Below are 70,565 nucleotides of genomic sequence, written 5' to 3'. Positions count from 1 at the left end.
GAAGCAGAAAGCTGTGCACTGTCCCTGTGGTGAGACTTCTTTCATAGCTCTACTTCCTTGGGCCAGTGGCCCCTCCTCCCTCAGCACGGGGAGGCTGCCCTGGGGGTTGTCGCAGAGTCACTGTGTGGCTGGGAGAGATCTCAGCCAAGGAGGCCTGTAGGAAATGCATTTCTCACAGCACCTAATGAAGGGACAGCTGGGCCAGGGCACCATCTTCCAGAGTACAGCAGTGAGGGTGTCAAAGGCAGACACCTCCCAAAAGCCGATGCCTGGGAACGGCCTCTCGCCTCTGTTCGGGGGCCTGGCCCTCAGGAGCAAGGCCCTGGACCTGCCCTGGTGGACAGGACAGCAGCTTGCTGACCTCTGCCTCTAATGGGCCACCGTCTCCACACATAGTCACCTCCTCTGCCTACAGCCGAGCTTGTGAAAAGCCAGGCTCTTTTCCATACCTTCGAAAAGTTCAAAGGAACCCATATCCTTGGGAGAGCTGGCAGCCGAGGCACGTGGATCTGATGGTCCTGAGGACTTGAGGGGCCCCTGACCTGTATGGCCAGTGTCAGTGTCCCTTGCTCTAGGGGAGGGCAGGCCCCACCCTACCAAGCCCAGATCTGTCTGGTTTTATGAGATCAGGCTGTGCCCTTTGACCCCACACTGTGTCTCGCAGCAGAAGCCCTCCTGGCCACGGAGGCCACGAGGCAGATGTCAAGACCACCCCAGAGCACGCGTGTGATAAGACCCAGCAAATCCACCATGGTGAGTTGGCTGGCCCTGCTCGGGCAGATGCTGCCTCGCCGGCTCGGAGCCCAGCTCACTTCTGCTCTTGCTGGGGCCCCTGGACCCCACGTCTGATGGGGAGGCGGAGCACAGGCGAGCCTCCTCACGGCAGGCACAGGTGTGTTCAGGTTGGGAGCAGGACTCACAGGCTCTTGGAATGTTTTGCTTACAGACATCTTCCACTCCACCCGAGGCTTCAGGCCAGTGGAGACTTTCTAGGGGACAATAAAAGTGCTCTGTGCCCTCTGTTCCAGTTGGTGGCACTTACGTAGTGCTCAAGAAATGCTTGTTGAACAGATGAATAAACTTCACTTAAAGAACAAAGGGAACCTGGTTTGGTTACTTATGGGTACCTAGAAACAGGGCAGGGCAAGAGTGGGAGGGGAAAACTTGCTTGTAACACCTTTTCCTTCCCTTAGTGACCTCTGCTCTCCTCTCCTGCCTGTCAGACCAACGGTAGTGAATAAGGTACCCTCATGATGCCTGACATGCACAGTGGAAGGCGGGCGGCACCTCCTCCTCTTCTGGAAGCCTGTCTTCTGCCCCTCAACCCTCTGTCTTGATCCTTCAGGGGTCAAAGTGTTCCATGATGGCTCAGTTTGTCACAGATCCAGGACCAGACCCTCAGAGTTCTCCTTTTGTCTGGTGTTTGACCGAGTGACCCTGCAGCCAATGGGCAAGTATGTAGCATCGTGTCCACATCATTCATGGCATCATTCTTGGGCTGGAAGGTCTGCCTGTTGCTTCACATCTCCAACATCTGGACCATTCAGAATGGAGGTGAGGATTGAATGCTTCCTTATCCCAAACACACACTCACACACACAGACTCACACACACACACACACACACACACACAAACATTCACATACACATATACATACTTCCCCTCCCCACCCTGATGACCCCACATCCTCCCACTGGTTGGAGGGTTGGGCTTATAAGAGAAGACATGAACTTTTTATCTGTACTTTTTCATAACAATCATTCTGTAGGATTTTTCAACATATGTCTGATGGAAGTTGCTCTAAATTTTACCGGTAACAGTTTAATGCTAGGAAAGTAACCTCTGAAACATGGTCATTTACTGCCTCTTTAAAGAGTTTGAGGCAGAGAGCATTCTTGAAGTCTTTTTTATGTTCTTAATTGCTTCTCAAACTTGGCTCCCAAATCCCCTTACAGTAGCCATTGCCCAGCCCCACCTGGGTTATGAGTATCATTGCTGAGTTCTCCATCAGTGAGGTTTGAATTCAGGTTGGCTGGTACCCTTTCTGATTGTGATCCACTTGGGGCAGTGAGTCATCCTTCTGACTCCCTGTGATGGGGAGCTGGGGAGGCTGGCTGATCCTCTGGACCAGCCTCCATCCTTCAGAGACAGACAGTGGCTCTTGCAAGCCTGCAGACTGGCTTTGACTCCTAGCTCTGTCCCTAATGAGTGCTGGAAGCTTGAAATTACCGTGATGCTCTGCCCTTTGGTTCTCTTGCGACTTGAGGACAGGAGTACCTGTCTTTGAGGGCTCTTGTGAAGAGCAAATGAAATATTTTAGTAAAACATCTGACACTGGTTTTATCACCTGTGGTTGTGACGCAGTGATGAAATAAATCTAGTGGGTTGTGACCAGCATTAAGAAAATAAGTAGAATAGATATTAAGTATGAGGTTTCTCTTTGCTGATGAAAATTCTAAAATTCTAAAAATTCCAAAATTAGGTCATGGTGACGGCTACGCAACCCTGGGACTATACTAAAAACCACTGAGTTGTACACTTTAAGTGGGTGAATTGTGTGCTACATAAATCATATCTCAATAGAACTATAAACAAAAAAGATTAGCGAGCCCCACAAAAACCATCAAGCTGTGTGTCTGAGACTTATGCACTTTATTATGTGGTGTTAGGTCTCAATTAAAAATAAAAATAAAAAAAATAGGTGGGTGGGGATATAGCTCAGTGGTAGAGTGTGTCCTTAGCAAGCCCAAGGTCCTGGGTTCAATTCCCAGTACCTCCATTAAAACCAAAAAAAATTTAAAAATTTTTAAAAAAAGGAAAAAATACACATGAAAATTATTTTAAAAAACAGACTAGAAAACAACCAAGTGGGGGAGGGGTATAGCGCAAATGTAGAGCACTTGCTTAGCATATACAAGGTCCTGGATTCAATCCCCAGTACCTCCTCTAAAAATAAATAACTAAACCTAATTACCCCCCTAAAAACAAACAAACAAACAAACAAAAACAGCCAAGCACCCCACCTGTAGTATGAGCAAGCAATGTTTTTTTAATGTATTTCATATAGATATTTTAAATTGAAATATAGTCAGCTACAATGTGTCAATTTCTGTGTACAACTCAATGTCCCAGTCATAAGAGCAAGACTGTTTTTATGAAATATTTGTGTAAGTATGTGTGTGTGTGTGCATGGGTGTGCGCTGGGCTATGGTGAAATGTGGGTCATTGCATAAAATGTTTAAAGCCAACGGCCTGCATGTGCCCAGTCCGAGCTGGCATTTAACATGGTTATTTATGCCCGCCCTTTTCTTTCTAGAAACAAGACCAGGCCCATGTTTAGTCACTGACCTTAGAGCGCTGGCCTGTTTGTGACACAGAGAGGGGACATTCTGAGAACCCCAGCCCCTCTGAATGTTTTCATTACGTTTTACTTTATAGAAAACATCGAGCTGCCCCAGTTTTAATTAGTTCAGTGTCACAGTCAGTAAGGAGTAGGCGTAGAGCTATAGTTTGAACTGGGGCTCTTTCTCTCCAGTCTGTGCTCTTAACCATTATGTGATACAGCCCCCCCGGAAGGCCACTGAGATACTTTAAAATAAGTGGTTCTTTTTTTTTTTTAATTGCAAGGCAATAAAGTGGAATGTTATAGCCATAAAACTGGAACAAAAATAGTCATTCAAATGGATCAAGTAGAAATCTTAGAAATTAAATTTATAGCTTTAAGGAAGAAAACACATCATTTTAAGAGCAAATAGTGCAATTGTCACAGCTGAATACAGAATTAGTCAACTGCATGGTAACATTGAGAAAATCCTCCAGAATGCTACTCAGAAATTGAAAGAGATGAGAAATATAAAAAGGAAGTTAAGAAACGGAAGCCAGAATGTGACGCTCAACATTGTCTACTGGGAGCTCCAAGAAAGAGTAGAGACAATTGAGAAAAGAGGCAATGTGCAAATTAGAATGGCTGAGAATCTCTAACATTGAAGAAAGACATGGAATCTCATTTTGAAAAGTCCTTGCTCCCAAGCAAAATTAAAAAGAAAGCCACAGGATGCCCTTTGTATGGAAAAATGGAGGATCATCCTAAAGGCTCCAACAGAGACTGCTCACAATAGAGCAGCCACACTGACAGGGTTTGCATCAGCACCAATAGATGCCGGAGAATGGTAACATAAATGTCTTCAAAGTGCTCAGTACAAAAGACTGTGAACTAACATTTTGCAGCCAGCCTGACTTTTTTTTTTTTTTTTAAGAAATACAAGGATTTGTACAATATACTCCGACAGATCCTTGCTGAAAGAACTACAGAAAAAGAGAGAGAGAGAGAGGAATGAAAAAGAAAAAGTGTGAGATGAAAAGCAACAGTAGACAAAAATCAGTGTGACATGAGAATAAACTTCCATAAATAATGACTATAAAATATTCAAAAAGGAACAATAACTTACTGTTTTTTTTTCTTTTAGCTGGAAAATAATAATATGAGAGAAGGAGGTATTGTATTGAAACTAAGTCTTTTGTTTTATTTGTGGGGAGGAGAGAAATACTGAGTAATGTTTAGAATGTTAAAATACATTGAACATGTATATTAAAAATCCATTGCTGTCCATTAAAATAACATAATGTATATCTATTAAATGAATAAAGTGTAATAGGAAGGAAGGAAGAGAAAGAAAGAAAGAAAGAAAGAAAGAAAGAAAGAAAGAAAGAAAGAAAGAAAGAAAGAAAGAAAGAAAGAAAGAAAGAAAGAAAGAAAGAAAGAAAGAAAGAAAGAAAGAAAAGAAAGGGAGGGAGGGAGGGAGGGAGGAAGGAAGAAAGGAAGGAAGGAAGGAAGGGAGAAACTCAATGTCTCAAATAGAAGATTGAAAAAGGGGGGAAATATTAACACAAACTAGATTGTAAAAATACATCCAAATATATTATTGAACACAACAAATAGAAAAAAAAAAAGCAGCTGTACTTATCAATTATTAAGGGACATAAAACTGTTGTGCTACAAGTTTTCTCCCAGTTTGTCAGTTTTCTTTTGATTTCAGTTTTGGGATTTTTTTTTGTCATGACTTTTTTTAAATAATGTAGTCAAATTTACCAATCTTTTCCTTTATTGTCTTTGGATTTTCAGTAATAGTTGGAAAGCCTTTCTCCACACTGAAGTTAAGGAAGAACCCACCCATGTTTTCTATTAGTATTCAGGGTTTCATTTTGTACTTTTGGATATTTAATCCATTTGAAGGATCGATATTGAATCCATATCCTTGAATATAAGGTATAGAGCGAATTTTATCTTTTTTTCCAAATGGCAAATGAACTGTCTGGCACCGTTTATTATGTCTATTTTGGTCCCAGTGTTTTGAGATATCTTTATTATATACCAAATTTTCATACGTACATAGGTGTATTTCTGAGCTATTTTGTTATGCTGATATAATTATTTATTCATATGTCCATACTACACTATTTATACAGGCTCTGTAGTTATGTTTAATGTCCTAGTGTTCGTGCATGTTAATTTTTTTCTAGTTTGAACTTTAGGATCAAATTGGCTAACTCCATAAAAAATGCTTGTTGGAATTTTTATGAGGATTGTGTTAAATTTAGAAATTAATTTAGGAAAAACTGACATCATTATAATGTTGAGTCATCCTAGTCAAGGAGAAGGATGTCTTTTCATTTGATTGAGTTAACTTTTATGTCTGCTGGAAATATTTTAGAATTTTCCTTGCATTAGTTTTATACATTTCTTGTTATGTTTGTTCCTAAGTATTTAATTTCTTTGCTTCAGTTGTAAGTGTATTTCCTCTGTAACATTTTATCCTCTAATCAATTTCTTGTTAGTTGTCGATTATGATAACTTACTGAATTTTTTTGTCATTTGAGTTAGTTCTATTATTGATTCTCTAGGATATTGAGACTTAATATCAGGTCTTCCACAAAAAGAGTTTTTTTTTTTTCCTTTCTCTACTAATTCTTATGGCTAGAGTTGATTTCTCTTAATTACATTATCTAATACTTTCAGTACAATATTGAGAAGGGCATCCTTTTGACTTATTTCTGATTTTAGTGGAAATTATCTATTTGTAGTTAATTAGATCTGTATTTTCTTTCTGGGGAAAATGCCTTTATTAAAATATATTTATATTTACATAAAAATAAACATATAAAATATATAAACGCATATATATTCTTGTTAAGGAAATATGTTATCCCTCAGTTTTTATTTTTATATTTTTTAACATTTTTTATTGATTTATAATCATTTTACAATGTTGTGTCAAATTCCAGTGTAAAGCACAATTTTTCAGTCATTCATGGACATACGTATATTCATTGTCACCCCTCAGTTTTTATTGAGTGTTAAATTTTGCAAAAACATTTTCAGCATCTATGGAGGTAATCATATGAATTTTGCAATTTGAATTTATTAGTATGATATATGATGTTAATGGGTTTACTAATATTGGACCCACCTTGCATTACTGGAATAAATTCCACTTAGGTATTGTATTACTGTCTTATGTTGATTTTGTTCCTTAGTATTTTATCTAGTATTTTTGTATTTCTATTCTTAAGTGACATGTGTCTATAATTTTCTTTTTTGCACTTTTTTAAATCACATTTAGATGTTAATGTTAACCATACCTCATATTAAAAAATCAGAGTTTTGTTCCATTTTTAATGTACTGGACAACTTATAGAGCATTGGGGCTGTCTACGTTTGATGATTTGGTTAAATGCCCCTGTGAAATAATTTGACCCATATAGTTAGTAACATATGCTACATTCTTCTATGAAAATAGGACTATTTAACTAACTTAGGGTCCATTTTAATAATCAATGTTTGTATTGAAAATTATCCACTTTATCTCAGTTTTTAAGTTTATTTTTATGAAAAAAGTCTCAAATTTTTTTTCTTTCATTGACTCTTTCCTCCTTGTCAATTCTTAATGTATTTATTTGTGATTTCTCCCCTTTTCTTGATTAATTTTGCTAGTTATTTGTCTTTTTTGTTCATTTTTTTTAAATCAGGAATTTGTTTACAAATTAGGCTTACTATTTTTCTCTCACCACTTCATTCTTCTGCTTTTATCTCTATTATTTCATTTTTGATCTTTTTTCCTTTATTGTTCCTTTTTGTAGTTTTCTGAGCTGAGTATTTAATTAATTATTTTTACTTTTTCATTTTACTCATTAAAAATATATAGTGTTGTGATTTTTTTCTGATCACTACATTAAATATATCTCATAGTCATTAGAATAAAGTAGTGTTTTCATATTCATTACGTTTTAGACATTCTGTCATTTCAATTTGTATTTCTCCTTTTCATTTAGAAGTGTTTTAATATAAAGTTTAAAAATTTCTAGGCAGAAAGGCCTTCTTATTTTTGTCGGTCACTTCTAATTTTATTTCCTTATGTTCACAGACTGTTGAAATATGTCTTTTTATTTACTAGAACTTATTAATTTTCTCTGCAAACTATTACTTGCTAATTTTTTGTGAATATTCCATAGGCATTTGAGAGGAAGGTATACTTTCCATCATCAGGGTAGAGAGTTTGATGTATATCCATAAAAACTACCTTATGTTTTTGTGGTTTTGTACTTTCATCTCCATATTTGTTTTTTAACCTTTCTCTTGTACTAGGAGAAGTGTATTAGTCTCTGATTATTAGTGTCTTTCTGTCTGTCAGAAAGGTGGTTGCCATGTTATTTGGTGCAAAAATATTTATAATTTTAATATTTCAATTATGAATTGTGGCTTTTAAGCCTTAAAAGTATTTTTCTTTGTCATGTTTAATACTTTTTGACTTGAATTCTTTGTCTTAGATCAGAATTACTTCTCTTACTTTCTTGTTGTTTTCATATATCCATTATACCCTTGTCCTTCTCTTTATTTTTAACCTTTCTGAATAACTTTGTTTTCAGTGTGTTCCTAGTAGATAGAATATAGTTGGGTCTTAGTTTGTAAGCTTCATGGAAACTTTTTACACCTATACATATTCTTGATGACTTATATGTTTGAAAACTCGGTCATAATATTATATGATTGTGTGTATTGTGCGATATGTCCTATTTTTTGCTTTCCACAAAATGTGTAACTTTTCCTTTTTAATCTATAATTTTTCTTTAATGTTGGTATTTGGGAGGGTTTGTAGTATTGTCCTTATAGTTACCTTTGTGCATACACTGCTCTTAGAGCCTTTTGTCTCTTGTTTCTTATTTAACTTGTTGCTGTTTTGTTTATCAGAGTTTATTTATCCTCTTCAACTCTAACCTTTTGCCTTTACAATAATCAATGATCTAATTCTACTTTTCTTTTCTTTCTCCCTTCTCCCATCTTTTGTTTCATTATTTATATAAAGAATTCTTGTACATTAATACTGAAAAGCCAAACAGCAAAATAATTAGGTGGTTTAAAAAAATGAGAATATACAACTAATGGAAGAAAAGATTTCCAATGACCAATACAAATATGAATAGAAACTTAAATTCACCAGCAATCAGAAAGGTACCAATCAAAATTATATATATATATGTCTTTTTGGTCTGGCAGTGGCAAAAATTAAAGCCTGGCCAATGTATTTTGGGGAAAATGAGACAAAAACAATGCCATCATACATTTCTGTTGGTGGGGGGGGTCTAAATTGGTCTGACCACTTTATAATTTTGTAGTATTATGTCTCATGACTGAGCAATTATACTTTGTAAAGTAGGTTATAGAGAAACTGCCCCAGAAGACAAATACAGAAATATTAATTGAAGTACTTTTGCCAGAAGTAAAAAATTGGGAATGACCTAAATATTTATCAGTTGGTCTATATGAAAATGCAATTATATATGCATATAATAAATTCTCTCCAGCAATGGAAAAACATATACTAGAGTGTATCTCCATATTTAGTTTTTAAAAGGTAACTAAAAGGAGTGGTAACTAGAGTGCAGAGGTAGAGTGTAGGCTCCATACTTGCAGTGTTAATATTGATGCTTTTTAACCCTCAACAAGTTCATCTTTATTTAGAAGATCACAGTGTCCCCTCATTTTAAAAATAATAATGATTATAACACTTATCTCAGGGTTTTACTGTGAGAATTAAATATGTAAATATATTAAAAGTTTTTTTTTGAAGATCCTGGTTCATAGAAAATGTTCTATAACTGTTAGCTATCACTGTAATTTAAAACCAAAAGCTTAAAAATACATAATTTTGAATAAAAACTAAGATGAATGTTATATTACCACATGAATATCAAAACATGTGAATAATTACTATATACTTTTTATGAATCCAATGTATGTAAAGGTATTAAAAAGTGACTTGGAAGAAAACCACATACCAAAGTATAAATAGGGATTGTGTGTACTGAAAATGGGGAAAACATGGAAATGGGAATGTCATTTAAAAGGATTTTAGTTCTATCTATTGCTGATTAATTAAAAGAGGGAAAAAAGAAAAGCCAGAAAGCAAATATCACAGTTTGTGAACAGCGTATACTTCTGGGTGGTAGAACTAGAAATTGAATTTGTACATAACTTTAAAAATTTATCAGAAAGAAAGAAAGAAATCAAGGAACATATAAGGTGTGCTCCTTGCTGGCCTGAAGGTGGAACTCTGCAGCATTGAGGGAGATGAATGAGTGAGTGGATGGGATTCCTGATGCCTGTTCACCACCTACCACACATCCCAGAAGTCTCCAGATTGGAGGTTCTCCTGGTGCCATCACTGGTCGTAAAATTCAACTCAATAAATGTGTTGTTAATCATAGCTTAAAAAATCAATGCATGATTTAGCTAAGAAAATGAATTAGAAATGAATCAGAGCAGTTGTGTTGGGGGAGAGAGTGTGGAGAGAGCCGTGTGGGTAGGAGAACTTTTATTCTGGTGATAACGTTCAGTTGCTCCCACTGCTCCCATCCTCACAGCTAATTCCTGCCTCCCCTACTATCTAGCATCTGGGAGTCTGAACCTCCGTGGCATCCTGTGAGGCAGACCACACCTATTTGGGGTGTTCTCTAAATTCTTTCCCTTGTTTCTTTAGTTACCACTCCTTTTAGTTCCCTTTTAACGTCTCATAAAGAGACGGAAACCACTCAGAACATGATGGCCTATTTCCCTTTCTCTATGCTATTACAGCTTCATACATTTTTCATACATTTACTGTCATTTTGAGGGATGTTCAAAGGGAAAGAGGAAAAAAATGTTCTATTTACTTTAAAAAGAACTTCACACTTATTTTATATGAGGGTGATGATTAATTTTATGTGTCAAGTTGACTGGACAACCAGGCATCCAGATATTTGGTCAAACGTTATTCTGGGTGTGTATCTGAGAGTATTTCTAGATGAGATTAACATTTGAATCAGAAGACTGAGTAAACCTGTTTGCCTTCCCCAATGTGGGTGAGCCTCATTCAATTGGTTGAAAGCCTGAATAGAACAAAAAGTCAGAGGAAGGGACAATGCATCCTTCCTTCCTGCCTGTCTTCACTGGGACATGGGGCTACTCCTGCCTTCAGACTCAGACTTCGACTCAGACTGGGACTTAAACCTTTGCTTCCGCTTCTCAGGCCTCTGGACTAGGACCACATGCCATTGGCTTTCCTGGGTCTTCAGCTTGCTGACTGCAGATCTTGTGACTTCTCAGCCTCCGTAATCACGTGAGCCAATTCCTTATGACAAATCTCTGTAGATTTCTCTGTATAACCTTAATACAATGAGCAGCCTCTTTTATATGCTCTCTGGTTATCCCACCCTTAGGAAGTTTTTTAAACAAATATATGTTGGATTAGTATTTATTTCTACTGCAGTTTGCTTTTTCTTTCTTTTTTTTTTCTTCTCACATTTTGAGTTCTAGTCTATCTTTTAGTATGACTGAGATAATTTTGATTTTTTGAAGAGTCCACTCATCACATAAACTCTTCTGAGACAGTCAGAAACCTGCTTTGCACTTCAGCCCTGGCCAAGGCATCACTCTCCAATATCTCACATTAATTTCTTTTTCCCATATTATTCTGTACTCAAGACCCTTTGGGTTTCATATAGTAATTTAGGCTCCTGCTCCAAGGAGTCTCCTCTGCTCATTTTATACACATTCCCACTATAAGACTCAGTGGTCAACAATGGTGTTCATATCTCCATGAATACTGAGTATTCTGTCACTCAGATTAATTGATTTGCTGGTGTTTATGTAGCCAGTAAATGGCAGAACTTGGACAGTTGCATTTAGTTCAAGCAATATTTGTAAACGTCTATGTGCCTGATGTTTACAACGCTCCTGGGGTAGAGGTAAATCCAATATAGCTCCTTACTTAAAAAAATGTGTGTTATAGAGCTATGGCTTTCAAACCTTTTTGATTATGATTTATCATTAGAAATACAGTTTATCTAATGACCTTGTTCACACATACATATGGATAATTAAAGCAAAAATTTGAGAAAACTGTTTAACTTTCTTCATGCAATGTAATTGGATATTTGCCTATTCTGGTCTATTTATTTAACTTAAAGCACCAGGTCATAATATGCTATATTGACTTTATAGGTCCTGAGCAACCATTAAAACAGTTTAAAAAAATAATTTCAGATACTAGGGAACATAATGAGAATCATTTTTAAATCCAAATTGAGAACCTTTCTTACAGATTATGTGATGGTACTTATTTTTAGCTTGGACTCATTGCCTACACCTTAGGCATTTGCATTTACATATTAATTTATCAGCCTCTTAGATACTGACTGGATGAAACACAAATAAGGTAAATTTTGATGGAAATAATCCTTGAATGATAAGAGGAAGGAAAGTGTTGGAGCGGAAGGGATGACAAACCTAGCCAAGGATGGTTGGGTTCATGGGGGTGGTGGTCCAGAGAATTACCTAAACTAGTCATTAAAGTAAAGAATAATCTGAAGACCGCTAACAGAATTAGGGGAGCTTGGAGGGTGGATCAAATCTAGTGGATAGAATCATAGAAAGTATTTTGTTTCTTCCATCACTCAGCTCAGGGGTTATTTCCTCCAAAAGAAAAGAAAAAAAAGAAAAAGCTTTTCTTGTGGCCCTTGAAGGCTCACAGCATCCTGGGCTTGCCTCCATCGATCCCTTATATCATATTGATATGATGTTTTGGGGTCTTGAGAGCAGGGAGTGGCTTCTTCTTTGAATCCTAGCATCCAGCTGAGTGCCTGGCACATTGCAGGGCTCACGTATGTGTCCCCTGGACATCCCTAAATCTGTTTCCTCCACTGAAAAACAAAGCCAGGCTGCCTGCTCTGCAAGGACCCTTGCAGTCCTAACGGTCTGTGACTTCGACAGATCTGAAGCAGCCCAGGGCACTCTGCTTCATAACAAAACCCCACATTTTCGCTGTGGTTGGCTCAAGATTATGAGTTAAGACAAGAATGACCTGTGCCTGCTTTACGCCTGCCCCTGCCCTGGCAGAATAAGCCACCCATGCGCTGGCTGATAAGAACACTTGAGAGCCTAATGCAGCAGCGCCCGCAGCAGAGCGGAGATTCCAGCCTCCACCTCCCACATGACTGCTGCTGCTCTCCAGCCTGCAGCTTCCTCCAGGGCTCTGGATTGGCCCACAGAGCGACCGAGGGTGGGAGGGAGCCTCTGTATAATCCTCAGAGAAAAAGGCAGTCCCAGATAGTTTTGAAGTTTTCAGAGAATTTGCTCTGCTGATAAGAATTTGTGCTCAAAGCTGAGGAGCTAAACCACCTGCCAAAATGTGCAAAGGACTTGCAGCCTTGCCCCACTCGTGCCTGGAAAGGTGAGAAAAGTTGTTTTGGCTTACCAGATGGAGGAGTAGAGGATCTTTGCTTAGGGGAGGATACCCCAAGGCAGTACAAGGTCACTGGAGTTTGTGGTGAGACTGGTGAACAGGTGCTCAGTGGTAGACTGGAGATTGTCTCCTCTTTGCTGACAACAAAGAGGTTTTGAAAGATCTGAGCTAGGAGACGAATACAATGTGAGATGCACCATACATCATTGAATGCGTCATTTCCTCTGAGGAGATGCTATTTTATAGGTGCTTGTTCCGAGTCAGAGCTGTATGGTTAAGAACAACACCAAATTGCTGGGATTTGAATTTTGGCTCCACTATTACTCTTTGCGTGGTATGGGGCAATTTATTCTGTATCTCAGTTTTCTTATCTGTAGAATGGATCTACTGAGAGTATCTATCTCACTAGCTGGTTATGAGGATTGAATGAATTACTGTATGTGAAAAGCCCAGAACACTGTCTGGCACATGTTAGAACTATATAAATGTTAACCTTTATTAATGTCCATGGTGCAGAAGAGGACAGCCCAGGTTTGCAATGAGGCGGAGAGGATTTCTCATTGTTCTTTGTATCTTGATCTCATCAGATAGAAGTAGCTGGACTGCTAGACAGAAGATAGCCCTTGAGAGATAGAGGTTATTTATTAGCTAACATTATTTCTCAGACACGGGGGAACACCTTTGAGGCTCTGTGGCTGTCCTTGGACTAGACAATATTCTGGAGGGAATCCTAAGTATATACTCCAAGTAAACAGAACAAGAACAAATATCTGACTTGTTAGAAAATGTAACCCAACAACCCTACCTGATGCAGAGAGGTAGGGATATTTATCATCTTCCTGTTTCTTAAGAATGACTCTGATAAATTTTGTTTGATTCAACATTATTTAAAGGAAATTCAGGTGATCTTTGTACAGTCTAACTTCACTCCTAAAGCCATGGGTGATGTTTGCCTCAGAAGATTGTTTTGTTCAGTAGATCTGTTCTCCTGTCTCTTACAAGCTCAGGTTTTCATTTTGATGACTTTGACCCTAGAAATAATCTGAAAAAGATTTTTAGAGAGATATAGCAAAGGAATTTGTCTCTAACAATACTGTCTGGTGACTGGAAATAAAGCCTGCTCTCACTTCCTGCTGTCAAAAGCACAGATTATTTTTACAAGATGCATGCAAGATAAAGTAGTAGGACTTAAGTAATGGGAGTGAGATTGTAACCAGACAGATGATACTGGCCATTGGACCAACCTTGGGGAGGAAGGCAGGTTTCAGTGCTGAATACAATTTATTGCTATCAGCCTGTGCCTCCCTCCAAAGGAAGCCTGAGAAATGAAGCGAACATAGGGAGATGAAAGGAACTTCCTTGAACATGACACAATACATAATTCATTCTTTTTCCATTTTTGCAACTCTGAGAATTGCAGAATTGATTTTTATAACAATTTTGATGCATGCCTTTAGCTCCCTTATTGTTTGAAATTATGTACTTTCATGTAATGAATAAACCTCACCTCATTAATTGTTGAACGATTGAGTCTAGAATGATTGTAACATCAGTCTATCAGTCATTTTGTGATCCTGTGGCATTTCATGGTTAATCAATAAATGTTTGTTGAAAGTTTGGCATTGTTACTAATGTTGTCCTATGTGTTCTTGTAAACATGCATAATGTCTGCTGAGACACATGGATGGAACATTTCTTTCATTGATTGCTATTACTGTTTTATATCTAATTCTCTACCAACATTGATATTAAATCACTTTACAAATTTTTTAATGCACAGTAAATTCTTCTGCTCCAGGGTGTTCACAAGGAGTATTATAGAGTGGCCAAAGAGCAAGCTTATTGCCTTAACCCTTTAATTTACTAACATATGGTAGAATCCTGCAATAACTGAGTTATTCATGATTTTTCACTGTTTCACGTAGAGTCATATTTCCAATTACAACACTGGCTGAAATGAGTGTTTTGGAGAAATGGAATTGTGGAGCTGGGGAGCTGTTAGCACGCACTCATGGAAAGAACCTAATATTGTCTATTCTAAGGGGAAAATGATACTTGGATGCATCCTTCCAAATCTACCTTCCTTGGCTCTACTCATAATGGGAAACGAACTAGTTAAGGAGTAAGGGGCAGACGTAGTTTTGTCATTATCTAATTTGTGTTCATGAGCAAGTTATTTCACTTTCCTGAGATTTTATTTTCATATTTGGTAAGCAGAAGTTGGATTAGGTATTCGCTAACATCCTAATTATAACATAGTTTAAATAAAGTGAGATGCACTTGGTTTTAGTGTCTAGCAAGAGACGCCATTTTCCCTAAATTTTAAAAATTTTCCTAATTTATTTCTCTCTAAAAGTTTGGGAATTAATTAATGAAAAATCATCAAGAATTCAACCCTGTCTTGAAATCATGGCTGTGGCAGAAGCAACCTACTCTGTAATTCTAATACAGACTTACAAGAAAGCAACACTTAACTTCACGCAAAGGGAGCTTTAGAAAATAGTTCTTTCTTAATGTTTAAGGAAACATTAAGCCAGAATCAACTTTGATGTACTTGTAGAAACTCTTTTTTCTTTCTTTATTTGGATTTTAAAGATTATTGCTCATTACAACTCAAAGTTGACCTCACATATTTATATATTTTTAAAGAGACCAATAATCCAAACAGTAAATGGCCACCACTCCACAATTTTCACCCTCTGGCATATTGAAACTTAGGCTCTGTGGGTGGGAATCTTAGAGAGTCAATGGAAAGAGAAAGAGTTGAATTAATTGAAAATCTTACTTTTTGCCAGTGATTTTCAACTTTGAATTTTAGGCTTCTCTTAAAAAATTGTTTTATTTTGAATCTCTTAACTTTCTCTGAGCAGGTTCAATTTTTAAGCTAAATAACATAGCTCTTTGGAAGAAGATGGAAGCATTCTGAAATAAAACATGTTATTATTATGATTCCCTAAAAATTGTCACCATTATGTAAAGCAACCAGTGTGATGATGATTATTTTTGTCCATAGACTAGTCCTGACACCAAGTTTACAGTCTCTACTGAACTAAAAAGTGGAGTAAAGGAGGAATGAAGGCAATTCCTGACAAAGATTTTTCCCTGAGCTGTTGGTCAAGTGTCACAAACGCTTTACTTCTATACGTGTCCGACATACATCTGATTTCTGTTTAACATTATGAAGGCTGCCGGGGGTGGAATGTGTTTAATCCACGGTTCACTCAGGGGCTTTGGGCCATCTCAAGTGTGTGGCAACACTGGGAGTTTCAGGAGCTATAGAATAAATGGGGAAGGTGGTGTTTTGTTATTTATGATTATTTTGCTAAACATTCAACTTCCCCCCATCTTCTCTAATATATATGAGTCTAAGTGTGGACAATTTAGGGTAGAAAGGCACCTAATAACCAGGGCCACTAATCAACTCATCCCCCAAGGTTGTTAAACACTCAGAAGCACCAAACAGAGCAGGTCAAAGCTGCAGAGTCCACAGGATTAAGTAAATACAGCTTTCTCCCAAAGGCATGAGCACATCCTTAGGCCAATTATAGAGAAAAGATAAGCACCTAGTGAACTAAAGACTGCAGTAATGAACTCAAATGAATGACAAATGAGTCAGGATGGACACAGAATCACTGAAGAAGCCTAAAGAGGCAGTGGCAGAGCCTCCAGGAGGGTTTGGGAATCATGCTTTCTGGAACAAGTGTGAATCTGAAGCTTGCTACTGCTGATAGGAGTCTTGTGACATAACTGCAACTATTTCAGTGAAACTCTGTAATCTTAAGAAAGTGAGTAAACTATGGAACAAAACGAGGAGCGGTGTCACTAAGGAAAACTTTGTTTCAATTTTTACTGATGAATCAATTTCCATTGTTTCTCTGGATTGCCTTTCAAACCTCCAAGCTTGTTTTAGGCATAAGGATAAAAGACCTTTCAGGGAAATTTCAGTTCAGGTAGGGAGATAAATGGGAGAAAGGTAGCCCTCTGTGTTGAGATTTCCTTTGGAAGAATAAATGCACCGAGTATTAAGAAGCACAGAAGTGGGGGCAGCTGGGCTGGAGGCTCACAGAGCTTTCGGTAGTCAGGGAAGACTGCAAGAAGTCACAGGGGATGACACATAAGGTTTATGAGCTAAGCCTGAATGGACCAAAGAGTGGGTCGGGTCTAAATAGGAAAAGGAGAGAGAAGGCAGGCATACCAAGCCAAGGGGCAAGTCTGCACGTGCAAAGACACGGAGATGAGACGGCCCAGGGAGTCTGGCTGATGTTCTGACATCTTCGTGCAATCCGTATTCTCTCTCCCATGCAAGCAGGCGAGGAGGGAACTTTGAATTTCCAATCACAGTTAACCTCCTGTGCAGCATGTCCTGGATATTGTTTCCTTGGAACTTGTCCAGTTCCAGTGCCCCTCTGTTCCTGGCTCTAAAAATTGAAAAGATTTGTTCATGAAAAAGATTTTCCCCCTTATGCCTAAATAATTCAATTACTAAAAAGACAATCTGTACTTGGCATGTAGTAGACACTTAAGACAATCTGTCCTTGACACATTGTAGGCACTTAATTAGTGTTTTGTCAAAAGAATGCGCAAATAAATGTATAGCAAGTAAGAGACAGACCTGCTTCCAGGCTGACCTGGTGCTTTCTCTGCTTCCAAAAGGACTGGGAAATAGCTGAGTTTTTTTATGAGGCTACAAAGGGATAGAGTGTATGTTGCTAAATAATGAGGGATTCCTACTGGGGGAGAGTGGGAGTGGGGTTAGGAGAGGAAGAAAGGTGGAGAACCTCCAGCATCTCTATAGTTTCATCAGGAAAACTTTGTTAAAGAGGTGAGTCTCTTTTTGCTTCTAATGATAGCCTTTAGCTATTGGCACACCTCATGAAATTGTGTGGCTTCAGCTATTTCTCATGCAGTTTACTGCCACAGTTCCTGTAATGAATTATTTTTTGTATTCTAACTATTGCCTTTTTCTATTCTTTTTTGTTTGTTTTGTTAATTTAGTTCTCTCTTACCTCAGGGGCATAAGTTCCTTGAGGGCAGGAAGGAAAGGTGAAGCTGGAACACAGACACGCCTGACCTTGGGGATGTGGTGACCTTGACCGCCTTCACACTTTGTCACATATTTCTCACAGTGGCCCATGCATGCCCTTCTGAATGCTGCCCATCCTTTGACTTAACAATGAAAAGAGTTTTCTTCCTTGGGGCTAGAATAAGAGTGAATCAAGGTTTCTAGGACTTCACATAACCAATTTTTATCTGCCAGTTGAGTAGATTCTGGAGTGCTGACCACTCTTGAAGTCACATGAAGACTGCCTCTGACTGCATGAATCCATTTCACACACATATATGCACAGCAATGGCAATTTCCAACTAGGATGAGGATGTAGAACTTGCCTCTAGACCAGGCATTAGAAATTGGGTCTTTCCTGGTAAATCTGCAGGTGTGATCAGCCTAATCAGATAACGCATGCATCCCCAACACAGCTAATGCACACGTGACTTCAGGCTTGATCACCTGGACCACAGAGCTCCTGGAAAGTCCAGACAGGGTATTCCTTTGCAAAGCATTCTATTCAGTTACTATGCCAAGATAAAGTAGCTTGGCCTGATATTTTTTCTCCTTCAAAAAAAAAAAAAAAAAACTTCAGGGTTGAAAGGATTCAGTTACACAGTCTTTGAATGCTTTTGGACTGTAGGTACCTAAAAATTACATTGGCTTTATGAAGAGTAAGTGAGGCTGACACAGGAAAAACAGATGTGGGGTGTGAGGAGGGCCATGTCCCAGCCTTTGGTTGAGCCCCTGGGACGTGCCCCGCCAAGTGTGGGTCCTTGGCTTCATGCAGGAAAGAATTCAAGAGCGAGCCACAGTTGAGTAAAGGTAGATTTATTTAGAGAGATACATTGAAAGCCAAGAGAAAGGCCATGAGGTGAGGGGGTTGGGTGCTCAGGTTAGAGTAAAAGCAGGTACACACTCCATAGGCAGAGTGTGGGCCGTCTCCGAAGCGGGAGAGAGGCCAGGAGGGGCAGTGTTGCCCACTTTTATGGGCTTTGGTAGCTTCATATGCAAATAAGTGGAAAGACCAGTTTAACTAGCCGGGGGGAGGGGCTGGGATTCCCAGGAAGCTGGCCATTTCCCACTCTGACCTTCTGCGGCTAGCCTTGGGACTGCCATGGCGCCTGTGGGCATGTTATTCACCATGTTAATGTATTACAATGGGCGTAAAATGAAGTTCAAGGTCTACTAGAAGTTAAATCTCCCATCATCTTAAGCCTCAAGGCCTCCTGGGGGTTGATGTTAATTGTGTAGCATTCCTTGAATGGCTGTGCCCTGCCCCCTTCCTGTCTCAAGGCTAAGACCGTTATTCAATATTCTACATATTTTTGTTTCTTTTTTCCCAACTGCTTTCCCAGACACTTCTCAAAACAATACCTAGGCCATCTAGGAAAAAACTATCACTCAGATCCTTAAACTATACATTCTAGAAAGATGTTGGAACTATCATAGTAGAGTCAGAGGAAGAGACAAAGCATGAAGTGAAAATACGTGGAAAATGTGGAGTGCTCTGTGTATTGTTCATGACTGGTAGTGAAGTGTGCGGAGCTGTTTTTGTCAAGCTACTACTTTTTGACATTTGTGTGTGTGTGTGTGTGTATAGGCCATCTATTTCTTGATGAAGGACTTATCTGTGGGGATACAGGAAGTTTAGAAAGAATTGAGATGTTTCATTAAAAAGTTATTTGTTGTATTTTTGCGACTTATTTTAAGTAATAGTTTACAAGAGATACCTGGGTCAACAGGACCATGGGACCAAATGACCAGTGCACTTTGGGACAAGGTCAACAGTGCAGGTCACACTGAAGACTTTCCCAGAAGAGCCCGTCCACTCTCTGAGGGTCTGGTGTTTTCTGGATGACAAGCTTCCAGAGTCCTGGACTCTGTTTCTGAATCCCCCAAGTCCAAAACATGTGTGTCATTTGAACACACACGTGCATGCACCTGCACATGTGCTTACACACACCCATACATCTGCACATGTGCACACACACATGCACTTGATATTTTTTAATGACTTGGAAAAAAGACGGAATGTTTGTTAAAATCAGAGATCCGTGCAGACAGATTGAAAGTGTCTGAGCCTGCTAGGAGGAAGCAATTTTTCTTTCATAAAGATGAATATAGATCGATGTGGATTTTTTTTTCTCCCTTCATGGTTTGAATTTTACACTTTCTCCTTTAGCTAGCAACAGTGAAGGAAAAAAAAAAAACTTTCTGTAAGTTGAGATTTTTTTCAAAATTCTAATTTGACAGTTCAAAAGCCTTAAATTTTTTTTTCAAATTGCCTTCTTTTATCTTCCAGATCTTCTAAGAATAGCTTAACCTATTCTTGTCTCACTTCCTGGCTCAGACAAGGCCCTGATGCTTGCAATTAGGCTGAAATGTGAGTGCAGATGGCTGGACTGCAACCGAGGGAAAGGGATATGTGACTTTCTTTAGTTGCTTATGGAACATATTTTTTTAAAGGGACATCAGCTTAAGAGCATGAAAAAGACAAGAATCACATAAACAATTGACCACTGTGGCGGTGTGGAATTGAGTGCCCAGCTCAATTTTGATCACATACAGATGAACGATGAAAGTCTAGTGACTCAAATTCATAGCTTCTGCCCCTTGAAATGGGATGTCATTTTTTTTTTCCTCTTCTCTCATATGACCAGTTTAAAATCATAGACTGAGAATAGGATCAGAGCCACGGAACAATTTCTTCTCTTGCAGCTGACAAAACAAGTCCAGACTCCTTGGTGGCTTGTCCAAGATCACACAGCTGGTTAGAGCTGAAGCTAATTCAAGGTCTCTGGACTTACATATCACCTTCATTTTATTTTATCTGATGAACTTTAACTTATGAATTTTGTGCATCTTCACTGTTAAAATATTTCTTCTTCCATAGACACCATCTTTCAGAAGGTTTTGATTAGGAAACAAACTGTAGTCTTTAAGAAAATGATTTGTTAAAAGTTTCTACTTACCAGATGCACACAGCTGCCAATTACATTATCTGAACAGCATGAAATAGGTGATTTTGCATAGTAGTTAAAAGCCTAGGAGCTGAAGTGACATTAGGTTTGAAATTGTCATTTACTGGGTAATTTGGGGCAGATTAAGTAAATTCTCTGTGACTCAGTTTTCTCATCTGCAAGATGGGGGTAGCATTTATACCTCCCTCAGGATTGTTATGAACACTAAATAGGGTTATGCATTATATGTGTTGAGTAAACCATTTAATTAGCTGGGGACTGAGTGCTTTCTCTAAGTGTGTGATTTTTCTTAGTTATCTTCATGTTGGGAGACCTTGCAGCCAAGTCTCAGAATGGAGCCAGAACAAGGAACTGGAAAGCTTCCAAAACTGTCTTCTTCTCCATGCAGAGGTAAACAGGAGGTATGGGGATGGGACTCAAATGGAACAGCCCATTGCAAAGGACGATAGAAAGCAAATGAGTCAACTAGATGACAGGAAGCAGGAGAGAAAGGGGATCACAGATAGCTCCTCTGAGCCTGGGGGTTGATAGAATAAATGGACTGTTGACATAATTTGTTTGCTCGGAGGTGATACTCTTTTTAGGAGTAGGTGATGGGTTTATTTCTCTGAGCTAAGACCACCTCTTTAGGAATTCTTAGAAGATGTCAAGTCAAAACCCATTATCTTGACTTTCCCAAAAGTTATATTGTTGCTAAATTAATTTTATTTAAAAAAAAAAAAAAAAAACCACTATCTACCACATGCAAAGCTCCAGGGAGTAACCCTAGGTAGCTCTCCCATAGGACACTTGTCTGATTTGAGTTTTGGGGCTAGGAGAAAAGGAGCAAGATTAGAAAAAAAAAAAAAAAATAGCTGGCCCAGGTGGGGAATTCAGAAAACTAAATGTTGAAATACAGGCCATTCCGTAAAGGTGAAAAGAATTAAGATTAACTGTTCACTGAAAATAGAAAAGTAGAATGGGGATGAGAAAACAGTCCGACTGCTGTTAAGTTTATTTTCGATAGTGAACCAAGTCTGAAAAACAGAAGCCAAGAGAGGGTGCATTTGTTTCTTGTTGCCGCTGTAACAACTGCCGGAAGCCTAGTGACTTAAAACAATGCAAATTTATTCTCATACAGCTCTGGACAGCAGACGTCTAGAACGGATCCTCGGGTTGCTGGGGTTCCTCCTGCAGGGTCTAGGGAAGAAGCCTAATGTCTGGAAGCCTCCTGAATTCCTTAGCTCATGGCCCCATCCTTGATCTTCCAAATCAGCAGCGTAGCACCTTCCAGCATCTCCCACTCTGCTTCCGCTGGCACATTGCTTTCAGACTCTGGCCCTCTTGCCTTTTTCTTACAAGGATCCCTGTGATGATATTGGGCCCCCACAGATAATCCAGAATAATCTCTTCAGCTAAAGATCCTTAACTGTATCACACCTGCAGAATCCTCTTTGCCACACAGGACAACATAGCCACCTGTCCCAGGAACTAGGACATGGACATCTTGGACCTACCACCAAGGAAGATGTGGGAAATGTTAACTTCTGCCATGTGACCCAGCCCCCCCTTTCCTTCTGTGCCTGTTTCTATGCCTTGCAGACCATCCTTCTTATCATTGTAAGTGAAAATTTCTCAGGTTGCTGGCTACGTCTCAAGAGTTTAACGAGATACTTTTCCCATAGACGACATTGTTCTTCCCTTCTTCTTTCTGTGGGATGTCCCTAGCACTCTCTCTGGCCTTGCTTCCCCAAGTTCTCAGGTCTTTTTATCTCTTATTGTGTTTCATAGCTGATGGTCTCCTATTGGCTGTGACTTGCATCCGTAATACGTAAAATTACATTTGCGTTTGTCTAAGATTGCTGTGTCTTCAGTCTAGAGGAGAGAGCTCAGCTCAAAGACTGCTGCTTTGCATCATTCTTGCAGCAAGCAGCCAGGTGACCTTCTGCTTGGTTCTTGGACCCTGTCCCTACCCTGAGCGCAGACTTCTAGCTTTGTAACTCCTATCCCAATAGCCACACAATTCAGTGAATCCCTGTAGACCAAGTCTCGATGTAAGGGCCACAGGTCAGAATTCATTGCTTGTTGGGAGAAAAATGGGGGAATGTTCTAAGAATGCTGGTGAGGATTTTCTAAGATTATGACCCTGTTACCTATGCATGGATCTTGAAAGCCTCTTTGGAATTTTTGAAAACATATTAGGAAGATGGGAACTTCCATATTAAACTTTGGGAAGGATCCCTGGGGCACTGAGAGAAAGACAGGAAGACAGCACCTGCTTTGGGATCCAAACCAATACCTTTTGCTCCTCTACCACACAGGATTTCAGCCAAATTCCACCCCCAAATATCAACCCTTCTGAAAAGCTTTCTTTCTCCCTCAAGGAGAAGCTAGCGCTTCATCCCTTGAACTCTCAGAATTTTTTCATCTTCTTTGTGCTTCGTACCACTTCTTAACGTACTTTCCTCAGACTCCACTTTGGTTAGGTATTTGACATTATCTAATTTGATTTTTGTCCTAACCCTGCAAGGTAGATGTTACCAGCATCACTATTTTGCCAGTGAAGAAGCACAAATAAGTTAAATGTCTGGCCCAAGGTCAGACTGTACCCTCCCCGTGCCTGGGTTCTGGTGTGCCAATTTCAAACCTGGGTCTCATTCATACAACTTCCTCAAGATCACCCAGCAAACTAGTGACTGAGTTGAAAATAGGGTTTAGTCAAGGGTAAATGTTACTCTGTTTACTGTCTCTCCCCTGAGATTCCTTCCTACTGATATATTCTATGTTGAGTTTATCATTGTTTTTTTTTTCTGTAAATCAGCTAGACACTTGCCTTCATTGGCCCAGGATTTTCTGTCAGGAGATCATCACCACCACCACCACCACCACCAACCCTGTTATTTGTGGAGTGGATGCTCAGTGTGCTAGGCATTAATGTAAGTGCTTCCCATGGAATAGCCCATTTCATCATTCTAAGAACCTTCTGAGGTAAGTGCCATCATTATCTCCATTTTACAGACGAGAAAACTGAAGCCAGGCAGGGTTTCAAAACTTGGCAAAAGTCACACGTGTAGTAAGATGAATATGCTCAGTTTGACTTCAGTATCCATGCCCTTAACCACTGTGCTATACTGTCTATTGCTTTTTAGGAAAAATTGCTTAGTTTGGGCATTAACCAGATTTTCTAGGGGAGAGCTCAGTGTTCCACATCATTTTCTCTCTAGGAACAGCCTTTTGACCTCTACCCTAGTTGCTTTGCAAACTCTTCCAATTATATAACCTGAGACAGGGGTTTTGCCACAGTTAGGAGTTGGACATTTTCTCTGCCAAGTGCAGGGGGAGAGACTGAACACAATCCAGCATGTTGCTTGTGACTGTAATAATGGGCTCAAGACCTGGAAAGCATCTTGTGAAATCATCGGGACAAATCTCGGAGTCATATGACTTAGCTGTTATCCAAAACAGCTGGTTTTGTCTTTTCTTGATGAATTTTCTTCAGCCATGGAAAGTTTGCCACATTGAGTTCACTGTTTCCATGGTTTCATCACAACAGGGTTAGTAAGTTCTCCTGAACACTTCCTGAATTTTGGGGGAGAAGGGGGTTTTTTTTCACACTGCTAGGTGGCTGGCTTTTGAACAAACTTTAAATAGATACATCATTTCTTATATCTTTCTAGTCTGAAGCTTCACAGTGCCTTGAAGTCATTCCAGAAACCCTTGCTTGGGTCTGGGTATCGGCTTGGGTGAAGCTGGGAGCTCGGGGGTTAAGAGTAAAGTCTCATTATGAGTACCATATAACTGTCTCCCTCTGTGGTCCTGCCACCTCCCTGGAGTCCTGCAAAGGTGTGTGTGGCAGGGGAGAGTGGGTGTTGATTAATTAGAGAACCTTAAACCACAGTCCTCTGCTCTTGCCTCAGTGATTCTCTCTTCTCCCTTTTTTTTTTTTCCCTGCCTCTTCCTTTACCACTCATCAAAAGCAGTTCTCTCTGGGAACAAGCCAGCATATCTCCGCAGTGAGTTTAGGGTTTTGGAAAACAAAGGTCAGAAATGGGATACTATCGTCAATCAATACCTGCTTTTGGTCTTACCACGCAACTAACTGCCTCAGAGCTAAGAAAGCACAAATGCCTAGCGACCTTCTTGAAAATTAGAAGGAAAACAGTAAGGAGAGGAAAACATGAATTGACATCTCAATAAATTAATATTTTATACATTATTATTGTTATTGTTACTATTACTATTATTATTATTATTATTTTACAGAGTTGCCTCAGATCACCTGTTTTCTGCCCGTGTTCCATGAGGAGTAACCTCTTGCCCATGGAAGGAGTCCTTGCATCTAGATTCAGGGACTGTGTGCTTAAAATGAAACCGCTGTGACTTCACACGGTCTTCCATACTTGGAAATATCAGGGATGTGGGAAGCGAGAGTGTTTCTCCCCCAGGTAACTGAGGAAGAGGAGGCAGCATCAGGGAGGGCCAGGCTCTATCCACCTGCCCACGTCCGGCCTGCATTTCACGGACTGGGAGCAAACAGAGTGCTGCAGAGATAGATGTGCCTCTGTGTGCATCGGGGCCTCTCTTTTTCCATCACTGCTTTGCAACCCAGTACCTTCCTGGCTTTTACCATGTAGCTTTCCTTCTTTCCCAGCATTGAGTCACCAGAAATTGCTTCTGAGTTTTCCTAATTCTCTCACTTCAGGATCTTGTGATTTCACCAGGAGAGCAGTGTTTAAGGCATAGAATGCATTCATCCAATGAAGAGAAAATGAGCTTAACACATCAAATGTTAATATCCCAGAAGTTAAGGGAAACTTCTGCAAACTGTAACAGTAGGTGGTAGAAGCTGGGTAGCGGTGATGATGGTGATGAGGGTGGCGATGATGATGGTCACTGTGTACTACACGTTATTTATGCGCCAGGCACTAACTTTTACATGCACCATCTCACGCACTCCTCACAGAAATTTTCACAGCAGGCACTAATGTTATCCTCATTTTGCAGATGATGGAACTGAGGCCAAGAGACATTATCTAACTTGCATAAGATCCCACAGATAGTAAGTGGCTATTGAAAACTAGTCTAAATCAATAAATCCATGCCTAACTCTTAGGTTATTTTTGGTAGATAACTGTAGCTATTAATGGATAGTGGTGGGTGATGGTTAGTAATCGCTCCACGACTTCACGTCCAGCGTATGAAAGCAAGACCACTGTACATATAATGAAAGCCAACTGTACCATATTTATTTAGGCAAATAGTTGTTGACAAGCTGGTGCAAAATATTAATACAGCTGGTTCTGTGATCTCAGTAAAGGCCTAATGCTTTGTGCTTTGACTATAACTTGTAAGAAAGTTTCACTCGGTCATTAATATTCTGAGGTGCGATTCTGATACCCTTGTAGTTGGTATCAGGCAATAAGAAATCTCCAAATCAAGGCCTGGGATCAAGCCACAGGAGCCATCCAAGAGCTAATTACATTTTTATAACTTTTCTATGGAATGGGTGTGTCTCCAGTATTGTAACTGGAGGAAACCTGTTACTTAATGAACAAACCCACACGTCAAACCTCATTTCTAACACGCTCTGCTAATTGGCAAAGTGTCTGGTGTTGCTCTCTGTGCAGACAGCAGGGACACATACGGCAGCCATCTCTGGAGTGTGGCCTTTTTTAAAAAGCCTGCTGACCACCACCGGTATTAGGGCAAATATCTGAAGCTAACTCTTCCACAGTGTCACCCTGCAGCGATTACAAACCAGCTAGAATTTTTTGTTTCATTGTTTGGATTCCTTATTTTGTGTTTGTCTTGGCCCAACTGGAATATAAACTCCATGAGAGGAATTTGCCTTCTTGTTTCACTGGATTTCAAAACCTATGATAGTCTATGGCACATGGTGAGCGTTTAAGAAATATACTTTTAATTTGTTGAATAAATAAGTGGGCAAGAGGAGATGCTGCCAAGGCTGGTGTTTTCTATCTCAGCTGCCATCTTGTGAAGTTGAGGCATCTTGGAGACGGGATTCCCTGGTCTTTGACTGCAGTTTGCCTGTGAGGGGCCCTGATGGGGAGTTAAGCCGGGGCAGTTGAGGTAGGAGCTTGAACATAAGAATGAAGATAGCTGTTATTAGGAGAACTTACGTAAAGGAGAGGTTAGAAGATAAAGGGTTGGAAGGATTTAATAAGTGCGTCTTCTGTGCGTGTGTTTGACACAACTGACATTGTAATTCTACATTGTTTGGCCATCTTACAGTCTGACATGGCTTGTTATTTAATTAATGACTAACATGAGTGAAAGCCTTAAGGCACCACCAGGGAATGACTCAACTGTGTTTGGAAAGAGCTGTCATTTCTGGAGTTACAGTTTAATACATTAATAATAATAATAATAAAAATAATAATAATAATATCAAATATTCTTTAGAATTTTCTTCATCTATCATTTGGACCACTGAGGAGTATTTCATAGAATCATTTTCCAGAATGTATCATATATTAAGTTATGTCAGGTAAAAAAAAATGCGTACTTTAACATGGTATCACACAGCATGAGCGAACTACTCTTTCATTCTGCTAAGACATAAGCAATGAGTGGATTTTCTTTAGTTCACATAGAAGTAGGTTAAGTTAGGGAAATGGTAGATGCCAAATGGTTACATTCTCTCCCCACACTTGAGAGTGAATCTTGATTTTAAGGAGCCATGTTTGGAGGATCCTGGAGAGGTGAGAATTTCAGTTCTAGAATTGACCTGATTTTTCCACTGATATTTTCTTATATTCCACTAAAGGTTTTCAAGATCAATTATAAACCCCAGTCTCTCATGATCCATGTATCAGTAACAGACTCCACTGAACTCAAGCTTTAAATGAGCAGCCAACAAGAAGGCTTTTCCAGGCTTCAACCAAACAAACTGCCCTCGATAGGTCCAGTGCATTGAACACACACCCTCTGGGCTCCCTTCCTTCCTCAGCCTCTGCTGCGGTTCTGTCCATGTGAGTCCGATCTCAGCCACAGGCAAGAATTCAGAGGCACTCTTTTCTTCCTTTGCTGTTCAGATACAGCTGCCTGTACACTCCAGCTGCCGGGTCTCACAGCTAAGTGTTTTATAAATGTTTATTTATCTTTAATGAGTATTTATTACATTTTTAGGAGCCAAGAGAGGGCATGTCCTTTTCACTCCTGTGGAAAGAAGCTTTGTGATCTTTCTTCAGAAGACAGCAGCCTGATGCTCACTCCTTCCCACAGCCAGCAGGGGGCATCTGCAACACAGATTTAAGTTGGATTGTCCTTGACATGGGACAGGCTGGAACATCTCTTTTGGAAATGTGTTGTAAAACCCCTGTCCTTTACTTCCCAACATTTCTCAATCTTGTATTTCTTCTTGACTGTCCCTGACATGTGTCCAACTGTGCACAGGACTGGCCTTCGCCTCAGGGCTGCTTCTGTTTCTTTTAACTGAGTCCTGATAAATCTTGGTCTCATGATGGATTCCGATCAGACTGTTAGTGGTTGTAATTACCCTCCCTGCCTCTTCTCATCAGAACATGTCCTATCTGCAGTGAGGGAGAATGAGCATACTCAGTTTGAGCTCCCTCTTGTCTGTTTCCAACCTCTCTAACAGACAGAGAATTCAGTTGGACTCCTTGTAGTCATTCAGTGGCTTCCCTTCTCCCCAGTCAGCTGCATCAGAGACATCCTAGTCCTCAATGGCTTATTTTGTGCTACACCCCAATATCTCACCCACTCACTCTGAAATGTGGTTTTACTATAACCTAGCAATTCAATTCATTCATTCATTTATTGATTCATCAACTTATATAGTAAATCTTTATTGAATGCCTATTAAGTGCCAGGCCCTGAGCTAAGTGCTGAGACTGGAATTGTGAACAAAACAAGTATTGGGGACCCAACATTCTAATGGGAAAGGTAGATAATACACAGAGATATAATGCAAATTGATAAAGGCCACAAAGGGAAAACACAGAGGGCTCTGTGAATACACCAGGGGCAGTTGTTAGAGCATATGTCTCCCATAGCCTGTCTTTCCTTTTTTTTTTTTTTTTTTTTTTGAAGTATAGTCAGTTACAATGTGTCAATTTCTGGTGTTCAGCACAATGTCCCAGTCATGCATACACATACATATACTCGTTTTCATATTGTTTTTCATTAAAGGTTATTACAAGATATTGAACATAGTTTCCTGTGCTATACAGAAGAAACTTGTTTATTTTATCCATTTTTACATACAGTGGCTAACATTTGCAAATCTCAAACTTCCAAATATATCCCTTCCCCACCCTCTTTCCCTCGGTAGCCGTAAGATTGTTCACTATGTCCATGAGTTTGTTTCTGTTTTGTAGATGAGTTCATAGTGTCCTCTTTTTCTCTTTTTTTAGATTCCACATATGAGTGATATCATATGGCATTTTTCTTTCTCTTTCTGGCTTACTTCACTTACAATGATGATCTCTAGGCCCATCCATGTTGCTGAAAATGGCATTATTTTATTCTTTTTTATGGCTGAGTAGTATTTCACTGTATAAATACACCACACCTTCTTTATCCAGTCCTCTGTCAATGGACACTTAGGTTGCTTCCATGTCTTGGCTCTTGTCCCATATCCTGTCTTCATGCGATCACATTTGAGCTCCTTGAGGTTAAGGTCTGTGTTCCTTCATTAATATATCTTGTCCACTTATATCAGAGACTAGAAAAATGTCTAGCACATAGTTTACATGTATGTGTCCTATATTCACTTGTTCCACATGTCTCCAAGGCAAGGGACATATTGAAACACCTAGCACAGGACTTTATCTGTAGTTGGTTATGGATAAATTTTACTTGAATATAATAGTATTTTAAAAAATTCTGCTCTGTTTTTGTTTTAGTGATTGCTTCTACTGTTTTCCACACTTGTTCGTCTTAAGGTAATAACTTTCACTCAATTCACCCATTAGCCACAAGGACCGAGATGGCCCTGAGCTGTTTGAAAGCATGACCACATAGGGCATAGATTTAAAATTGTACAGCCCTATAATTATTCAAACTCTTTTCAGTTTGAAATCACTAATGTGAGTCATCCAGTGGAAGGATTATCTTCCTCTGAACCCTTAATTAAAATTTCACCAAGGCATTTCCAATGATTTTATTTCAAAACAAGTTTTTCTTTGTAAAACCAGAGGATGACCAGGTTGGGGGTGAGCTGAGAAGAGATAAGGATCACTTCTTGTTAACAAGCATTAATGTATGTTACAAGGAAAACTGCCTGGTGGGGGGTCAAATAGAGCCAAGGACTGAGCTGAAATCATAAACACATTAGGAAGTTTTACTCTCTGGATGGGACTGTTTTTGACATAAATGAATGTCAGATACATTCAAATTTACTTTTTAACGGGAAAAATAAAATGGTAGGTTTGAGCTTTTGTTTTATTTGGTTTTCCATTTGTTTGTTTTCATTCCCACAATTGCATGTGTTGCTATGATGCAGAGGAAGCAGAGACGGGGAATGAAGCAACATTCCAGTAACTCTTAAAGAGAAAAACAAATGTAGTAACACTGATTATTCCTACAAAATGAGTAAAATGTTTCAAGTGGTTGGAGCTTCAGCATCAGTCAACTCTTCAGCTTTTAGACTTTTACTATCTTATAAGAAGGGAGGCAGTAATCTTATTCATTCTCTGTGTTCTCTCAAACTCCTAATTTAACCAAACGGACTTCCTGACTTATGTACCGTAACATTTTAATGTCCTATAATTTGAACCTATGCTAAACCATAGAAAGAATTATTTTCCAAAGCACCACATTTCCTTTCTCCCTTCCATCCCCAGGGCAAGCATGAGGAGAAGAGTAACGTGAACTTCTGGTATGCTGCTTTACCCTGAGGAAGTGGAATGCGATGTTCTATAGGCAATGTTATAAATAGTAGCTGATTTCTAGGTTATCTCACAGAAAAACAACTTAAATAGTGACACAGATAAAATCATACTAGGGTTCTGATTTATTCTGGTTTGAAAAGGCTTTGGTGGGATGTCTTGAGAATTTAATCATAATTTAGAGACACCGTTTTTATGGGAAAATGCATCCTATAAAAGTTAGCAAAAGAAAAATGGGGAACAGGTTGAGTTTGTCAGCTAGAATGCCACCTCTTCACAAAAAGAGTCTTTGAAGGCATCTTTCAATAGTTTCACCTCATTTTTGTTTTCATACCAATTTTGCTGAAGGCTGTGTACAGCTCAGAGGTTCCTCCATCATCCGCCCCTCCCTCAGGAAGGGAGGCAGAGGGAGCAGGCTTCATGCAACACGGCTTTCTGCACCCCTTAATCACACTTTACGCTCAGGCTGCACAGAACCACTTCCACGTCCCTTCAAGCAATATGCACGTTCTTCTCTTTCTACTTAGAAATCCCATCCTTTTCCTGTCCATTTGGCTAAAAGCTGTTCCACCCTTGCCTCTTCTGAGAAGCCCCCTGACTCACCCTTTTGGACACCGGGGTCCTCCACCAGTGCTCTGTTGCTCTCTGGGCATCGTCTTCTTGAATAGCTGCTTGTGATTGTTTGCAAGTTTGAGGGTATAAGCACCTTGCAGGCGAGGACCAAACCCTGTGAGTGTGTGGTGTGTTTACTGTGTACTAGTGACACAGTAAATGTGACCAAGGAGGAAAGTAGTAATGAATAAATGAAGTTTAAAAATGCTCAAGCCCTTCATTCAAATGGCTTCTTCATGTCCAACTTGCTCTTTCCCTAGGAATCAATTACAAATATCTCTCTGCCTTTTTATAAAAGCAAGTGGCTCAAATGGAGCAAAAGAGTAAAAGGATAAAGAAACAGAACTTGAGGGGGGAGAAAAAGGCAAAACAAAAATCTAAAGGATCAACTGAAAAAAACAAGCGTAGAGAAACATTCATAAAACAGATCATCTTTATCTAAATATTGGTAAGTGAACTATGGGTCAAAGTTGAAACTCAGACAGTTGCTTCATGCCTTCCCCTTATAGGAAGGAAGGGCGGAGCATATGGAGCTAGGAGGAGAGGTATTAGGGATGAAGTTCTCCAAGGTCTGGGTGTCCTGATGGAAAAGATGGCCCTGGTGTTTCTGGCTGCAGCACTGCACACTAGCCAGCAGAGGGTGACCACATGTACTGCCTGCATCCCTCCCCAGGAACCCCCATGCTGTTTTCTGCATCCTTCAGATAAATATAAAATCGGTAATTCCTGTCTCCAGAGGTAGAATATAGGAGGTGGTGGGTGTATGAATTCTTAGCAACATGTGAGAAATCTCTGGATGTTTTAATATGGTACTCCAAGCAAGGGAACTCAGCTTGAATTTGGCTGGAAAAAATAACTATGCAGTTAGAACTAACTTTGAAGGAGCGGTGTGATACGCCAAACGCTGTTCGAAGTGACTCACATGCGTGAGCACATCTAATCATCTCAAGTTCTGTGAGGATGTACTATTTTATCAGTCTCAGCTTCTGGGCAAAAAACCCTAAATGTTAGAGCTTAAGCATCTTGAGGAGCCTGGAGTCAAAGTGACACATACTCTTGTTCTCATGGTTTAAATAAGCTCCCTCAGTAGAACAGCCTCAGTGTCTGCCATAACGCTGTGCTCAGCTGCACTTGCTCTCCTGGAGCGTGGTAGCCGAGTTGGCTTTATCTGGGGAAGAAAAGGAACAGAAGAAGGAAGAAATGAAAAGGAAGAGATGTTGACTAATTCTAAGTCATAGTTTCAAAAATCACACTCATCATAGGTACCTATGATACAGTTCCACACTTACTTTTAAAGTTATACAATATATTTCCTTAACTTTTCTCCTTAATATCCATAATTTCTAATCTTATGCATTTTATGTATTTAAATTGTCTCATCACTGTCCCGTGTGAACGGAAGAGGAAAGTGTGTTTATGGTGGCAGAACCCTGTCTGGTCACAACATGGATCCTATCACAGTTCTTTAAAACTTTGGCTTTGATCAGCATTGACTGGGAGATGAATGCTAGCAGCTGCGTGAGGAACAAAAATTAAGATATTTTTAGTTCACTCTGGCAAATATTTTTGAATGTTGGCTATGCTGCCAAGCCTTGTGCTATGCATAGGAGTTAAAAGGTATTTAAGACTCAATTCTTACCTGCAAAGAGATCTTATATCCAGTTTGGAAAACAGACACATAAATCAATAACCATAACACAGTATGATAAATCCTATCTTAAAAGCACGTGTAAAGTACCAGAGTGACAGTGAAAGGTCAGCTTTCTGGATCTGCCAGGATACAGTGGCTTGTCTTGTGGATTAATGTTTAGGATTGGCTTGGTGCTTTTTGAGTCCAGACCCGTGATAAAATAATGGGTAACTTAGCAGATTAGTTTTCAAATCTGAAAACAGTTGCATCCTAGGATGGAGGAGTGCCCGGAATTCTGACCACATCTATTCACTAAAATGTTGAAGACAAAAAGGAGTAGCATAATGCTGCTGTAACCAGTCCATTGGTAATTAATATGCATCTGTGGAAGGCTTACTGCATGTAAGATACTACAACAGCCATTGTGGAACATTGGGCAAGGGGTTGGAAAAAAAATCAAATCCATACAAAAGAAGAACATTTTATAGAGAAGCAACCATCAGTTTTATAGCTGGAAATGACTGAAGAAAACATCTAGGTTAGCCCTGTCAGTTTATAGATGAAGAAACTGAGGTCTGCCAATAAAACATGATTACTTTTTCAAATATTGCATCGAATTAATGGCAGAGCTGGGAGCAGAGCCCTCAGAAGACTGGTAGGCAATGCAGTGAGTTCCACCTGTGAACTCAAGTCAGGCAGCCTGGGGGTCTGGTCCCATGTCCGTCACATACTGGCCCGGTTATCTTAAGTCAGTTACTGGAATTTTCTATCATTAAATTCTTCATTTGTAAAATGGGAATAATACGATAGAATTCCCCATATATATCAGTTACTGGAATTTTCTATCATTAAATTCTTCATTTGTAAAATGGGAATAATACGATAGAATTCCCCATATATAATGTGAAAGAATGCACACAAAATAACAATTAGGATTAAAATGAGGTACTGCATATGAGCCAGGGACAGAAGGAAAACTTGATAACTGCTGTTAGAGCTCACGTGTCACAATTTCTACATTAGTTTTCTTTCTGCCACGACCATGAAATGGAGTTTTGTTCATTTTTGTTTCTCTGACACAGAAAGAAATCTCTTTCTTGGATCTTTATGCTCATGGAGTGCTCTTGTTTCTCCTTACACCTCCTCCTGCAGGGCCAAGGAGATCAAGATCAAGTTGGGGATTCTCCTCCAGAAGCCGGAGTCTGCTGTTGACCTTGTCATTCCATACAACAGCGAGAAGCCAGAGAAGCCAGCCAAGCCCCAGAGGTGAGTCATCATTGCGGATTCCACACTTCTCCCCCAGAGGATGGCTAGTTTTAAAGGGCATAGACACACACCCCCTTCAGTTACTCATTGAAGATCATAAGCATCCTCAGGGAGTTGCTCTGTACATAGGATTTTTTTTTTTAACTCTCCAGTATATGGAGCAAAATATTGTTTACTGGCAGGATACTTACAAAGTATAGGGCCCCGCCTTGTGATATGCTTGGAGAGACAGACCATATCTTATAAAATGGTACCATCCATTTCATCCATCATTTACCCTACAGAAGTGCGGTAGAAAATACCTGTTCACTTGCTGCCCTTGGGCCAGGTAACCATTATGATCCCTGGATGCCCTCCTGCGAAGAAAGTATCCAAGGCTGCTTCCTCAGCAGGGAGACACAAGTGGGAGCATTTCCCTCAAGAAGTGGCTCAGATCAAGGCAGAAAGTTCACACCTGATAGTTTCTTCTTCAAGATACTGTCCCTTCAGGAGTCAGCAGAGAAACAGAAGGCTGGTCCTTGAAGGAGAAGTGAATAGTTGACGAGATGCTTCTACTTAATGCACATCAAGCACTTTTTCCCCCGATCCATACATTACTATTCCTGACAGTCCCCTCTCATGTTTCCCCCACACCCTTCTATCCACGTAGGCTGTGGGGAAGGTGTCATCCCAGAGATTGAGATGTTATGGCAGTAAATCCAGCCCACAATTTTGCACTGATTAACTTAATGACACTACTCATAGCATTCACAGTGTTTACCATCGCTCTGCTTCCTACACAGCCTGTCACCGCGTCCCTGTGTCACAGCCTAGATCAATACACCCCACCTTCCCCTTTAAAACAGGGACACTCCTAAAAATCAAGATGAGAAAGTGGGAAGACGAAAAGCCAAATGTGCTCAGACTCCTTCACTCTGCTACCTTAAGGCTTTGAGGAGATCACAGAAGTGTGGATAAAAGACAGGAATCCCTTTTAACATCCATTTCTTTTTAAATCTAACTTTTGTGTCAATTGGCTGATCTTTTTCTCCAAATGACCTTCATATTAATATAGCTGGGTTAGTTGAGAGATAGAGAGATGGGCTATTCCTTTTAAATCTTTTTTCATCAACCTAAGTGGATATGTTCATTCTCTTCCTTTTATTACTTCAAAGTGAACCCACATCGGAAGTGAGGCATGATTGAGTTTTCTGCATTTAGAAAAGGGAAGCTAATTCACTGTGGAGTGGCGGGCACCAGGCACTGGTCGGGAATAGGAACCACATTTCATGACAGCAAAAGATCAAAAAGTCTATTTATTTTGAAATAAACAGTGTGGAGGTTACTGATCTGTTGGAATTAACTTAAAAGAATAAACATAGTGCTACATTTCCTGCTTTGATTCTCTGCTTTAATATCGCACCCAGACACTAGAACTATTTGGCTTAACAGGGATTCAGAGAGAAGTAGTTTTGGAAGAAAAGCTGGGGCTGACATTTATTAGATTATTTTCTACTCTTGTCTTCCATCCCCTTTCCTCTTCCCCAACTTTGAATTGTTTTGGAAAAAATCTTTCTTATCCCTAGAGAATATTTGTGTCCCTACTACATTTTTAACAGTGATCACTCTAAAGTTTTCCCATCCTTTTCCACACCTCTCAACCCCATCTCACCTCTTCATAATTGGCAAATTTCCATGCCTTTTAACTAGAAGACTGTGTTCTGCATGAGCTCAATTGATCTCTCTTCTCCCCTCTTTAAAATTCCTCTGTATTTTTTACCCATATCCTTCTCAAGGACAAGAAAATAAACCTCAGAGGAGGAAACAGACCTTCCCCAGGCTGAAGGTATTTTTAACTCCTCTCATCTTTAAAAAAAAAAAAAAAGAAAAAAAAGAAATCCCCCTTTTAAAAGAAAAGCATCTTCTACTTTAAAAATATATTTTTATTCTTCTCTTTAGAAGAAAAATGAACCAATAAAAAAAGTAGGAAAAAGTTGCCTCTATCCCGGCTGCCCAAAGCCAGCTTCTGTGACCATTTTAGTGTTCTTAATTGCTCATTTCCCCCCTGGACTCTTTCCTTAGGAACAAATAATTATCCATGTTCCACTTTGAAAAACACCCTCCCAGCCCCTCACCCCATCTACTCCTGTCCTTTCCTCTTGCTTTCAATGGTTACCTCTAGAAATGGAAAGTAGCTGCTTTCAGTTTCTTCTTTAATTCCTTTCATCAGGTTGAAACCTTACTTCCTCACTGCAATTATTGCTAAGGGCTCACTCCTGACTCATGGGCAGCTTTGGACTCGGCTCATCAGTTGGTCTCCTTAAAACTTTCTTCTTTAACTTCTAACCTTGAATCCTCCCCCTGCCTTCTTTCTCTAAGGGCTCCCGCTTTTGCCCACCCTCTGTATGTGAGCATTCTCTAAGGCCCTACTGTAGGTCTCCATAATGAACAATAAACATGTTATAAAACTGCATAGATTTAGTGATAAACATTATCACAGATTATAATATAATCGATTGCAAAATGCTCAGGAGCTGATGTAGATATTTTTAATAGTTTCTTTCCTCCCTGTTGATGTCACTAATGTTTAACTACATTTTTGTTGTTGTTTTGCCACGTTATAACTCTGGAATGACCTCCATGCATAAACGATCCCTAGCCTGTGTGCAGGGAGGGCTATTACGTAGGGCTGTCCTACACGCACTCTGACCTGGTAAACTGCAGAGCGAGCCTTGCTGTGAGGAGGAAAGGTGGATGCACAATGACTGGCCCACAGATAGACATTGGAAAGCAGCAGGTGTGTTTGTCTGCATCCCCATTGATGGTGCCCAGGTCACCGTTGGCCATGGGATGAGGGCTCAATAAATGTCCATGGACTTGAGTCTGGCCATGAGCAGATGCACTGCAGGAGAGGAAGAGAGACCTGAGTAGGCACTCAAGTGCCATTGAAAGCAAGACCATGTGGGAACATTATCAAGAGTGTCTAAATATTTGCCAGGGACTGTGTAATTAAAAAAAAAAAAAAAAAAAGAAGAAGAAGAAGAAAGAAAATAAAAGAGAAAACCACTGATGCTGTCACATTTTCCTGTGGTTACAGCGAGTATGTGCCAGAGTTGCTTGTAGTGGCAGTTCTGGTTCATGGTGCTAACATTTTTGTACTCTAAGTTTTGGGTTATTTGTGGCTTTCATCAACCAGCTAACTCTGGACAAACTGAACCATTATTAACTCACATATTAGTCTGACATGCACATTTCAGGGTGGATCCAGGCTGCAGGGAATGCGCCACTGGACAGGGTGGAATGGGGAAAGCTCTCCATGACTGACAAGCTCTTATTACCTCTAGGCAATGAGTGCATCACAGCCGTGTAAGAAATTCAACAAGTAGGTGTGGTGAGAGAACGGTAAAGGGAGAGAGCACTTCCAGCTGAGACTGTCACTCCCTGGAGCAGGGGGCTCTTACACTGACCATTATAAAACACACATTTAATCATCTCTATGCATGTTTATTTTGCCTTTCATTTGGACTGGCTCCCTCCCTTTCTCCACACCCTCACACAGAAACTCCGTGCCCGCTCTCTGTGGTCAGCAATAACCTTGCAAACCAGGATATGTATTGGTCATTTAGATCTGCATCTATCTTGTTTCAAAGAAGTCAGACTTAATGGCAAATTCTAAGAATCAGGACAGGATGAACTTGTGGCACTTCCTAGGCTTGTAATCAGAATGCTGGGCTTCGTGCTGTGGGGGATGTGTCCTGCTTGACTGCGTCCTTGAATCAGTTTGGACTAACATCACCCCCAAGCGGGCTCTGCACATGTCCTTTGCGGGAATTTAATCTCAGCTGTGATGTGCTGCTGATATTGTCCATTAGCCTGCTTCTAACAAGACCACTTGGGGCAAACTGCATCTGGTAACACGCTTAAGCTGGGTGCACCTGCTCCTGTCATTTCTTCTTCCTGTGTCCCTCCACACTAACCAGAGGAAATGGGGGCAGTAAGGTGATTTCATTTTATGAGAATGTTTATAAAATCAGAGAGAGATTCAGTCTTCCCCTTGCTTTGTTTCCTTTGCCCAGTTGTTGAATGTCTTGTTGTTTCTGTCAACAATCAGTAAAGACTTGGTGGGTGTCATCTGCAAAACATTGAACCTACTGTAGTGAAGAAATTAAGATGTGTAAAACTGTGTGCTGAAAATGTTGGTAGAAAATAATATATACATAGGAAAAGTTCTCAGCATGGGGCAATATAGAAGAGCCAAAAGGAGTTACTGACCTCTAAAGACAGCTGCTTTGCTGGTTAGAAATAAAATGAGGTAGAAAAATACAAGGACATCTCTGGAACCCCTTCTTCATGTCACCTCTCCTCCTGTGTTGCTTTATACTAATGAGAAGAAAACAGGAGGAGAGAAGGTAGCTCACGCATTAAAAATAAATTTCCAAGTGTTCATTTCCAAATGTGCTTGTAAAATGGTTGCTTCTACATAAAATTTTGTTTAGAAATAGAAAAAAATTTCAAGGAATTAGTGTTGAGTTTTTGATCAATGATATTTATATCTCTAGCCAGGAAAATGGAATCACTTGATATCATTATTTCAGTAGGTTTGTTACTCTCATTTTTGGCATGTTTTAAGCTTCAGATGGTAAAAACATAAAACTTTATGAAAAGTCATGTAATTAAGACTCAAAGTCTGGATATGTTCTGTCATGAGGAATAAAGAAACAAAGGAATTATTCACAGTACTTTAGCAAAAAAAAAAAAGAAAACTACAACCATCTTGGACTCTGTACACAAATGAAGTAAGGCTGAATCTGCGCCTGGAGAGCAAAGTCAGAAGTCGTATCAGCAATTATCAGTCTCATTGCTAATCTAAATAATTGAAATTATTAGACATTATCTTTTAAAAACCAGAAGCAGGAGTTTTCCTGGGTTGTCTGAACAGTAGATGAACAAGTTAAGTGCTAAGGAAATTCCAATTTAGGAAAAGCACCTTCATTGGCCTTACTGTTCTAGTAAATGCCTTGTTAGTCTGTTCTGATTTGACGGCAAAGAACTCACATCATCACACAAGTCAGAACAGGATAAGCTCCAGGAGAGCAGAGTCAGCCATTTTTCCCAGACAGCATCAACCCGACTTGACACACTCTTGCTGCGAGACAAAAATTGGTGGTTAAAATGAAAAGGCTGCAGGGTTTTTCTATATATAAATATTAAAGCAAAAACAGCCTAAGGGGAAATTTTATGTTGACTGTTACCTTCTCCTTTCGAATCAGCATCCGGATCGTATGTGTACAACATTCTTATACACGAGGTCTAATCACTTTTCTACTCAGAGAGATTGAATCTTTTAAAAATCATTGTCTTGTTTGAATTGAGCAGGAAAATGCACCCAGATTTTTGAAAATGGAGACTGATCACACTGACAACATGAGGTGGCTTCACACCTTGTGTCTTCCCTCAACCCCGGTGACATAGTGCTGGACTGTGGTTGTGGAATCAGATGCCCTTGGCTGATTAAGTCGGGTGGTCAAAACACAGCCCTGGTGAGCCAGGAAACATGAGTTCAGTCCCTGTAATGAGACAACTGGGTGTTTTGCATTTGGGAAAAAAAGACCACAATTAGAGGCACTGTCATGGGGTATTCAAGAATATCAAGGTGTAGCTTCATGACAAAAAAACTCTACTTCTAAAAAGGGACAGGGCCAACCAAATGGTTCAACAAGAGGTGGAAATATGCAAGATAGCTGTATGAAAGCAAACCTCACTCATTAAGCCCACTTGCTCAGAAGGAAAAAACTCCAACTGCTTTGTGCTGAGGACGAGTTATCTGTTGTAGCATTTCAAAGAAAAGCAGGTCCCAGTCATTGTTGGTGTATGTGGTTAACTCCCTTTTTATGGCTGTCACCTTTTTCTTTCTTAATGCTTGATTTAGACCCTCGCTGGAGGAGGTTCTGCGGTGATGTGATTCCCTGGATAAACTCCTGCAGAACAACTGTAAGTCTGAATTATCTCTTGTAAAGATCAAGGGGCGGGCAGAGGCAGAACACACCTTTGGGGGTGCCCATGGCCTTCCTCCCCAGTTTTGACACTTGTTCAATTTTGGAAGGATGCCAAGGGAATAAGAAAACAGGGTGTCCTGAGAACCCACGAGTGCAGGTTGTGTTCCCATCTGTTTAGTTTTGTGGCTTGGGAGGAAATTTTTCTCTTTATGGGTTTTATTTAATTCAGTTTGAACCAGATTTAAACTAGGAGGTGGGATGCTTTTGAAAGAGGGGCAAAGATAAATGAAACTCAGACTTTGAACTCAAAGAATTAACAGCTTCCTGAGAAAGATAGCCATGTAAGCAAACAATTCCAACAACAACAATGACAAAACCCCAGAAAGTGAACTTGTCTCTCATAATAGTAAAAATCCTCAACGGCAAGTGAAAGGTACTGGGTAAGGACTACCTTGAACGTGAAGCAATGTTTGAGGTGGGTTTTGAATAAAGATTAATTTTAAAGTGGATATGAATGATGATGGTGAAAGTCAGCATGTATTGAGCATCAACTGAAATAAATGCACCGCCTGACAGTTGAGAGCTATGTTTTATTTGGCGGACGTTCCTGAGGACTCGAACCCCTTCGAGCCCGGGGTGACAGCCTCTCAGATGGCTCTGAGGGACTGCTCTGAAGAGGTAGGGGAGGAGCTAGGATATATAGGAGCTTTACAACAAAGACCAGGTAGTTGGAACATTAGAAGATTACTTGTTAACTAGAGAAAACCAGGCATCTCAAGCTAAAGAATTTAGCGCTTTTCTATGTATGGGAGGAAGCAAACACTTGGGCTCAATGAATTCATTCCTTCGACAAGCACCTACCTATCTAGGGCCAGTATCCTGTCCTTTCTTATTCTGAGTCCCCTCAGGGTGCACCATTGTGAGTGGCTGCAGAGGTGGGGCTGCAGGCTTGCCTTCAGTGGGGGGTGGCAGCAGCCCCTGATGGCTTGATGGCTTCAGCATTCTTTGTTTACTGATATGGTTTGCAGTATTTTTTGTTCACATGAGCTATTATTATGCTCGGTGTCATGTGAGAGCCTTACACAAATTATTTAACCCTTCTAACAACCCTGTCAGGTAGGTTGCATTAGTACCCCATTTAGCAGATGTGGCCACTGAGGCTCAGAGAGGTTAGATTACTTGCCCAAGTTACTGCAGTAATGTGGTGTGTGAGATTTCACCTCCAGACGATCTTGACTCTAAAGCCCCTGCTTTGAAACTGGAAACTATGTCATGATACTTGTCAATGATCCATGTCTCACTGTTTCTCCCCTAGGAGAAAAGATTTGTGCTGATCTGCTTCTCAGTCTTTTCCCTTTCCACCGGTCTGACTTGGATTTGCCTTATACTCCTTTTATTTTTAAAGTGGTTTTATAGGTGGTTTCATTTTGTTCTTTAGCAGGGCTGTTACTGTATTGTACATGGATGTCAAAAGTGATATCATTCCTTAGGGCCAGCTCTGGGATCATAATGTGGGTCACAACCCAGTGTTTCCACTAGACCAGAGGATCAGGTGCGTTTCCCCTACTCCCTAGGAATAGGGCACCTGAAGAGGTGTGTTGAGAGGTTATGTTGAGGCTCTGTGCAGGCTCAGGAAAGAAGAATGTAGGACTTATCAGGGCTGTGTACCAGGAGCTCTACTGGGCTGTGGAGTGGGGCAAAGAAGATATGTGTGTTCCTCACAGAACAGAGACATTTGGCCCAGAGTAGACCTGACTCTGATCTAAGAGGACGTCCTCAGGAGTAATGGGAATTCAGCAGAGAGCATCTCTGAGGAATGGACCAGTAGAAAATGAGCAGTAAAGGAGGTGAAAGCATCTGGGGAGTGGCGTTAGCGTGTCCTAGGAAAAGATCCTCCAGAGAACCATTAAAATCCAGATGAGAGAAAGAACAGCTTTAAACATCTCCCAGGCTGATAGAGTATAAAGCTATTTTAGGAGTCCTACTTTAAAGTCCATACATTGATAAAAAGTCTTGAAATAATATCATGGGACTCAATGGGAGTGATGAAACCAGTCCCAAGAAATAGAATCATGGCACTGGAAAGTTGTTTTCCAAGATCATTCACTGGAAAAGATGACTTGGTAAAAGTTAACATTGTTGAGGGATCCTGGCATGTATCCTCAGGTCATAGATAACAATGTTTGGGGGGGGGTCCCTACCTTTTTCAAAGACTCAGAAAGGGTGATTCAGAAAGGGTGATTCATAGATAACAACGTTGGGAGGTCTCTACCTTTTTCAAAGACTTAGAAAGGATGATTACAGGCCCCCTCCCCATGTTGTGGGGAAACGGGGCTAATGAGAATAAATTGGCCCCAGACTTATTCTGTGAAGTTATTGCTTCCTCCACCCTCTTTGATGTGATTGTGTGAGAACTGGTAAAACTTCATTCCTGTGTCAATTCCCAGCAGCTAGAAAGTGCCTGGAATTTTTTTTTTTTTTTTTCCGTTTCAACAGAGGCTTCCTGACACCCTTTGTTTAAGAAACAATGAAGGCTTTAATGATGACAGACAGACAGAGAACTCCATCTTATTCTTTCAGCATACACCATTGACAACCGTGTCACTGAATTATAACAATTAGTGCTGGAAATACAGTCGGAAATATGGGCAGAGAGAGCGGGAAATACACCTGATCTTACCCATGTAAACATTATCGAACGGCTTTAAAGTAGTTCTTCTAGCTAGGTTTCTAGAGAAAACTGTTTATCATACTTACTGTTGCTCCCTGATGTATTTTTTAGGTGTTGATCAATTTAAAAAAATACTCTTAGGTTAAGGACAGGGAAAGAGAATTAAAATGCAAAGTGTGTTGTTTGGATCCGGAAATCACTGGTGACCCTAATCCAAGTTGATTATGACTTAGTCATTCTGTTTCTTTAGAACTGAATATAGTTGCAGGGGAATGTGAGGGGCATGAAGACAATAAGAATGTATAGAAGGAAAATTGAAAAAAGGACAACTGTATATTTCTGGTTTAATCATCACATTTTGTGCAAATTGTATGAAATCAATGCATTAGGCAATGACTAATGAATGAAAGTCTATAAAAAAAAGAGTAGGGAGAAATATTCAAGGGAAAGGGAAACATTGAAATTAGGTCAAAGGAAATGAATTCAGTACACGAATATGTTCTCCAAGTAGAACTAATGAATTGCAGAAGTATCTCCTGATGGGGAACAAATTAGAGGAAAAGTGGGCCCTGATGTACTGGTGACAGTCAATCCAGCTTCTGCCCTGGGAGGCAAATGACACACCATGAATGCCTGTAATTGTGATATTGTCTGTGGAAAACTAGAATTTTCTCTCCTCCTTTAGAAATCTACTTCCCTTAGATAGTAAATGGACATGGATTCTCTCTCAATACATACCCATTTGTTAGAACTGGGGCTAAAATGCATACATATAGTCAGCTTTAAAAGGAAGAAAATATTGGTGGGGGAGGGTATAGCTCAGTGGTAGAGCACATGCTTAGCATGCATGAGGTCCTGGGTTCAATCCCCAGTACCTCCATTAAAAAAACAAGGAAGAAAATATTGAAGATATAGACTGATTTTTCCTCTGTTCCTCTCCAGTGCTTTTCTAAATCCCGACCTTGTCTTTTACCATTTTGGAGGTTAGAGCTGAAGGGGTAGGAAAGAAAACAAAGGCAGATCCAAGAATCTCATATATATACTCAACATATATAAACTCAATAGGGTTTCTACTCAAGAAAATCAAATATATATATATACATATATATGTGTATATAAATGTATAAAGATATATTTGTATTTAAATTATAAGCTGAAATATTTTCTACATGAGCTACATTTATCTCCTCTTAACACAGAATAATAATAGTTATAATTACATTAAATGTAATATGTTTTAAAGACTAATGTATATTTGATAGGCATTGTAACTGCTCTGCATGTGGTAGCTTCATCCGTCCCCTTCCCACTCCTCCTCCAGGTCTCTGACTGTCACTTCCTCATGGAGGCATTCCCTAAGCCTAACCCAAAGTGAGGTCAGGACCCTGCTGTTACTCTGTTACTATATTTCATATGGTTTTATTTTGTTGCATAATTTTGTTTGTGTGTTTTTCTTCAATTTTTTTCTATATCTCCCCCATAATCTATAAGCTTCATTAGGGAAGGAACCATCTCAGTTTTATTTACCATGGCTCCTGGAACATAATATTTGCTTAAAAATCATCTGTAGAAAGAAAAAAAAGACTAAGTAGTTTATACATGATAATCAACATTAAATTACTTATACTGCCAAATCAAGTTTAAATTTTTTTTTTCTTTTTTGGCAATTGATAAGTATGAAGAATGGCATTAGTGTTCACAGTATTCCTTGATGCCATATACAGGTAAACCTTCATCACCCAAACACAGACTGTTTTGGATTTGAATCCCAGCTCTTCCACTTACTAGCTGATTAAGTAACAGCCTCTGGCCTTTCTTGTAAAATAAGGTATAGCATCATCTGCCTGTTAGGTTTGTGGTGAGGAGCAAATGAGTTAACTTTTGTAAAGTTATTACATAAATGGCATGTATAGTAAATAAACCCGCATTACAAAGTGAGATAGTGTTGATAGACAGGTAGATAGATTGAATACATTTCCTCCAATACCCTTTTCCCTTGCTAGATAGACTTGCCAGCTTCAAAAGTTTCCTGAAATCTGAATTCAGTGAGGAAAACCTTGAGTTCTGGCTGGCCTGTGAGGATTACAAGAAGATCAAGTCCCCTGCCAAGATGGCTGAGAAGGCAAAGAAAATTTATGAAGTATTCATCCAGACAGGCTCCTAACGAGGTTGGTTCTGCTGGGTAGGTGGGGGAGTGTGGCCAGTGGGGTTCAGCTCAACAACTTCCCAGGAAGGACTTCCATCTGCAGTACAGTTTTGCAGCAAAAGGCAATTTGAGAGTGACCACGTTCCTTAAGCACCGACTGAGCGCCAAGGCGGAGCAGCAAGGTCAAGCAGATACGAACTTGAATCCTCTTTAGACCACGTTCTAGCAACATGCGTCTCACTTCAGTGGCAGTTGCAAGCGGGAATGATACTAGTGGTATCATCTTGGATGCATTGCTGAGTCTCTCTGAACTTAGTTTCTTTGTGAAAATGAGGATCCTGAAGACTGTTTTGCAAGGTTGTTGTAAGGAGGAAATTAAATAGGGATGTGAAAATACACATCTCAGGGTTGGAACTAATTAATGTGCAATGAATGTTCCTACCACTTAATCTTTTCTTTCCTCCTTTTCCCCTTCCCCACTTTTCCCTTCTTTTTTTTTTTTTTTTTTTTTTTTTTTTTTTCATTTTTGGTAAAAACTCTTTTCCCCTCTGTTCTCCATCATTCTTTTGTTTCCCTCAGGCCTTTTCCATTTACAGTCTAGTCAACACTCAACAGGGTTTCTACTCAAGAAAATCAATTATTGTAAGATAACAGTAACAGAGATGTCAGAAGAGAATATGCCATTAATTGACAACACACTTAAGATGTGTGTTGATTTCAAAGCGGCTTTGTGGTAGATTATCTGCTCTTTGCTATTTATGAAAATGAATTAAAAAGACTTTTTGTGGAACCCAGAATGGCCTTAGCAAGACCTGTTCATCATGTTTTGATCAGGTCACTAATTTCACATTGTACCCCATAATCCAATCTGGACATCAAATATTTCATCAAGATTTGGGGTCAAGCACAGAGGTGATCTGAGCAAAACCCCTAGGTCAGCAGTAATCAGTTTAAGATGACTTGAGAGGGGAAAATCCCCAGTATCCTTTTTCTCTCACAGGTGCTCTATACTTTTGAGATTCCACCATTTGATATTTATTCCTTTGGTTATGAATTACTCATCACTGATCCTTTCTAAAAGGTAAATATGTTTGAATGGATGGACAAATTATATACCTTAATACCAGCAGATGAGTTCCCTCCATGACACAAGAAGTGGAAGCCAGGAGCATGGGAGCGTAAACTACAATAGGTAAAGTGGAGGAAGTGAGAGTCCTAGAATGGAACTAGGTTTAGTCCTGCCCTGAGAATTATTTTATAATCCTCCAGTTCTCCCCTTCTAGTCCTCAGTCTCCCACCCCATGCACATACGTTAGCTTTCCTCTACTTCTGATACCATTTGTGCTGGGCTGTTCTTTCTTCTGTCGGCATGGAATCTCTATTTGTGATGTTACCAAGGAGATTAATTTGGTATTAACGTTGATATACATTTCCTGACTTCAACTGATTTCCCACTTGTAACCTTCCTTCCTACCAACTTCATTCCTCTTCACAGAATTCTAGGATTTGTTGCAATATCTGCCAATGGTGGAGACCCATCTGGACTATTGCTAGTTGCTCTGAGCTCTAGGAAAACATTGTTTGCCAGGTTCCTTGTGAAAACATTGACGGTTATTATAGGAATATGACACATTAAAAATGGAGTTTCAAAATAAATGAAACTTTGGCTGAGTTACTGGAACAAACAAATGGTGGCCCCCGTTATAAGGACCTGTGAGCTTTAATTAAAATGCCTTGACCTCCACTCTCTCAGCCGAGCATCAGAGAGAATGTGCATCTTGTTCCTGGCACTTAACAAGCATTCAGGGAATATTTGTGAGATGAATAATTAAAGATGTCCCACTTAAAGACCTTTGTCGATGTGTGACTTTGGGTAAGTTTCTAGGGTAAGTTTTTAATTAAAGCTCTCTAATTCTTAGTTCCCTTAACTATAATCATCTCACATAGATTCAAAACTTCTCCAAATCTTGTATTTTGACCCCAAAATTTACTATTTCATTTTGATGAGTAGCAGATTGACCTGTGCAACAAGTTTACCCAGGCAAAGAGTAATCTGAATTTTCTTTCTCTGAATATTCACCTCAGCTCTTTAACACCAGGAACTGAAGGAGAGGTACAGTGGTAAAAAAAATTGGCACTAAGGTTTTAAAAAGAGAAAAAATACATCACTTCTTAAAAAATAAAATTAAGAAAGAATTTAATAAGTTTTAGAAATTCAACGATTTTGAGTAAGGTTGCCCACACAGCTTAGTCTATATTTAAGAAAAGAAAGAAGCATTGCTTTAGTGTGGCTGAGAATACAGAAATATACATTATAGTCTCACCTCCATCCCTCACCAGCAGTTTGTAACTTAACCTCTTTGGGTCTCAGAGTGTTCACCCGTGAAGGCAGGTATCGGACCACATCACCTCTGAGGCCGTTCGCAGGGCAGCCTCTGTAGTCACCTACCATCCCTGCATAAAGCATACAGGTCCCGCTCACCTGTGGGAAACCATGTCATAGCCTCAACTCGCTTCACCGTGGACCTCTGATCACTCACTGCTCTTGTCTGTTCTGGCCTGGTAATCCCATCATGCCTTTGTCCTCAACTCTGTCCTAAAGCTGTGGACAATTCTCTGAGTCCAGATAGCTTTTCTTCAGGAGCAAGAACCTCTAGCAGCCCAGGAGAGAGCTAAAACACTTTCTGATGCTCTAATTCAGAACCACTGGCTGATCTGGATTCTGTTTCTTTCTCTTTTACACTCAGATCCCTTAAAAGTCATTAAAACATACAACGTGATCTACAGTGATTCCTCACAAATCATCCTTAGGTGAGTCCAGGCAGGCTGTATGCTGCACAACGCCGGGGGGCCATTCACGTGGACGCTAACATGAATGGTGCCCCTGTGAGTGGCACAATATAGTGGCAATGCAGCCAGCACAAATATCTAAGCCACCGCACCTTTCAACACAGCAGTCTACTGGGTAAAAGCCACACTGCTGGGCTTTTGAATCTTCCCTCTACCACTTAAGAGCTTGGGCAAATCATTTGAACTTCTGTCCCTCAACCATAAAATGTACTTGTCAGTGTCTGTCTTCCAGCATTGTAAGATTAAGTGAGTTCCTCAGCACAGAGCCCATAAAAGTAAAGTTCTCAGCCCAGTGTCTGGCATAGATTTAGAACTCAATAAACATTAGCTGCTACTTTTACTATTATTGTGCTGGAACCAGGATCTCCTGGTTTGTTTCAGGAAAAGACCAAGTTGCTTTATTCTACTGGAGCCAGGCAAGAGGTCTTGGACCCCTGGCCAGATTTTCTTTCTCCTTCTTCATTCTTCCGAGGAGGTGTGACACCAAATGCTGTGGTAGGAAGATTGTGGGATTAGGCATCAGGTTACGTGGATTCAGATTCTGCTTCTGCATTCAAATACATTTATTTGCTCTGTGATCTTGAGGAAACCTCTATCTGTCTGTCTGTCTATCTATCTATCTATCTATCTATCTATCTATCTATCTATCATTCCCCTACAAAAGGAAAGATTCATTCTTAAGGTTATTGTGCAGATTAAATGAGGTCTGTCATGTAGCTGCCTGTTTTTAACTTTGAGTCTCTAATACTGGTTGGAGCTTAATCTGAGTCATGCATTTATTGGAGCACCAATTGCCTTACCCCACTGCCTGGAAAATAAAAATGATATGATATTTTTCACTTTCTACCAGTCTCTTCCCCTCATGTGTTCTATTGGTGGAAAATGCCACTTCTGTCCTCCCTACCCTTCATCAAATCCCACAACCTGGGCTGACTCAATGACCCTGTTTCCTGGCTTACAGGTGAATATCGATCACTTCATGAAGGACATCACCATGAAGAACCTGGTGGAACCTTCCCCAAGCGGCTTTGATGTGGCCCAGAAAAGAATCTATGCCCTGATGGAAAAGGATTCACTGCCTTGCTTTGTGCACTCTCAGTTTTATCAGGAGTTCATCAAGTAGCAATTTAATCAGGCTGTGAGAACCATCCTGAGGGTTATTTCTTCCATAACAACCCTGTATTGTCCAGCAACCCACATATCTTCCCATAGCAGGCTTGCTCAGAGGTTCTCAAGCAGGGAAAATCCCCGAGAGTGTTGCCTACTCTTTTGCCCGCATTGTTTTGGATGTTTATCTATCTCCTGAATGCCTTCCTTTTCCAGTTTCCTCTTCCTGCCCCCATTCTTAATTAACCTTACTCTTGTATGCTGTTGTGAAATTCAGTCAGAATGACAGAAAAACTCTACTTAAGGAAATGTCAGACAAGAATATGATATCATTGAATGTGGGTCCGTTTGCTTTAGGTAACGGATCTCCACCTAAATTGGTGTGAAAAAGAATGTGGGTGTGCAAAGACCAGTTTCAAGTGAGATTAACTGATCTCATCTGTTGCTTTAATTCTGATCCAGAAGGTCACCCCTCTTATTATCTCTGAAGTTCTTTGTAATAAAAGGTGGCAAGAAAATTATGAGGTAGGCATTATTTCATTCTTTAAGCAAATACATTGTTTAAAATGTTGATCTTCCTCTGAGAGCATCCATGTGCTAACTGAAGATTATAAACAAAAGGTACAGCCATGAATATGTTGTATTTTCACAAAGTCAATCTGAACACAATCCATGTTGCCTCTTTCCCTGTACTTTCATCATATCCTCCCACGTATAAAGTTACCAAATTCTGTATTAAATCAATGACCTGAGATTGACAGTGGACTACCGTATAAATGTATCTATGACTCTAGTCTGTAGGACAAAAATTTCGATTTTCAAATTATTTAAAATGCCACCTGAGTGTAAAATTCCAAAAATTTAAACTGCAATCTTGTAAAATAAAACAGTTGCTGCTCATCGCAGCAGTCTTCCCACCTTAATATCAAGAGGGCTGTACACTACGCTGGGAAAATTTTTGTCAAGCCTAAACTGGTTAGTTCTCCTAGGATCTGTTTGTTTAGTAAATGACAATTATATTCAAAGCATCATGTTATCTTTCAAAAAATCAATCTGACTAAATGCAGAGGACTTCTAAGTGAGATAAGTACTCTACATCTTGAAAAATAATGTGATCTTTTAGCAACACCTCACTTCCCTTCCTTTCTGCTCACTGCATTTAGTGAATTGTATTTATAGTCAAAGTGCACATTTAGACTCCTAACATGCCTTACACACCACCAATTGATAGGCCATGATATTTTTTAGTAGGTTTAAACATTTAATTCTGTATTGCATTATTATAAGTCTCGCTAAAATTTTTTCTGATCTTTAGTAGATTTGATTAAGTAATGATTTACATAATCTAGTCATAGACTCTAACTCTGTATGAATATAACCGAGGTAAGGATACTGAGTTAATTAAAAAAGTATTTTTCAAAGGATTAATAAAAATCTGAAATGTTTAAGTAGAAGATTACATTTGTTTAGTCTTGTATCTCCTTTTGTTTTTCTTTATCATTCACACATTGCTAGCTTCACATTTGTAGCCCATTTATTCAGTTATTTCTTAAGAATATTGAACGTGAGCAACCATATTACTGTATTCTTTGAGTAAACACTGTTCGTGTTTGTTGGATTTTCCTTGTTTTTGTTATTTCCAAAGATAATAGGCCCTTCTTGAATACTTGTCATTTCAAATTCTGAAAATGGGTTGGAGTGACTGGGTCTACGGCCAGCTCTTGCTGGTGTGGTGTGAGTTCATTCATCTTTGTTAATATTGCTCACTTCAAAGAAGCTCTGTCATCAAGCATTCGACAGCTAGGCCAGATCAACATTGGGAGCGTGAAACAGAAGTTCCCATCATGTCCACATGTGCAGGAGTGACAAGCAACTCACATCCAGAATTCCCAGCACCATCTTCCTCACCATCTGTCTTTGCTGCCCCAGATCAGAATGAAATCACCAGTCCTTTACGTGCTAAGGCAGCTAGAAAATGTAAGAACCGAATAATCTAGGTGAGTTATTTTTTTCTTGAATGCCAAAATATTTTTAAGAAAAATTTTGATGTCATTACAATTTCAAATGCCTTATTCTTTTTATTTGAAATAGACAAATGTTTGAAAATACCCAGAGATTTATCTAGAGATCACAGAGTTCACCAAGACAGCTGATGTTTCAAAGACTCAGACTTACTGCATTCACAAATTGAATGCACAACCTTAAGCGGGTAGACTTGTGGGTGGAGGATAAGAAGGACCTTCACCTTTTCATGAGCTGAACCCAGGAAGCAGAGGGCAGGAAGAGAACCAGGAGGGCAGTGACATGAAGGCTGGAAGGAGAAGGAATGCCTTGCAGTCAACCGCTGATATGTAATATATACATATGTGTGATTTTAAATTTAAAGCAGTGCACAGACAGGCACATACACATTAGAAACTCTTCTAAATAATAAAATTAAAAGGAATACAAATATCACAGCCTGAAATGTGAAAGCAAAGCAAACGTATGCAAATTACCCTAGAAAATTCTTTGAAATCTTTTTGAAACTGTTTTTAAACTTAGGGGGGAAAAAAAACCTCAACTGTGTTACTGGAAGTTTCCATGGTAACACGAATAAAATAATGTTCTTTTAAATTTGGGGGAATTAAGAAAACTGGGATGATTGTACCAGGAAAAAAAATGTGTAACGTCTGTTTATCACTCCCTGTGCCTCCTCCCCTTCCTCCCCACTCTCCCTGGAGTAAATTGCCTGGAAAAGTATGGAACTCAGTGCAGGAGCCCTGTGGTGCTGCGCTCCTCCCTTGTGAAAATGTAACACAGTCCTAAATGTGTCTGGGATGTAGAGAGGTGGTCATTGAGAACAGGAGTATGTGCTTCTCATTCTTGAGAGAAACCTAAAATTAGGCAGGCCAGGGGATGGCCATAACCTGTCTTTTGCTGCCTGGGTTTGATGTAGTTTGTGGTTAGCGTCAGACTAGGATCTAAACTGGACCAGAACAAAGAGATAGACTATTGAGTCTAAATTAGGAGGCTGTGTCCACATTTATCTGCTAAAGCAGTGCTTGTTCATGTGAACAACCCCCAACACACACACACACACACAATTTTCTTTCTCCCAGATAAACACCTTCTGAAATGCAGAAGTAACTGAGGCATTTCAGTAGCTTTGCTTTCAAATCAATAGAATCAAATGCATGAAAGTATTTTGTGTGCTGCTCCCCATAATGCCTTGTGGACTCTTAATTCACTACTGTATAAATTATGCTTTAAGCAGATTTTAGTTTCTAGTACATAAAGAGAAGAACTTGATAAAGAAATTGTTTTTATTTTCATCCTCTGCAAAGTCATGGAATTTGCTCGGTTGATGTGTTCTCTTTACACGTTCCCTTTCGATAGAGCGAAGTTATTCTTTCTCAAAGAATAATAGATGTCCAGAAGTTTCAATAAAAACTTGTCAGGCTATCTGTCCCATCACAAATTTGAAAATTTGAGATTCATTTCAAAGGCTATTTATATTTCAGGGAAACGATTTTTACCTCTGAAATCATTCCTTCTAGCAGGCCATTTACGTTGTTTCCTGGTAATTTAGTAGGTTTGGAGAAAAAGGACCATGAAAAAAGAAAGCGGGAAAGAAGGGAAGGGAAGTGGTGAGGAAGTTAAGTGCTCAGGCCTATGAAGTGTGTCCATTCACTAGGAAACATCTAAGAGCAGCTCCACTTAATTGACAATCACATTGCTTCTTGCTGTCACCATCAAGATTTGCAGGAAGCCATTTCTTGATTATCAATGCAGCTAGATGTGAAACTTCATTTTAAAATCCTACAGAGTCTTGATTAGATAAAAGAACAAATATAGAGGGTTTACTTTCCCTGGTCAGCTTACATTCCACGGAGCAGAGCATGGAGAACTCAGTTTCTAACATCTGAACATCCAAACCCAAGGGCCAGGCAACTCTCTGTAGCTTCTGGACATGACATCTTAATGCATCTTGGCCTATCCTGTCCGAATTGTCATTAGACCTTTCTGGCTTTCTAGTCTCTCCATTCTATGAGAAGAGTATGTGTTTAATATTTGCTTGGGACAAGGCTCTTTGGTTAATAATTTAGCAACTACTATTTCTGCTAAATATATTTGCATTCAGATGGGTCATGTGGCTGACCGGAGCAATAATCCAAAGAAAGGCTGTCCCTTTCAGCATCTTCGAGCTGTAAAAGTCAACTGTTCTGAGTGAGGAGACATTCTTAGCTTTGAATGGAAACTTATAGCAAAGAGTGAAGGGCAAAAAAGAAATTAAAAACTTGGGAAAATTTTCCTCACCTCACAATTGAACAATAATCTTCCGACCTTATTTATTAGTTGAAAAGCTACAAATCCAACTCAACATTCATATCCAGTTTAGTAAGTCTCTTGTTTTCTCACCTGAGATATTTTTCCTTTCTGCCTCACACTTATACCTCCGTTTCTCTTCTCCATCTGCATGAGGATACATTTAAAATAGTTGAGTCTAATCACAGTTATGTAATAATGAATACAGTTTAAAATATTTAACTTCCTAGCTAGGAAAATGTCTAAACTAAGCCATAGCAAAATAACAGGAAGATCTGAATTTTTTTCTGACGGAGAGAAGTAATCTGGATAATTGTTGCCAGAAGTAATTTCATGTGATATAGTATCAGATTTTGGGGGGACTAAATTTTTTTTTTAAATGTACAACTTGCAGCTCATCTTCAGGAGACCAGCTCAGAGAAAGGAGTGGAAATGGAAGGTTGGGCAATCCATTTGTCAACATGTATCTTATATGGTTTTCATTTAGGAACAACTTTGTTTATCTTCTAATTTTGTATCCAATATGTTGTATGCTATGTAACTCATACTTACGTATCTGTAACCACAAGCACGTATATTATATTAAATATATATCTAGATAACAACCTCCTATGAGTCCTTCTTGACTCCTGGACATTCTTGATATGAAATTCTTTCTTAAGATAGGCTTGTTTGTTCACTATGCTCCTTAGGCCAGGGGAGCCCCTGATCAGTTGGGATGACCCCTGTCTTAGTAAACATCGATTGTAATGTGCAAAATTCAGGAAGGGGGATACAAAGTGCCCAATATTCATATACTCTCTTGACTACTCTCCCTTGGATTCAGATGGCAGCAAGTTCTTGACCCAGTTGTTCACTGTTAGAACCGACTTAGTGCATCGTATCATGTGGATCCTGTAACATTCAGTGAGTATCGTCATTCCCGCACTGGTGACAGAGCTGAAACCCAAGGATCATCGCAAGCAGCTCTGTTCTGAGACCTTAGATTTGGTGCTCAGATAGTTTAGGTAATGGGCTCAGATGATACAGCTGGTGATGCTGGGCCTGGATGAAATGGAAAGTGTGTTTGCAGGAAGAAGCATAAATAGAACCAGTTTACAGGGAGGAAAAATGATGAGAATCCACATGAGGGGAGAGAGGAGGGAACGAGAGAGTGAGAGACTGCAGAGAATGTCTGTCTTGGTCTCTGACAGTTTCTAAGTTCTCATTCTTCGTTCCCATGAAGCCTAGTATATTTAATGTATATGCAATCACCCTGAATCCTTTCAGTACCTTCTATTCACTTCTTTGGTTTAATTATCTTGGATGATTTTCTAGAAGTTTCCACCAAAAAACATTATTAAAGCAAAGATCATTAACACTTTTGCCTCCCCCCCTAGAGAAGAAGTGATATTCTCAAGGTCACTATGCGAATCAGTGGCAGAAAAATCTTGAAGGTTAGACTGCCTCTCAGACTCCTGCTGATCCACTGGACTGAAGGAACCACATTGGATCCCTCAAAACAGTAAGATTACTGGTTCTAAACTGAGTAAAACAGACTAAACCCATCCCTGCCCAAGTGGTAGTTCATTCTGTCACCCGTTAGTGATATAAGCCATGCTCTCCAAGATACAGGACTCCCAAAGCATATTTCACTAATTTTACATTTTCTAAATTAGCAATATCTTGAAAATTATTTTGCTCACAAACCACTTTCCAAATACCTCATCAGATGGCTTCCCAGTGCCTCGGTGCATTCTGCATTTAAATTAGTCTTGTGTGGCAAATTCCTGGTCCAATTTACATGCTTTTTCACTTTTTGGTCAATTCCTACCTTCTCAATATTTTAACTTATTAAAACAACAAGAAAAACATGGATGGAAATTGTATGATAAAGCGACGCTTCTGAGGAAGAAGTCTTTGCTCAGTCCTTGGTAGCCACGCCTCATGGCCAGACTTCCAGGTCTCTTTGTTAATGAGGCCACACTTCCAAAGTACTCCCACCTTTGGAGAATGCTGAGCGTAAGGCAGACAGGCACAGGTAGGTGTGCCCTCCCACAGGTGACTCTGGAAGCCTTAGTTATGTTTTGAAGAAGTGGTGCCGTGTGATCCACGGGAAGGACCTGCTGTGACATGTGAGAAATAGGTGCCTGCCTCAGATTGTGCTGTTAGAAGCCCAGAGCCTCTTGGCTTCCAGGTAGAATTCTTGGAAAACATCACAGACACTGAAAGAGGAATTGGAACCCAGGGGCTTTACTGAATAGGATGAATGGAGAGTGATGTTCCCTTATTTCTTTTAACTGAACGTTTACTTTGACTGCTTTTTAATTTAGCAGTGAATGTCATAATGTCCATCTACTTGAGTTTCACTAACCATTCTACTGACAATGAGAAGAGAGGTTGTTATGGAATCAGGTCTGTTTGCCCAGCAGGCAGCAAATCAAATGCTGAGATGCCAAGGTTTTGTGGCCGAAAAGGAGTTTATTCACAAGGCGGCCAAGCATTGAGATGGGAGAACAAGCTTCAGCTCCACCTCCCCGATGATGAGGCGGTTGGGACATTTATGGGATAAGCAGAGTGATCTCAGTCATGGGGGAAGGTGGTCAGAGGTAGGGAAGAGGTGAGGCAATCCGTGTTCCATGCAGGTACATGTTGGTTACCTGCTTCTGCATGTTCCATTTGGAGGTGCTTAGTATGATCTGAGGGTGAAGTCTTCCAGCCCTCTGATCTCAAAAGGCCATTCATGGACAGCTGCTCAAGCCCAGCTTAGGGTCAGTCAGCATTTTCTGACTCACACTGGGTGACAAGTGACCCCAAATTCCTGTAAGACAACTGGGCTACATGAAGCTGGAAAGGTATGCAATGAAAGAGAAAGAATGAAAGAAAAGAAAGAAAGGAAAAAAATAACTCAGTGGGCTTAATCAGTAAAGGCAGTTTACAAGCAGAGGGGTTTTAACAAGCTGTTCCCCTTTCGTTGTGCAAGCCAAGACAAGCTCAAGAATTCCTGTTTTTCATCAGCCTCTGTTGAGTCTATGGGGCATGATTTCAAAGTGATGAGAAGACCCTCAGTCCAGAAAATGTCAGAGCTGAGATAGACGGTACAAATTGCTCTCGTATGCCCAGGATGAAGCCCAGTCCTCCTCTCTCTGCAAAGACTCTGTTCCTCTGAGACACCAGCAGCTGGCGGTGGGGGTAGGGGACAAAAACACTTGAAGCTCTGACAGCAAAAGAAGCATCAACTTGCCTGGCCTGTCACATCAGCTGAATTGCCCTGGGTGATAAGTTCTGGTAACACATGTCACACACAGAAAACCACTCTGTCATCCTCAGAAATCATTGTTCTCCATCTCCATTTTAAAGATGAGGAAACTGAGGCCCATTGAGCTGAAATGGCCTGTCCAAAGTTATACATCTGGATAAGGGCATGCTCCTTACAGATGACCTGATTCCCAGTCTGTTTATTTCTTTGGAACAATATTTGGGTTATGCCTCATTCACATAACTATAACAATAGGTGTTCTTAAAGTTGATATCAAAGAACTGTAAGATACTAGAGAAATGGTAGGGTAGGGTTGAGGGGGCAGGGAACTGTACTTCTCAAAAGTATATTCCTCTCCACTATCTCTATAATAATTTTCCCAATTAGATATCCTTTACATTTAACAAGCTACTCCTTTAGAAGTAAAATATCCTGTTAGAAGTTTTTAGCTATTCATATTTTAATGTGCCTAAATCCAATAGGATGATGCACATTGCTTAATTCTTAAAAATTTTCTGAAGACAGCAGGGGGAAAGGGTGTTTTGCTTGAGGGGAAGAGAGTATTGATTGAGGGAGATAGAGGTCTGTCAATTGTAACCTTATTTTTTGAAAACCAGTCACCCATATGTGTTATATATGGCCCCATTCCCTGACAGCACCAGGTAATAAGATTTCCGGACACAGAGCAGTCTTTTATCCTATATATCACTCTAGCAACTGTTATGTATTGTTTTTCTCTTTCCCAGGATTTGAAGAACTTGCAAAAAGCTCTCATGCTAAATTACTTAACTACCAATTGCAAACTACCACTCTCAATTTATTCCATTTTGTTAAACACTGTCTATCAGTTTCTTTCTTAAATGCAGACTCTCATGAGAAGTAGCACAAAGCCTTTTACAGCTTAGAGTACTTCTCTGAGCACGCTACTCCTCTTATGACTTATCATGATGTCCCTTTAAACCCTTTCTATGAGTCTTCACACTCTTGATACACACAGGGGACAGAGAGAGTCTTGTAGAGTTTGCAAAGACACATGTGCACTCTACACTATCCATTGATGGAACACCACTTCACATATCTATGTACTATGTTATTTTATTTTATTTTTAATTTTATTTTATTGAGTTATAGTCAGTTTACAATGTTGTGTCAATTTCCAGTGTAGAGCACAATTTTTCAGTTATACATGAATATACATACATTCATTGTCACATTCGTTTTTGCTGTGAGCTACCACCAGATCTTGTATATATTTCCCTGTGCTATACAGTATAATCTTATTTATCTATTCTATATATACCTGTCAGAATCTACAAATTTAGACATAGAATAAAAACTTGTCATTGCCAAGGGGGAGGAGGGTGGAGAGGGACATACTGGGAGTTCAAAATTTGTAGATTCCATGTACTATTTTAAATACTCAAGATTTAAGAGCAAATATAATTTCATGTAAAGCTACTCCTGAATTTTTCCTAGCTTGTCATTTCAAATATTTTAAATTAATGGATAATAATACTATATCTTCTCTTATTTGGATGCCCTGAAAAATTACTCTTACTCTTAAAATTTGTATTGACTCTAAAACTTGGACGGCCCCTACCATGGAGAATAGCATCCTGCATCCTTAGCCTAAGACACAAAATTCTCCAAGCCAGCCAATCTTACAAGATGTCTTGCAGAACCCCAAATGCACCATGCTTCCTCATGCTCCAGGCCTTGCCCAGGGCAGTTCTTTTCACTACATTCCCTCTATCTCACCTAGCTCACACCTGCAAGTTTTTAAAGAATTAGAGCAGAGATATCATCTTCCCCAGGGGGACTTCTTTCACACCCATCAGACCCCACCTAACTAAAGTGGGTGACATTCCTCTCATCTGGTGTGTTTCCGCTAAGGACACATCCTTACCCCTCGGATAGGATAATTGCGTGGAAGAGTTAGGGAAGTCACTTCTTTGATGAATGTTGGAAAAGCAAAAGTCTAGTACTTTAACTTCTGAAATAGCCTGGACATGAGAACTTTCAGATACCCTTCTATTCCCAAGATCCTGGGACAGATCGTGAAAGGAGATTTGAATGGCTGTGGCTTGTAACTATGCTCTCAGGAGACGACATCCCTCCCACAACCCACCACTTTTGTTGTCAGTGAGAGAAATACCAAGCTGAGAGGAGGGGAGGCTGGCACCAAGACAGATGGGGGCTTGTGTGACCTCAGTCACCTCAGACCCTCCAGACAGACAGCCCCCTACTTCATCTCCTTCAAGGCAGCTCTGCACTGGATTTCCTTGGCTCTGCAGTTTTGCTTCTTTCCTGCATAAGTAAGTCAGACATCTCTTACGTTCTTTATCCCTGCACATCCCCAATTTGTTCAGCATTAAAAAAAAAATAGGGAAAAGACATAAATTATTATTGATTTTTTATTTCGGGCAGCGATTGTGACTTTTCATTCTAACATCAATGCTGTTTCACTTCAGGAGGTAAGCTGGAATGGAGAGCTAATCTTGTCCCCTTTGAAACTGCACTTTATTCCTCTAAAAAGTGGCATTTGGGGATCGCACATCTCTTATCGTGACAAATGTTCCCAGCTAAGTCCTTCTAGAATGAGTAAGAATAGGTAGAAGAAGAAAAAGAGTGTATATTTTTAGCTTGTGTGAGAGACCTTCTATTTTGCTTATCAGCCACCTATAAATTGTCTACATCATGAGGACAAAGGCATTTGAATCCAAATGAAAGCATTTACTCAGATCTTAGCTCCTCAACACAGGCAACAGACTTAGAAGAGGTTTTAAAGGTAGAGATGGCATATTTTGGTAAACATTAAATCAAGGTCTTTTAGAACTGTAAGTACAGACTTCAGAAAATCATGTGTAGATAATATTAGGCTCGAGAGATGGAAAACTGGCTTTTCTAGTTAGAACCATCATTTCTTCCTTGTTGGCTCAGTACATGTGATGTAGAGTCACAAAGTTTGAGTTGCAGGCTAAGTTCTTCCTCTGCGCCATCTTGGGCAACAGGTGTACCTCCCTGAGATTCTTTTTGCTCATCTGCGAAAAAGGGGTTACCTAGATTTATTATAACACAAAGAAGTGATGAGGAGTAAGTAAAATAACATGTATGAAAAGATTTTGTAACCTATAAAATAAGGCCTTTTCCTCTGATCCCCATCCAGGTCAGTTGCTTCCTACTATATCTCGCTAATATGGATCATCAGAGGCATGATCAGGGAAAGTAAAAACTTTTTAGTTATTATCAGGAGTAAGAGCAATAATATTTCCTTATCTCCATCCCTTTGCTCCCTTCCCACAACCAATTCCTAACTGTGAGTTAAATAAAGGCTGGGGCTGTGTCTTATTCCCCGGTGTCCTTCCATCCTGAGAGTCTAGGATACAATTTAACTAGTTGGCATGGAATCATGGCCAGTTGACTGGTCTACCAGATATCTACTTGCAATACATTGGCCTCCTTGGTACAACAGTCTACTGAAGACGTAGTAATAACTGCTGTTTGTATAGATTTTTCTCAACCTTAATTCACTTGATGGTCATCAAAACTCTGAAGTGGTTAAAGGATTAAATTGGTCACAATTATATGTGGGCAGTCTGAGCCTCATAAAAGTCTAAAGGACTTGAGAAGTTCACACAATTAGCATCAACACAGCTGAGCCGAGAGGAGGGATCTTCTGGTTCTAGTTTTGAAGCTCATTTTATTTATTTTTCAATGCTAGACTCTACAATGTGCTATAAACAAACTCAGCATTAAAGAAATAAAGCATATTTTCAGGGTTGGTAATAGAGCAACAACCTTGAATAATGTTTGCATACTCTATTGAAGACACATGGATGATAGTGTATATATATATACAAGTAGATATCTGGTAGACCAGTATATATATATATATATATATATATATATATATATATATGAAAATATAATTTTTATTTTTAAGCCTTCTCTTTGGAGGTTAGCAAGAATAGAGTCACGGTTTATCTAAGTGGGTAAGAAAAAAAGAAGGCTGCAGGAGTGCATACATGAATGTTTTCCTTTAGTCTGTGGTCAGGCTTATTTGTAAAGCCTCTGCCTGGTTCCTTCGCTTAAAAAGATGTTTGATCTTAGATTTCAGCCAGCTGGTCTATCTGTCACATTTTCCCCCGGTCTGGAACCCCTGACTGACATCGATGCTATGCGTTTAGGTCCACTTGCAAAAGTCTGATACTGGCTCAGGGTTATGTCGCTTTAGTACGTAGAGACTCCTCACATCTGGATGTTTTCTATAACTTTTCAGATCATTTCTACATATGTGATTAAGTTAGCTTCCCACTTCCAGTTTCTCTTCCCTCAGAGTCTTTGTAGTTACTCTGTCTCTGGTGTGCACAATTCTATTTTGGGGTAAGATTATATCATTTATTGTTGGGACTAATTCCTTCCTGTATTTTTCTGAACTTTCTCTTTTTCTCTCTTCTTTGACTTCTTTCTACTTTCATTTGGATTTCAAATGCCTTTATCCTCATAATGCAGACAATTTATAGGTGGCTGATAAGCAAAATAGAAGGTCTCTCACACAAGCTAAAAATATACACTCTTTTTCTTCTTCTACCTATTCTTACTCACTCTAGGAGGACTTAGCTGGGAACATATGTCACGATAAGAGATGTGCGATCCCCAAATGCCACTAAACCTTTTATTTTTTTTTAAATTTCTATAATATAGCTTCCTTCTTACTCCAACTTTAATTTACTTATATTCTTGGCGGATACACACATGATTTTATGACACAATAACTTTTACTCTATTTTTTTTCTCTTATGAGGAACTAACACTCAAAGAGAATCAGTGATAAGCTTGTGGTCACGCAGCTAGAACGGGGCCAGGTTGGGATCCATGGTAGCTATCAATACTGAGCTTGGTGTTTTCATTTTCTTTCCCCTCCTTTTAACTTCAAACCGGGTTGTTTTACCCTGAAGAAGGTACTATCTGAATTTTCTCTTTGATTTCTTCAGAGGCTTGTAATCCATGTGCCTAGTGCCTCGTTCATTTTCTCCTCCCACCTCATCCACTTTTTGTTGCTATCCCCCGCCTCTGTAGAATCCCACTGAATTCTACTCACCTCCAGGTCTCTTTGTCCACCATAGACCATCACCTTTGGGTCCCTGAAGAATTCACACATGCTTTGGCACAAAGCAGTAGTAGACTATGCTAACAGTAACCGGAGGTTACAGAGATTTTCTGAGACTGTTGCAATTTCAAATATCCTATTCTGTTTTTCTTAAAAGTACACTTGTCAGACCAGGTGTTTTGGTTTGGGGGTTAGGAAATATATTTAGTCCAGCTAAGCTGTAATTCAGCCAGGACAGACCAGGTTTGTATAATGTAAGTAATGCTAATAAATCAGCAGCTGTAGAAACATTCATTTCTAAGCTTCAAAGGACAAACAGCTGAATTTTCTAGATCCTGAGGGATCACTGGAACAAGCCACATACTGCCAAAGAAATTTCTCTTTGAAAATGGCAGTCTAGTAGGATAAACACAAAAATCCTGATCTGATCTTTACAGACATTCTTGTTATGAAGCCTTTGGCAGCATTCTCGGCAAAGTCAGTGGCTCTCTGCTTCTCTGCACATTAACACTTTATTCTGAACTTGACTGCAGCATCCACCACAGTTGTTCAGTATACACATATTTATTGAATCCTGTGTGCCAGGTCCTTGGCTGGTTAGGAATACCAACATGAATTAAACCCAGCCCTTGCTCTCCAAAGGGACTGGGGTCTAGTTGAGGGGATATATGCATAAATAGAGTTCCAAAATGAGGTGACATGTTAGCGATCATAAACATGAAGTCCTAGAGGAAGGAGCCCCCAGCTTCATATGGTGCAGCCCAGGTGGTGAGCTTCGCTGTATATTCATGCCACACAGTCACCATCTTCTATCTCCCACCTGAATGAGTTCATCTAACAGGTGCTACACTGCCGACTACCAGACCCATTGCCTTGCCTTCTCCTTACCTGCATGACCTTTCCCCATCCTTACCCAATTGAGCCGTTTTTTTTAAAATATGGATTGATGCTTTTATTAAAGGCAATAACAGAACTCAAATGCAATGAAAAAAGAAAAAACAATACAGAGGCAGCAGTCATATAGTGGATGAGAACTGAAAAATAAAGGAGACCTATATTCTTTAAACTTGCCGGAGCCTACTAAGGGGAAAAGCATCCTTTCTATTAATACCTTAATTTTTTTCATAGTACAGAGAGTAATTAGCATAAAGTAGTCACTCTTTCTCAAAAGTTATTGTAATATTTTACTCTTGAAAGTCCAACTGAGCCACTTTTAAAAGCTGGAGGGACACTTAATGGACACATTCTGACCACACCCCCTACAAAGTAAGATTAACTTCTTTTGTTTGCCATGTCCTGTCTAAAATATTGGTATTAATAATAGTAAAAAAATAACTATTGGTGCTATATGCTGGGCCTTTTGCCAAGCTCTTTCTGTCCATTATCATAGTAACCCCAAGAAATAAACATGAGATAGTTGTTAGCATTCCTATTTTGATAGTGAGAAAAGAACTTTAGTTACTTGCCGAAGGTTGCAGTGTTTCTTATTATCCATCTAGACTATGATCTTTGTGTCTTATTTAATTGTGTAATCTAAGGGTGTAGGACAGGACAATGCCTGTGATAAATTATATTCTTAAAAAGATATCTGTGAAACGAATGAATGAATGAATGAATGAATGCCAGACAAAAGTGAAGCTCAATTCATCTCCACAGTAACTTTGTGAGGCAGGAAGAACAGATGAAATCATCACCGTTTTACAGTTGAGGAAGAAGTGGAAGGAGATTAAGTAATAGTCCCAATTCCCACAGGCGGAAAGGAAAAGACGTCTGTGTCCTGACTTCTGGTCCAAGACCCATACACTGCATTACCATTCCCCCATTAGAGGAGCAGACACCTTTTCATTATGCTTTCACATGTCCAGCTGCAGAGCAGAGTTAAGCTTAGCCATGTCAATGTTGAAAACCAAGCTGAGTTCCAGGATTTCATTATTTATGATCTCCTGTCCCTAGAACATTGAATATTATTTTCATTAATCACAAATATTCAGCAATCACTCATTGCTCTCAATTCTGAGCTGTTAAGAAATAGTCCTGCCTGAAAAGGACTTCCCTGGAGTAGGCCAGATGGCATCTGATCAACACTTCTTTGATCTTATATCTGTGTCTGCTTCTTTTTTGTTATATTCACTAGTTTGTTGTACTTTTTAGATTCCACATATAAGTGGTATCACACAGTATTTTTCTTTGTATGACTTATTTCACTTGGTATAATGCCCTCCAAGTCCAACCATGTTGCTTCAAATGGCAAAATTTCATCCTTTTTATGGCTTAGTAGTATTCCATTGTGTGATATCTGTATATCACATCTTCTTTATCCATTCATCTGTTCATAAACACTAAAAAAAAAGTCAAATTAGTGAATATAACAAAAAAGAGTCAGACTCAGATACAGAGAATGTAGAGAGTGCAATGTTAGCTGTGAGCTTATCACATATGACTTGTATTATGTTGAGGTAAGTTCTCTCTGTATACAATTTATTGAGAGTTTTATGAAAGGATGTTGAATTGTGTCAATTTTTTCTGCATCCATTGAGATTGTTTTTATCTGTCATTCTATTAATGTGGCGTATCATATTTATTAATTTGTGTACATTGAACAAACTTTGCATCCCAAGGATAAAGCCCATTTGGTGTTTGATCTTTTAAATTTGCCATTAAATTTGGTTTGCTATTATTGGTTGGGAATTTTTGCGTACATACTCACTACACATATTGGCCTGTAGTTTTCTTGGAGTCTCCTTATCTGGCTTTAGTGTCAGGAAACTGTTGGACTTGTAATATGCATTTGGAGTGTTCCTTTCTCTTAAACTTTATGGAAGAGCTTGAGAAGTACTGGCATTAATTTTTCTTTAAATTTTTGGTAGAGTTCACCAGTGAAACCACTTGGTCCTGAGCTTCTGTTTTTTGGAAGGTTTTTGATTAAGGACTCAATCTCCTCACTCAATATTGGTCTTAGATTTTTCTATTTCTTCATGATTCAGTTTTGGTAGATTGTATGTTTCTTCTGTGTTGTTCAGGTTGTTGGCATATTATTATTCATGGTAGTCTTTTATGAGCTTTTGTGTTTCTGTCGTGTAAGTCTTGAAGTGTCCTCTTCCACTTACAATTTTTTAATTCTGTCATGTCTCCTTTTTCTTTTCATTAGTCTCACTGAAGTTTTGTTGATTTTGTTTATCTTTTCAAAAAACCTCTTTTGATTTTTTTTAATTTTCTGTTCTCTATATTATTTATTTCTGCTTCAATATTTATTGCTTTTTTCCTTCAGCTCTCTTTGATCTTAGTTTTTTCTTCCTTTTTTTAAATTCCACTAGAGGTAATGTTATGTTGGTTATTCGAAATCTAGTCATGTGGTGTCTCCAACTGCACCCTGCAGATGATTGGGGCTGAAGGCTGTGCTGTCCTGTCTGACATGATCACTGTCCAGGCTTCTGGCTGGGTTGGGCTGTGGGCTATGCTCCACCATTGAAGGGGTTCATTGGTTTGGCTTCCTGCCTGGACAAGAACATGGGTTGTGCTTAGCAATTGGGTGAGACCATAGGCTGGGCTCTGCTTCTGAGCAGGCTCTAAGCCAAGTTACAAGGCTAGGAAGTGCCATGAACTGAGCTCCCAGGCTGCCTGGGGTCACTGTTTGGGCTCCCTCGTCAGGCGGGACCAGAGGTGATACTCCGCAGCTGTACTCTTCATAAAAATAATTCTCTGAAATCTGTTAGGGTTCATTTTATATCCTTGCACATAGTAAATTGTTGCAGATTTTCCAAGATGACTTGAAAAGAATGTGTATTCTCTCATTTTTGGCCTTAGTGTTCTAAGTTTACAAATGTTCAAATGTTTAAATTGTGCTACTTAAATCATCTATATTTTTACTTAATTTGTCATCTGTTTGATTGATTAAGTCCTTAGAGAAGGGCTGTGCTTCCGTGACAGAGTACCTTGTATTATATTAACCCTCCTGCTAAAAAAACAAAAAACAAAAAACTATAAAATGTGAGAGAAATAAAAAATAGTTGTATGAAACCATCAAAGAGCACCCAAAACAGTCAGAAATTGAAGGGTAAAATTTGGAGTGAAGCAAAATGTATTGAGATAAATCCTACCTTCATCTATTGCTTTTTCCCCCTCATAGAGTTAGCTGGCTCCTGACATGGAGCATAAATTCTAAAAAGAGTTGTAGCCTAGAGCTTTCAGCTTTATCACTGAGCTGAGGGGTAAAAATTAGAGGCAGCCAGGAGTTGAGGGGCCGATATCACTGAAGGGGGAAAAAGACTTCAGAAAAATGAGCCTAAAATTTCAAATGCCATTTCCCCCTGTGGCAATGATAGATTCCTGTGTTGTACATGCACTGAATGTAGGCTAAGAATCCAAACTGAATGCATCTGCTAAAGCAGATTTTGGCAGGATGAGGAATTTGAAAATAAAATCCGTCACATTTAGAAAGATGTTCTCAACTTAAAATTATGACCTAGTTGTCCAATTATTTCTTCTCATACTTTTATGATTTCATTTTTTTTCCATTGAAACTCTGATTCATTTGGATTTTATCCTGGCATGAAGTCCAAGAGAGACTTATTTTTTGCCATATGGCTTGGTTGTCCCCAAAGTAATTATTCAGTAATCAACTTTCTTCTACTGATTAGAGATGCTGCTTTTACATCTACAAAATTCATGTCTTAAAATAAGTAAAACCAAAGTCAGACAGATTGTTCTCAAGCGCACCCCTCCTCAAGTGTTCCCATTTTAATGAATGATGTCACTCTTTACCCCTTTGCTTACATCAAAACCTTCAACTCATCTTTTACTCTTCTTTTCTCTACCAGAGCACTCCCTGTGAACATACTCCTGACCTCCACACAAAGGGAGCAGGCATAAATGCTCATCTCCTAGCTTTTTTTTTATGGAAGGGCTTAGCTGCATGTTCTCCCAGCTGCTCCAGAAGGTCCAGCTTCCAACTGGCTTACATCTAGGTGCTGACTGTGACACCCCCCCCCCCCCTTTGAGATACTGACAGGTCATGGCACGCCCTCAACCACGGGGAGCCACTAGGAAGAAGCACAATGGAGCTTGGGCAAGACTGATGGATGAGGTTCATCTCCCACACAAGACCAGTCTGCTAAGACTGGGAAAGGTGGCTTTTTACCCAATGCTCAGAAACCAACACAGAGTCAAGGAAAATGAAGAAACAGAGGGATAGGTTCCAAACAAAAGAGCAAGATACATCTCCAGAAACTGATCCTAATAAAATGCAGGATAGTGATTTACCAAATAGGGAGTTCAAAATAATGATTGTAGAGGTGCCCCCTGAGGTCAGGAGAATCATGCATAAACAAAGAGACAGAAAATACTTTAAAAGTACCAAACAGAAATCACAGAGCTGAACAATGTAATAATGGAACTGAAAAATTCAATAGAGAGCTTCAACAGCAGACTGGAAGAATCAGAAAAATGAATTAGTGAATTCCAAGAGAGGGCAGGGGGATTTATCTAATCAAAGAAGCAAAAGGAAAAAAAATTTAAAAAAAGAGAGTGAAGATAGATTTGGAGAATTATGGAACATCATTAGGTGGATCAATATACACACTGAGATCCCAGAAGGAGAAGAGGGAGAGAAAAAAGCAGAGAGTTTATTCAGTGAAACAATGGCTGAAAACCTCCCTAGCCTGGGGAAAGAAAGACATCCAGATCCAGGAAACCAAAACAGTACCAGATAAGATGAATTTAAAGAGACCCACACAGAGACAGATCATAATTAAATTGTCAAAAGTTAAAGACAAAGAGAGAATCTCAAAAGCAGTGAGGAAAAAGCAACTTGTAAGACAACTGTCAAATTTTTCAGCAGAAATCTTGCAATCCAGAAGGGTGTGGAAAGGTATATTCAAAGTATTGGGGGAAAAAAAAAACCTGCCAAACAGGAATACCTGTCAAAGTTGTCCTTTAGAATTGAAGGAGAGAGAAAGAGTTCTCCAGACAATGAAAAGCTGAAGACTTTTGTCCTCATCACCACTAGACTGGCCCCACAAGAAAAGTTAAAGGGAGTTCCTCAAGCTGAAATGAAAGAAGCTAATTAGTAACAGGAAGACGTGTGAAAATATAAACCTCACTGGCAAAGATGAAAAAAAAAAAAGTAAGCAAATTTTTAAACAGAAACAGAAAATGATTTGGGGTGTGGATTTTTTTTTATCGTTAATGCTCTGTGTTGAGGTTTTTAAGGATGAATGTATTAATGTATTATCTGTGTAATGAAACATTAATAAAAATTAGCATCAACCTCCCCCCCACTGGCCAAGAACTGAAATTTGATTACTGGGGAAATCAGGGAAGAGAGAATAGAGGAGAGAGATTACTGGGTACTTTAGCAGAGCGGCCAAAGCACTTTTAAGAACAGGGATAACTAATAAAGAATTTTAAGGTTTTTTGTGCCCTTGCATAGAAAACCCCAGCTGCCTCCTCAAACCTTCAATAAAGTCTCAAATACACATTTCTGTCCTTTCAGACCATTTTTGTTTTTGTTTCATTTTGATTTTGTGGATTTAAGAGGAAGAGACTGTGTTCTCTTCTGGCTGGTGTGTACAGGGAGAAAGCTGCAAGAGTGTGTAGTTAACCACCGAAAGAATAAACTGTGAGCCAGAGCTAGCTACAGACTGTAAGCCCATTAGGGCACGAAGAAAAGTGAAGGTGAGGGTAACAGAAGATTTGAGCTATTTGGGTTTCACGATATTTTTATTTTTCCTTGTCTTTGAGAGGAAACTGTTCCAGTCCGGTGAGCATAAATGCCTTATTCTAATAAGCAATGTAACGTGCTAGTAGGTTTTCAATTTATAATTGTAAGCCTCATGTTAGTTCTATTCATGTGAGTTACCATTTTTTTGGCTTGAACTCAGGACATTGACTAGTCTTCTCAGAATCTTTAAAACTGAGGTTCATCTTCTGAATCATGTTGAATCCACCATGGAACCTCTTGGTGTTCAGTCATCTTTTCCTTAGAGAACCATCTTATGTAAGGATTCTGATTACTTTAATCACCATCAAATTCTTTCTTAGCTTCAGGGTAGCATTTTTCTCTGCAGTGGGGCTGTCAAAACAAAGGGAGAAATTACCATCCCTGCTGCTTCTCACCGAATGGAACTTCTCTGCCTTTATGACTCTTGGTTCAAATAACAGATTCATTCTCCACAAAAATCTCATAGCCGATTGATTGCATTAGTGGGAATCATAAATCTCCTGAAGGGAAAAATTTTTTCTTCCATTTAGCAATTTGTAGAGGATGAGACTATAGAAAATAGTTGACCAACATTCACACTAGGCTATGCAAGTCAGCAAGCCAGCCAGGGCTGGAAAAATAGGGCTGTTAATTTTGTGGAAACATCTTATTTGTTTCTGGATATTAAGCAGGGTTTAAGCTACTTAAATTATGTTGATTTTCCATGGCAAATGCCACTGTATGGAACCTTTTAGAATTTAGTCACTTTTTCTCAGAAAACTCTGCCATGTGTCTGATGTTATTAAACTTCCACATTGTTAATGTTCATTTTTAGAACTTCCTATCTCTTTTGAGTCATTTCCATTTTCAAAAAGTTGGGCAGTCTGACCGTACCTACCTTTTCTTTCTTTCCTCTGCAATCTCTTTTCTTAGTCTGACCATGACCAGAGTTCTCCTCTTTCCAGCTTAATCTCTGCCATAAATCCAAAACTCAATAAAATGTGTTGCTAAAAATAATATGTTTAAAATTAGGAATTTATTACTATAAAACTAACAAAAGTCTATGAAAATTTTAGGTGCATATTAATACTCTACAAATGCCTATGTGAATTGTTTTAGAATAGAATTATATAATATAATTTAGACACATAAGGTAACCTCTCTGAACCTGGTTCCTCTTTTTAAAAGATGGCAGGATAATACTGTCTGATCCACTAACCTTCCAGAAAGAAGTCTATATAAATGTGAGCTGTGCTATTATTAGCAATGTTCTGGCTCTCTTCAGATCTTTGGTTCAGTTTCATTGAAATAAAGCTCAGAGCAGACAAAACAAATTGGAAAAATAAAACTCTACTTCAGTGGAAATTGTTTTTATTAAATTTGCCAGCATATCAAATGATCAGATAAACCAGGACTCAATTTCTCAATAGGCAAATCAGATCACTCCAATCAATGTTTTATTTGAATAAGGATAAGCAAAAAATTCCTGCTTATCATAAACAAAACATACAGTTCTGCTGTTCATTTCCATCTTAGGGAATTTCGCAAAAGGTCAGGAGACCAAATTTGGTTAAGTGACCAAATCTGTGGTATTATGTCATGGTGGCCATTAGCTGATGCATACATTGCCAGGAAGGAGGGAAGGAAGGAAGGAAGGAAGGAAGGAAGGAAGGAAGGAAGGAAGGAAGGAAGGAAGGAAGGAAGGAAGGAAGTTAGTTCTGAAACAGTTCCATCAGGCAGATTCTGCCAGTGTGATTGTTGCCAACGTGAGGATACCAACTCCTGGCACTTTTTACCCCACCATCTTCCCTCTTGCTCCCTATTTGGAAAAGACTTTTCAGTGGATCAGAAATATTTCTGTTTGTCTTCAGTGGAAACCACATGTTACTTGGGGCACATCCTTGTGAGTTTTCTGATTCTGTGCAATTTGTACCTTTCATTGATTTTAAGCCACTTTACAACTGTGTAAATTGTGCACAACTGCAGCAAAGGGAATGATTCCTGTTGCTAGATTTCCCTCACCGCTCCTATCTCCCTCTGTAGGTTTCAGGATTATTGCCTGTTACATCTCAAGATTTGTTCCTCTCTACAAATTATGTTCATTCATTATAGATCAGACTTACCCTTCACTGAATTCCTTGAAAATAAGTGTAATTATTTTTCTTAAAAATATTTTGTTTGAAACTTTTTTTTAGGAAATGGCTTTATTTTCTGTTTTGTATGCAGAGAAACACTATATTGCATTCTTCTATTATGAATTCTCACCAGATCTTCTATTTTAAAAAATTATCAGTAA

The 70,565-nt window shown here is 39.5% G+C and overlaps 1 non-coding gene and 1 pseudogene across 1 annotated transcript; both read left to right on the top strand.

The window, feature by feature from the left end:
* The first annotated feature begins 10,298 nt into the window (after nucleotides 1-10,298).
* LOC105071820 (regulator of G-protein signaling 5-like) lies at nucleotides 10,299-53,791 on the top strand (annotated as a pseudogene).
* On the top strand, nucleotides 43,621-43,693 carry TRNAA-AGC (transfer RNA alanine (anticodon AGC)). Its single transcript has one exon. It is a non-coding gene; the product is annotated as a tRNA-Ala (tRNA).
* Nucleotides 53,792-70,565: the final 16,774 nt, after the last annotated feature.

This window comes from Camelus bactrianus, chromosome 35 (assembly GCF_048773025.1).
Source record: "Camelus bactrianus isolate YW-2024 breed Bactrian camel chromosome 35, ASM4877302v1, whole genome shotgun sequence".
Classification (NCBI taxonomy): Eukaryota; Metazoa; Chordata; class Mammalia; order Artiodactyla; family Camelidae; genus Camelus; species Camelus bactrianus.
This window is presented reverse-complemented; position numbering and strand designations above follow the sequence as displayed.